General features: G+C 39.5%; 2 protein-coding genes across 10 annotated transcripts in view; both read right to left on the reverse strand.

The window, feature by feature from the left end:
* Positions 1-589: 589 nt before the first annotated feature.
* On the reverse strand, positions 590-28,242 carry LOC104601025 (protein PHOSPHATE STARVATION RESPONSE 1-like). Of its 9 annotated transcripts, none has more exons than XM_088900235.1 (9): positions 27,909-28,242; positions 27,732-27,811; positions 8,326-9,089; positions 7,963-8,173; positions 7,791-7,867; positions 7,226-7,265; positions 5,684-5,741; positions 2,921-2,990; positions 590-1,386 (listed from the first exon to the last, which is right to left on the reverse strand). In XM_088900235.1, the coding sequence occupies exons 3-9, from the start codon at positions 8,902-8,904 to the stop codon at positions 901-903; spliced, it is 1,521 nt and encodes a 506-aa protein (XP_088756361.1). In that variant the 5' UTR covers positions 8,905-9,089; positions 27,732-27,811; positions 27,909-28,242; the 3' UTR covers positions 590-900. The 9 variants fall into 9 exon arrangements, with proteins under 9 accessions (XP_088756361.1, XP_088756359.1, XP_088756356.1 ...); XM_088900233.1 differs by having other exon boundaries at positions 8,326-9,105; XM_088900230.1 differs by lacking the exons at positions 27,732-27,811; positions 27,909-28,242 and adding exons at positions 24,649-24,813; positions 24,878-25,425 and having other exon boundaries at positions 8,326-9,135.
* A 38,475-nt stretch (positions 28,243-66,717) lies between these two features.
* Positions 66,718-72,089, reverse strand: part of PRORP2 (proteinaceous RNase P 2) — a 13,570-nt gene continuing 8,198 nt past the window's right edge. The window contains exon 6 of the mRNA XM_010264132.3: positions 66,718-67,249. Within this exon, the coding sequence (XP_010262434.1) occupies positions 66,911-67,249 (339 nt within the window). The 3' untranslated portion in view covers positions 66,718-66,910. The remainder of the gene's footprint in view (positions 67,250-72,089) is intronic.

Below are 72,089 nucleotides of genomic sequence, written 5' to 3' on the forward strand. Positions count from 1 at the left end.
AAACGGCCCAACTGTTCAGGTCAACAGCAGTTCAAAAACCATGCATGACACTATAGCTGCACATCATCAGGAGGTCTCTCTGATACTTGTATATTGCCATTAATGAGATGTTACCAATGTGCAACCGAAGTGTCTTGTTCATAACATGCGCACAGAATTTACCACAGCAGATCACACTCAGAATAAATAACTTGACCCTAAATGAGATGCTTATTGGTAAACTTGAGTGGAGGTCTTAGCATTTGACCAAAACCCCAGGGGAAGTATAAAGTAATTTACCCCCAGAAGGAAGACAAATTGCTTAGAATTTCTAAACTGAAACATAGAACATGGATAGGTTGTTCCAATGATCCCAATAAAACTCTTCATTGAACATACAGATTTGAGATTTGATGAAGCATGAACTTCACATATTGAGCTTGTCTTAGGTTTATGTGAAATTCACCCCCCCCCCCCTCCTCATGAATTAAGTGTTATTTCAAGTTGGCAGTCAGCATTAGAACCTTTTGCCAAACTCCTAAAGTGTCATTTCATTCTCAATGTACTTCAAATCTTGTTAGTTTGGAAACAAAATGGATGCACAGAAATATGAAAAATGGAACAACTTTGTAGTATTACAGATTGTGTTAGCAAGTTTTTTCTAGATATAACCAAGGTTTTGGCTCTTAAGAGTTAATAGAAGTCCCTTACACAGTAGCTCCCTTTGTTTGGCATACCTTTGCCCCGCCAGAGCGGGGGCACAAACAAGTTGACAAGCGTATTAGACAAAATTCAGAAAAAAAAAAATACAACTTTTATTGACCATCACGAGTGTATACCATTGTCCAATCCCAAAAGGAGAGGCAAAGAGGTATGGTGTCCAAAACTCCTTGTAGCAGTCAACAAAGTACTTTTCACTTATTAACCATTACTCAGATCCTCAGTACTCATGCTTACTGTATCTTTAGGAGCTGGAATATCAGCAGTATTGGCTTGTCTGTCCGATGTTGGTTTAGCAGATGGAATAGTTGTATCATCTGCTATTGCACGCTTTGTGGATGGAATAGCAGATGGAATAGTTATATCATCAATGCCATCTGGTTCTAGATCCTCACAACTGTGGGTTTCAGGCGCTTTTTGCTTCACACCCAGTTTCTTGTAGCTTGCTTCTGCTATAGCACTGGTATCAATGCTGTCATTTCCTGTTTCAGCACAAACCTTTAGGGCATCCACTCTGTTTTGAGTAGAGGATTGCTGTTGCATTGTATCCGATAATGCAGTAGAGGGTTCTTGTGGGTTGGAGGACGAGCCCTTGAACTCATCATTATTCGCTTTGTACTGTTTCTCGAACATCATCTGAAGATACCTCCCTTGTTCTTCTATTCGCAATTGTAGATTTCTCTGAATCTGAGATGGGAACCAAGGAGATAAGAATATACTGAGAACTATTTTTTTGATGAATAATATACCAAGAACTATTGTTTTATGACAATATATCCAATGTCTGCAAGTCTTCATGGTGTGTCCAACTATACCAAGGTATGAACAAATCACCTACATACTGGGTGCAACAGAGTAAATAATACAAGGGTAAATAGGGGAACTTAAAGCTGAGATGCTTTTTCAATAGTTGTTTTGTTTTTTGGGATCACAATGTTGTCAAAGGATTTTACAGTTGTTTTGTTTTTTGGGATAACATAAGCAGAAAAAAGAAACCATAATTGTCAAATCCCAAGGAAAGAATGGAGAGGTTAGGTCCTTGCAACTGCTAAGCCAGACAATTTGGAGCTAGAAAACTTAAATTACTTTCATGACAGATATTGGTGCTTCAAACTAGCACAGGGACAGATAACAATGGAGTTGCTAGGTCATTGCAAGTGAATCAACACCAAAGCAATAACTATACAACTGGATCTCCCATAGGCTACAGATCACATGTGAAAAAGTCTGAAGTCAGAAACTGAATGGGATATAGATGATGCATTTTCCGCAGCTGGAACCCCAAAAGAATTTATAGTTTATAAGACATAATCACCATCATCTAAGCCTTATCCCAACTATATGGGGTTGGCTACATGAATTTATATAGTTCATTTGACATGCCCATCGAAACCCATCATGCAAGCATAAACCCTTCAATGTGAACAATGGTGATAATGTAACAAATAACCATTCATTTTTCCTAATCAGCCTCAGCAGTTAATTTGACATTAGAAATTCATGGTAATAACAACTAAGGGGAAAGGATTAGAGAACAGATCCTCAATTGGAAGCCAATCTTTTAATAACTTCAAGAACTCACTTGCACCTTATTGAATTTTAAGTAGTTTATTTGCTTCACAGTCCAAAGGTTTCAATGGATAGAAACTGAACATTAAAGAGACCAGTAGGAAACCTTAATAAGTGATGTTGTCAGAATTGGACCAGAGACAGAACTGCTTTTGTCAATGGGTCACAGATCAAATAGTATGGCCATCCAGTTCATCCGTTCAACTCACTAGATTAGGAAAAAAATAAAAAGGTAAATAACTTTAGATGATATTTTAAAGATTTTTTTTTATATCAAAATAAAGCTTAAAATAATAAATACTACATGTTATAAAGATATTTAGTCAAATAAAGTTTAAAGTTACTGCTTACCAATAAAAAAAGAGATACTTCACATGTATTTAAGAAAAGTTTAATTAAGTAACATTTCTAAGAACCAAGCAGCCTAGAAACCATTTTGATTGATGATAAGAAGCATACTGTAGAATTCAGGAAATTGAAGTTAAAGTTTCTCTAAGAAAGAAGCAAAAGGGTTTAGGGCTGAATGGTATCTAGACAGAGATCTGAAATGCACGGATGAGATTAACCTTGGCTAATTAAATTGTCCAATCATATCTGGAGGAGGAAACATATCAAGGCTTCATTGTAATGTGTCTCAATCATAAGTTTTTACCTCAAGTTGTTCATGCAATTGCTTCTGAACTTCCATTTGTAGGCGCAATGCTTCAGTGATATCAATACCCCTGTCATTTAGAAGAGTTTAGCAAGCTAATTGACAATTAACTGAAATTAAAACATATCTTTAACATCATGAAAGAAAGAAAGCATAATGTCAGACTTCAACGGGATGCAAAACCATTTTGGTCACTGGGTCATAGGTTGAATGGTCCAACCACTAGGTTGGTAATGCAGCTACCAAGATGTACCTATTGTTTTAAGTTTTAAGGTGTAACAAGCAGGGTTGATGAGTGGGGTAGTGTGCTGGCCATGTATTCAGGCCCTGTAGGAGTGGGAGACTCCTTAAGGGCAGAAGTTCTCACTTTACTCCAAGGTCTCAGATTGGAAAAGCAATGAGGACTGCAGCAGTTAGAAGTGGAGGGAGACTCCAAACTGGTAATAGGCTGGTTGCAATCTAGAAGCTTGGGCACCTGGCTTTTCAGACAACAGCTAAGAGAAATCTCGGGCTTAGCAAGCGAGATTGGGGTGAGGTTTATTTGGGCAAGAAGATCAGTAAATGGTATGGCTCATGTTTAGCTAAGGAAGAGTTGAAAGCAGGAGTTGTTTTGGCCTGTTTTTGAGGCATTTTTATCAAAGGGTTCCTCATCTGGCCCTTGGATGGTGGAAGTTGTAATCTTTATCCATTATTGTTAATGAAAGTTACCATTTCCCATAAAAAAAAAAAAGCAGGCTTGATGAGTAGCCCTGCTGCACAGTCCACTGAAGCAGTCCTTGAACTACTTGTTTTAAGGAAGAAGGGACTGAGTTCTAGAAGTGTTGAAAGTTGAAACTGCTAGGGTCTGAAGAAACTGACAGAAACCAGGGCTGATATCCTCTGGTTTTGTGCAGAAAAACAAAGAGAAGAGAAGAAGAAAAAAAAACCATAAATAAACTGTCTTTCTTCCTTCTAGAAAAAAGTTCTTTTGGGGGGGAGACACTAGGTACGGTCCTAACCTTTTGCATGTTTTCACACAAAGTGGCTACCCAAACCTGCGTTCTCATGCTTGCCAACCCAAGGTTTTACCATTATACCAAGTAAGTGCCCCCTTACCAACAGAGATCAGAGCTTATCTCCTCCTCCATAAAATGTTCTTTGGTAGCTTTAACACATGATCCCATAATCATCTCTATCTAATCTACCCTACTCTAATTTGATCCTTCATCCGCCCCTACTCACATACCACATCACCTGCAACCATTCATGTTTTGATATTGAATTGATGGTTGAGACAAAAACGTATGAACAAAGGCTATGGGATGACATTGGAGAAAGCACCAGAAGATGCAAATGGCTTCTTCTTGCTAGTGTTCTCCCCAAGCACTAGAAGGGGAAGGATGATTAGGATATTATGAGAGCAGCTGTGTTATAGGCAGTATGGATTATGGAAAGAGAAAAAATGATAGAACCCTCAGATATAATTGGCATCAATTGGAAGAGCTGATTGATCTAATAACAATCAGGGTGATCCACTTTTTATAGACAGAGCAGGAATTCAGGCTGTTAACCATGGATGACATAGTGAGAAATTGGAATGCTCAAATCATCCTAAACCCATGGGGTGACATCAGTTGAACTTTGGCAGGACGTGAGATTAGATAAACTTTCATGCTTGCTAAATAGGCAAGCCTGGCCCTTCTGGGATGGCTGATGCTTTTGGAAACCTTATGCTCTGATCCACTCATAGCCTGTTGGTAATGGGAACTTACAATCAGGACAGAAATTCTTTCCTTACAATAGGGACTAAAGCTTGCACAATCTATTGGCTACCGATCCTTGGAGGTGGAGTAGGGGTGCAATCGAATCGCTTTAATTGAACAGTTCCAGCTTGAGTACAATTAGGCTCAATTCAAATTGGAGCAATAAAAAGTTCGACTCTGCCTGGCTAATACACACACACACATGTATAGAATAACAAAAAAATATATTATAATATAATATTTATTTATCATCATCATCATCCATGCTTATCCCAACTATATGGGGTTGGCTACGTGAATCCCATTTCACCAATCTGTCCTATTTAGAGCCATATCCACTGTTAAATTATTAGTGCTGAAATCATTTCTTAGTACTTCTACCCATGTCCTTTTTTGTCTACCCTGAGCTCTTCTAGCCCCTTCAATGTGTAATAAATCACTTCTTCTAACTAGCGCAGTTGGTGGTCTTTTATACACATGCCCAAACCCTTAGTCTACTCCCTCTCATTTTTTCACCTATTGGAGCTACTCCTAGGTTCTTACAAATAACTTCGTTCCTAATCCTATCCTTTCTAGTTTTTCCACTCATCCATCTTAGCATTCGCATTTTTGCCACATTCATTTTATATTTATAAAATATAAAAATATATTAGTTTTATAGGCTCTCAAACTCATCAAATATTTAATTGAATCAAGCTCAAACCAGAAAATAGAGTTCAAATCTAACTCAAATTTGAACTCAGACATAGTACTATTTTATTCAAACCAAGCCAAGACATGCTGAACTCGGACATAGAAATGTTTTAGTCAAACCAAGCCAAGACATGCCAAAGTTCGGTTTGGCTCAGCTCAATTACACCCCTAAATGGCAGGTAGGACTGGTAGGTGGTAATAAGATGGATGAATAAAGGAGGTAGTGGAACCTTGGCCCTTAGACACCAATTCAAAATGTACATAATGCTACATCAAGACAATTACAAAAAACAACCCACATACAGAAATAAATATGCAGTTTACTTACGTTTTCAGGTCTAAAGATGATATCTCTTCAATAGCAGTCTTTTTTTTCTCTGCTGATCCTGCATAAAGAAAAGGGAGGGAATTTAAGAATTAATTCCATATATGTCATTCTTTCATTATACCATCTCCAGTAAAGAAATAAACAGGAGCAAGCTAAGAATAAAAGGTTGATATGTCAATAGAAATTCCAAATTAATTCAGAAAAGCAAGCAATTCATCAAAGCCAAAAAAGAAGTCTGAAACCCAATGATCAAGCTTTGTCCTAGGAGAGCACAGTTGAAGATTTGTACTAGTATCTATTCTCTTATAAATAAAATCATTGATCTGAAAGGCTTTTATTAAATTTAATTTCTGTATCATTTAATAGATTAATTACTAGTCTTGTTCAATTTTAAAAAATTTAATTAGGTGTACTCTCGTCTAGAATTTGATCAATTAATAGAAAAACGTTAGAATATTCAGTGTGTGTGTGTTTTTTTTATTTTATTATTCTATTTATATTAGGTAAGGGGTTCTTAAACTTTTTTTCTTTTTTCTAAAATGTAGCATGTAGTACGGCGAAAAGAGACGAAGATATGAATTAAAATTTCTTTTCTTATCAACGACAAGTAATTCGATTTCTATGATAGATAGTGAGTGCTATAGATATAGATTCAAATGAGGATATAAAAGTACCAATCAATACGAATTTTTCTCAGATATTGTATGTAATAGAAAAAAATTATTTTAGAAAAACAAAGTATCACATCATTTCATTTTTCTTTTTCGTCCCTAGTGTAGTGATACTCTATGCGATGCACATGTATATATATATATATATATATATATATATATATATATATATATATATATATATATATATATATATATCTTTGCATGGTTACCAAGAAGAAAAAAAGAGAAAAGGTCTGACAACCAAAGAATGAGAAAGCCTACAAGTTCATTAGCAAGTAGAGTATTTCAGCAATCAACAAAAAAAAGGATAATGGTCCTAAGATTCTTTGATGAAGAAAGCAAGTTACTAGCAATATTACAAAATGTAAATTAAAGTCTGGTTCATGAGTAGGCCCATCCTCATATGTTGTTTTGAGCATTGGGACTTTTTTATCAGCAACAATGAAGTATGATTTTATTGATGAAGCATCAATTTAAAGCTCCTTTGTCCCAACATCTGAACATCTAAGCAACATTTATAATTGATGAACATTTATAATTAATTTTTTTTATAAATATGAACATTTATAATTAATTTTTTTTTATAAATATGAACATTTATAATTAATTAATAACAAGAACAACAGCATTGTGCCAACCATATATGCATACACAAACACAAACAAGCAACAATACTTGAAACCCTACTTGAATCTAATTCATGGACAAAGAGACAAAACCCATACATGCATCGATATAGATACATGCAAATATTTAGGTGCATAATCAGAAATGAAGTGTTTAAAGAAAATAGGGCAAAACAGATGAATTTAAACAAAAGATATGGAATTATGAATAAGAAAAGTGACTGCAAGTCAACTGTTATTACCTTCTGATGAGTCTGGTCTATACCTTGCCGTTCTGTATTTCTGTAATTCAGGAAGCAGAAAGCTTAAGTTTTGTTTTTTTATCAGCATGCAGAAAGCTCAAGTCAAGAAAAGGAAAAAATAGAGAAAAGAAAGGGGAATAAAAGTGCAATTAAAGCCTCATTCCTTTACAACTTGTAACTTACCTTACCCAGATAAATGTTCCTGGGTAAATTCACCTGCCCATGTTTTTTTTTCATTCGCAGGATTCCCAGGTAAGTAACAGGATGACATTTTTACCCATAAAAAGCTAATATTAAAATGGACAAAGTTGTCCCATTATGTTTTATAAAATTTTCCCCCATGTGGGAAAGTTACCCCCACCTGGGAGATGGGTAAGTTTTACCTGGGGAAGCGGAGCTGATTTTACCATGAGATCCATTACTAAATGTAAAAAGAACATTGTAAAGTTGGTCAATGGGAAAAAGATGCCCATTGCCCAACTTTCCCCCTCTTATTTACCGGTAAACGAATGGGGCCTAAAAGGAAACAATCTTTTTTGGGGAGATTGGGGCATAATATACAGACCTGCAGGTGGCTTTTTACATGGTATATGGTCAACCCTTCAACTTTCATAAGTTTGAGCACACCCTTTGGAGTAGCTCCTGCATGTCATGCATAAGAAACGAATAAGTGAAGAAACTTCATGGTTCCTCTGGCTAAAATTAGATCAAGAAATATGGCCCAAATAGTTACACACTTTCACTTCCACCAAGTTGATTGACAGCTTCTACAAAGCGCTCATGAAGCTCTGGTGTCCAACGCATACGTGTCTTAGTTGGAGCACCATTGATCGAAGAAGAGGGGCTGGCAACAGAGCATAGTTGACCAGAAGGATCAGGAAGCTGCTGGTGAATTTGGGGTTGGTGCACTGTGAAATTTGGAGGTGGTTTGGGAACCTGGTATGCTGCCTAGACAAAACAAAATAGAATAAAGGAAGGCATAAGTTCCCCAAATAATGTTTCCCCTTTCAGAAAATGGGACTAAAAAGTAAAAGAAAAAAAAAGATTTAGCAAATTTACCAAGAAATTTCAATACATTTGAGCCAATAAAAGAAACCAACCTTTTTTTCAGTATCTGCAACATTGGTGTCAAGAAGAAGTTCATTCCAATTAGAAGCCAAAGGATCATCATCTGTGATTAACTGGTCTGCCCATTCCTGCCAATCATTTCGTTTTGTACGATCCTCAGATGGCATGACACCACCATTGCCACTTTCCGTTTGACTGCTCTGGGTAGGAACATTTTCAGGAAAATCAAGAAAACCCTGCAGTTGATCTGCAGTCCAGGATATATTGCTGTTTTCTTTGGGGTAATGATTCAATGCCCCAGATTGATATAGACCTGAATGGGAAGAATGCGTCAATGGCAAAGCTACTCCATTACTTAATGACTGAGAAATAAATGGAGCATTTTTAGAATGCCCTTCATGAGCAACTGAAGAGAATTGGAGATCTGTGGAGAATCCTGAAGCTGATGAAAATATGTGACCAACCACTTCACTGTTAGAGACCAATGGAGGCACTTGAGGAACCACAGGATTTGTCATTATTTCCCTTCCCAAGGAAACTTCTTGTGAATCTGGCAATTTGGGATACTTCTCTTCTAGAGGAGTTGGAAGAACTGGTAGAGATGAAGACATGGCTCCTGATGCTACCAACTTACTGAGCTACCGACTTACATCATATATTCATCCACCTATTATTAGTTTGGCATTCCCCATTTACTCTAACAATACTGAATACTCACTGAATGTAAAGTCCCTGTGTGCAGCTTTGCCACAAATTATCAAGCCCCATGCTACACTGCTGTCATCAATTCTGGCATCTATAAAAAGAACGCACTGAAAGAGCCTATCAGTAAGAAAGAATACCTACAATGAACACATTTGTCTCAGAAGAAAAATAAAATAATTGAAACATACTTTTAACAACATAAGAAACAGTCGTACACATGATAATATTAAGAATTCCCACAAAGAATGCTACTTATATGAGGAATGCAAGTCCATTAGTATAATAGTGAGTTAAATATGATTTTGAAGCAAAATAAATAGAGACTTATATGTGAATACTGAAAGTCTCTATATCAAATGCTCTAATATAAATACTTCTTATATGAATAATATGTCTATCATCATAAGCTTGTTTTCCACTGCCCAAATAAATGTGGAGGATTATATCAGGTTGGAAGATGGGATAAAACCCTTTCTTCCAAAACTATATGAACATAAATCCTGAACCATTGTGTTCAGAATGGAGAAATAGATAATGCTTGCTCAAGGACAGGAATAAAAGTTAGCTAACAAATGTATATTGTAAAAGGTGGCAGAAAAGGATGATCATCAGCTTTTCCCTCAATAAGCTGGCTAAGCAGGAGGGGTTTTGTTCTCTGTGACTTTGACAACAATTGGAAGATCTGGCGTCAGGTCATATGATGTAGTAATCTTAAGTAAACGGCTAGGCAATTTAAAGCAAAGGCCCAGGTGCTTTGAAGAATAAACCCTTTAGCCATCTTGTAGGGTTTGTCCAAGGAAATGAATGGAAGGATCTTTAATAATGCATCAAGACCAGCTCACGGGGTTTGCAAGGATATCAGTTCGTTCATAATGGACTGAGCTACTTCATGAGTTCAAGGAAATGGGCAGGACAAATTTTATAGGCACTGCAAGGATTTAATAAGAACTAATGTTAATTTGTGTATTTTTCATCCTTTTGTACATCATCTATATTTTAATAAATGAAATTTTTGTATTTTAATAAACTAGAGCCAGATTTTCAGCTCTAATATATAGCCCAATATGAACTGCTCATTGAAGTGGGTTCCAAGATCTGTTAATAGTTCAGACAACCTTGCTAAGGAGCGACTAGAGGGAAGTTAATTTGGGGTTCACCAGCTTCAGGGAGGGACTTGTAATATTGTTCAATAGTTTGATTATAATAAAACTTGTATACATAGGCTGAATTGAGTCATCTCTTTGCTATTGTAGTTTGTCTTTTGTCCCAAAGCTCGGAAATGGAAGGCTTTCAATCTTCTTTCTTTATTGTTGAGGCATTTGATCTTCATTTTCAATAAAATCTTTTTACCGTTGTCAATAAAAAAGATTCCTGTCAAATTGATTATTGGTGGGGCTACAATGGAAAATCTAATTAACTAAAAGGATAACAAAAATATGCAGAAGGCATGTGGAAAGTGGAAACTGATAAATGTAAACGAATACAACCTAAATATCCTGAGCTTAGTAAGAAAATAATCTGCTGTTTCAATGGACAAGGATTTAGCAAAAGCATGGAAGTAGACAAAGGTGTCATTTGGCAAGTCTTTTTAGGAAGATAATTGATCAAAAAAAAAAAGTCTTTTTAGGAAGATATTCCAACAGCCCAAATGGCCAAAAGACGTACTGAGCTTTTGGGGTCTTGTCTTCAAAGATCAAGATCGTTTGGTAAGTATCCTGGTCTACCATGGTCTACTGGGCTGTTAAACAAAAGATTTTAGGCACGGAAAAATGGGAAGCTTAGTTTGAAGCTTTCTGATTTTTGGCTGTTCCAGGCTTCTGTGAGCTTTCTGGGACACAGGTCTTTCCAGCTTCCTGTCTTTTGTTGCCAAAAGGAAAAGGACTGTTTTTTCGTCTAGCAGTCCTTGAAAAGCCCAAAAGATCTTCTGAAAAGACTAGCCAAACAAGCCCACAATTTAAAAAAAAAAAAGGTTAAACACACAACCATAGCCCATGTTCTAGAAAAGGGCCTGATCCAACCCACTATAAAAACCTATATATATAATAAAATTGGATGGTCCATGTGAGCATGTCTCTCCTTTGAGAGAAGCTATTTATCTATTTTCTCCATTTTTTGCATTTTTTCTTATTTTCTTTTGTTTTAAAAATATAAAACAGTAATCATTGCTTATCTTGATTAGATTAATAAAGTTGTACACTATTAGATTTGTACACAAAATGTCTTATTTTCAGTATACTTTTATAAACTAATATTATATTAATTTAGTAATAATTTAATAAATTAATAAACTAATTTATAGTTCCGAATAGTAAATTGATATTTATTAATAATGTAAGAAGTATATATATATTATATAATGTAAGTACCTTTTTATATATGTAGTAGTATTGGATCGGGCCCGAGCCAGGCTTATATGAGAAAGCCCGAGCTCGAGCCCACAGGCCTGAAATTTTGTCCAGGCCTGAAAAATAACAAGTCAGGTTGGGCCGAGCCGTCAGGCTACCTGGCCAATGAATAGGTCAAATTGTATATATAAACAATTGTATACACCAAAAATCATATGAAATAAAAATTTAAACATCTTTTTCAATTTTTTTTTAAAAATGGACCTCTCATAGATTGGCCTAGCCCAAGGCTCAGCCCACGGCAGGGCACAGGCCTACGCTGGCTCGGGCCATGGGCCATGCCGAACCGACCCCCCAAATTAGGGATGACAATGGGGCGGGTTCGGGGAGGGTTTTGTAAATTCTAGACCCTACCCACCTCCCTGAACTTCTCAATGGGGTGGGCTACCTGACCCATGAATCAGTGTTTTAAAAGGCACACCTGAGGCGCAAGGCAAGGCGTTTTCAAAGTAGGCGCCTCGCATGGGTCAAGGTGGCCAAACTTTAGGAAGGCGCTCGCCTCTGCGCCTAAGGCGTGCGCCTCAGGCCAGGTGCCAGGCAGTCCAGGCAAGCGCCTATTTTAAGTTGCCCTTTGTTTTTTTTTAATTTACTTTTATAGATTGATGTAATCTCAATTATGTGCCGCAAGGGAATTTTTGTCTTTTTAACCTTTTATTTTTTATGCAGTCGCCCTAACTTATAAATACAAATCCTGGGCACCGCCAGTTTATGCTTTTTGGTCTAAATATTTCGCTTCTTCTCTCCTCTCTTCTTCTTCTTCTTCTTCTTTCTTCTTCCTTCTTCTTCTCTTCTCTTCCTCTCATCTCTTGATCGAGAACTTTCTTCTTGTCGAAATCATGGTATCAAAGCAGGTTGGTGCTCTGTAAATTTTTTTTGGTTGATGACATCCTCTATGTTCGCTTGACTGAGAATGAAGAAACGAAGTCAGCTCTGGACCGGAGAACTCATCGGCTGAATCCCCCTCTCCAGTTCTGGCCAAAAACTCAACGGAAGTGATTGCAGAAGATTGTTCTGGACCTGAGAACTCATCGGCTGGATCTCCCTCTCCTGTTCTGGGCGGAAATCAACTGAAGTGATTGCAGAAAATTCTTGATGACTGGTTGAGTCCTTCCAAGAGGTTGGCGGCTCCTTTTTTCCTATTCTCTTTTATTATTCTTGGACTGGAAAATCCAGAAACCACCTGAACTGAACTTGGACAGATTTTTTTTAAACCTTTTTCTTTGGTTCTTGGTGCTGGTACCAAGAACAGGTTGAGGGTTGCCTTGACCGAATGGTATAAGGGAGGCTTAACCCATTATTTGTGGGTCGGATGATCCAGAAACCTGTGAACTTGTTGAATTAGTTGTAGGTCATGAGTGATCTGGTTTGGTTGACTGTTACAGCAACCGTGTACTGATGCTTGTGGCTTATATTAGCCTTGGAGAAGTCTATTACACCTGTGAACTTGTTCAGATGGCTAGTACAGCAGCAGGGTATTGATGCTTGTGGGTTATATTAGCCTTGGAGAGGCCTGTTAGATCAGTGAGAGTGTGTTGCAGCAAGGGCTGTGATTGTGTTCTAACTGTCAGAAAACTTAAAGTAAGGGTTGTGTAGTCCATTTGTGTGTATTGACTGAAGTGAAGGGACTGTTGTTGTCTTAGTGAGCGTCAGTCATGAATTCTGAAGATTCAGCAACCTCTGGAGCCTCTTTTAACCAAGGAGGAATGAACAACAGTATTGACTCCATGAGCTTTCCAACGACCATTACTCCCTTAGATGGCAGAAATTATTTGACATGGTCTAAGGAGATGCAGCTGTACATCACAGCCCGGGGTAAAACAGGGTATATCAATGGAAAAGTGAAGGAACCTAGGACTGGTATGGCTGAATATGATAAATGGGACCAGGAAAACTGCATGATTATGTCATGGCTCTTGACTACTATGCTACCATCAGTGAAGCAGAACTTTATGTGGGCTGAAACAGCCAAGGAAATATGGGAACAAGAAAGGTCAACTTACTCCGAACAGAGGCACTATGCTAGAATCTATCAATTGCAAGCCGAGCCTGCAACGTATAAACAAGGGGAAAGAAGCTTATCCACCTACTATTCTGCCCTCGCATCTATCTGGAAAGAGTTAGATTACTATCAGAATATTGACTGGGAAGTGAAAAGGATGCCAAAGCCTACAAACAGTTAGTGTCACAACAGCGGGTGTTTGCTTTTTTGTTGGGACTTAATCCCATATATGAACCCATTCGAGTTCAAATTTTGGGCAGCAAGGATCTTCCCTCTGTCCAAGAGGTGTATGCATTGGTTCAATCCAAGGAAAGTAGGAAATCTGCCATGAATCCTCCCGAGGGGGAGACCATTGCCTTAGCCGCAAGAGGTAATATCAATTCAGCAAGAAAGGGAGATGGTCAGAAAATGGTTGATGATAAGGATAAACTGTGTTGCTCTCATTGTCAGAAATCCCGACACACACGGGAGACATGTTGGGAATTGCATGGCAAGCCGAAGTAGGCACAAGACCGAAATAAGAAATCAGCACAAGAACAGAACAAGAAACCAAATCAGAAAAGGTTCACCTTGGCTAACTTGGCCTCTCATGAGTTGCAGAGTGGAGGAACTACTATGAACTCTCAAGATTGCCCCCCTAGGTCCGATCTTAAGGAAAATATTATCACTGCCTTTCGTGATCATTTGGAGCAATATGGTAAGGCCCTCACACAAACTGATTCTGGACCCACTCCTTCAACCTCTTTTGCCTCTTCCTCAAGTAACTTAGCTTCTGCATTCCATGGATTATTGATTCAGGTGCTTCCAATCGCATGACGGGTAAGTCGACCTTTTTCCAATCATACACCCTTCTTTCTAGCAAAGATAAAGTGAGGTTAGCTGATGGATCCTTCTCCTCCATAGCTGGTTGAGGATCTATATCTTTGCCATTTGGCTTACCCCTATCAGATGTTTTATATGTTCCAAAACTACCTATTAATTTACTATCTATTAGCAGCATTATACACTCTTTGAACTGCTCAGTAACCTTTTTTCCTATGTCTTTTAGGATTTGGCTTCTGGGAGGATGATTGGTAAAGGGAACATGGTGAATGGCCTCTATGTGCTGGAGAATAGAGTTGGTCTTGCGGCCTCGGAGTCTTTGAGTCAGTCAAATAAAAGTTAGGTTACTTTGTGGCACAATCGTTTGGTTCATCTGTCTTTTGAGTCCTTAAAGTATTTGTTTCTAGAATTGTTTAAGTCTGTGTCTATTAATGATTTTCAGTGTCAAGTGTGTCAACAAAGCAAGCATTGTAGAACTTCATTTTCTTTATGTAATAAAAAATCAGATGTTTCCTTTTCCATTGTGTATTCTGATGTTTGGGGACCTGTAAATATTCCAACAGAGCATGGCTACAGATACTTCATATCTTTCATTGATGACTTCTCTCAATATATGTGGGTGTACCCTATTCACTCTCGAGACGAAGTTCCTAAACTTGTGAAAGCCTTCCAACATGGTATACACACAATTCCAAACGGAGATTCGAACTTTCCAATCAAACAATGCCAAAGGGTACTTTCATGGTGACCTTATAGAATTTTTTGAAACTTGTGGTTCTATTCATCGTAGTTCTTGTGCTCGAACCCCTCAACAGAATGGGGTTGCAAAGAGAAAGAATCGTCATCTCTTAGAGGTTGCTCAAGGGTTGTTGATACACATGAATGTTCCAAAAAGGTTCTAGGTGGATGTTGTTATGACTGCGGCTTCTCTTATCAATCGGATGCCATCTTGTCTCTTGGAGTACAAGTCCCCTCATCAGCTCATCTTCCCTACAGCTCCATTATTTCCTATCCCTTTGCGTGTCTTTGGGTGTAAGTGTTTTGTCCATGATCTATCACCTACCTGTGGTAAGTTAGATCCCAAAGCCATTGTTTGTGTATTCCTTGGCTATCCCCTTTCCCAAAAAAGTTATCGTTGCTTTGACCCTATTTCCAAAAAGTACTTTGTATCTATGGATGTTTCTTTCTTTGAAGATGTGCCTTTCTTTCTTGCTTCTCCTCAGGAGGAGAGTTCAAGTGAGGAGAAACAGAGACAGGTTTTGTTGCCTTCTCCTCCTGACCCCCCTCCATTTCGGGTCTTTCGTAAACAGTGGTACAAAAGTCAAGGCCGTGATCAACAAAGTTCAATAGACACAAAGCATCCTGAAGTTGTGCAACCTGTGCCATCGAACTCTCAGGGGTTAAATCAATCACCGCATCCAAGTACTATTGTTCCAATTGACATCCCTAAGCCCATTGATATTGATACTTCTAATTGTGATTTGGATCTTCCTATTGCTAAGAGGAAAGGTGTCGGATCATGCACCACACACCACCCGATGGCCCTTTCCTTATCCTATGAGCATGTTTCACCCTCTTTCCATGCTTTCCTCTCTGCTATTGACAGTGTTTCCCTTCCTAAGAGTGTTGCAGAAGCTTTACTTACTCCTGAATGGACAGATGCAATGAAGGAGGAGATCAATGCCCTTCACAAAAATGGCACGTGGGAGCTGGTAAATCTTCCTGAAGGAAAGGAACCTGTGGGGTGCAAATAGGTATTTTCTATGAAACATAAGGCAGATGGCACAGTGGAGAGGTACAAGGCCCGGCTAGTTGCAAAAGGTTTTCCACAGGTGTATAGAGTTGATTATGCGGAAACCTTTGCACCTATAGCAAAAATGAATTCTATTCAAATCCTCCTTTCTTTAGCAACAAATCTAGATTGGGAACTTCATCAGTTGGACATTAAAAATGCTTTTTTGAATGGTGACTTAGAAGAAGTGTATATGATCCAACCTCCAGGTTTTCGTGTTAAAGGAGATGAGTAGAAAGTATGTAGACTGAAGAAATCTTTGTATGGTTTAAAACAGTCTCCAAGGGCCTGGTTCAGTAGGTTCCACAATGCAGTTCAACAGATGGGTTTTAAGCAGTGCCAATCTAATCACACACTCTTTGTGATGAGAGAGCAAGGAAGAATGGTAGCTTTAATTGTGTATGTTGATGACATTATTATCACCGGTGATTGGAACTCAGAGATACAAAGATTGAAGAGATTCTTGGCCACCCAATTTGAAGTGAAGGATTTGGGGCCTTTACGTTATTTCCTTGGAATTGAAGTGGCCCGCTCTAATCAGGGTATCTTCATCTCCCAAAGGAAATATGTTCTTGATCTCCTGAAAGATACTGGGAAGCTTGGAGCAAAACTTGCTAACACTCCTATAGATGTAAACCACAGGCTCGAGGATTGCAGTGATGAGCCCATAGCAGATATGAAGCAGTATCAAAGATTGGTGGGAAGACTTCTCTACCTATCTATGACAAGACCTAACATTGCGTATGCAGTGGGAGTCCTTAGTCAGTTTATGCATGCACCCAAGGCCACACACTTGGAGGCAGCACACAGAGTTCTTAGATATTTGAAGAAATTCCCTGGGACAGGACTCCTGTTTGGAAAACATGAGCATATAAGAGTTGAGGTTTACACTGATGCAGATTGGGCTGGTTCTGTAGATGACAGAAAATCTACTAGTGGTTATTGTGCTTTGGTTGGGGGAAACTTGGTTACTTGGAGGAGTAAGAAACAAAGTGTGGTGGCCCGATCAAGTGTAGAAGCTGAATATAGAGCCATGTCTCATGGTGTGGCAGAACTTCTATGGATAAAGAATCTCTTGGGTGAATTGGACTTTCCTCTCAGTGATCCTATGTCATTATACTATGACAATAAGGCTGCTATTAACATTTCAACCAACCTTGTTCTCCATGATAGAACTAAACATATAGAGGTTGACAAACACTTCATCAGAGAAAAATTGGAAAAAGGAGAAGTTTGCCCTCCCTACATCAGCTCTGAGGAACAACTGGCAGACATCTTTACTAAAGGATTAAATTCCATGAGGCACTATAATCTTTGTGACAAGTTGGGGATGATTGATGTCTACGCCCCAACTTGAGGGGGAGTGATGTAATCTCAGTTATGTGCCGCAGGGGCATTTTTGTCTTTTTAACCTTTTATTTTTTATGTAGTCGCCCTAACTTATAAATACAAATCCTGGGTATCGCCAGTTTATGTTTTTTGGTCTAAATATTTCGCCTCTTTCTTCTCTCCTCTCTTCTTCTTTCTTCTTCTTCTTCTCTTCTCCTCCTTTCATCTCTTGATCGAGATCTTTCTTCTTGCCGAAATCATAGATGATTATAATCATATATATATATTGTTTATTCCTTTTATGTGCCAAAATATTGGGATATGGTATGGCAAATTTGAAAGAAAATTCACAACCCAATCGAGAGAGAAAAAACTCGTCATGCAAGGCTTTCACAAAAATCTTCTTAGACTCCCAGTATCAGTCGAAGTCTCGAATGGAAAAGTCCAGAGCCCTCAGCCCCCACGTTCTTCTTAGATCATCGAGTTCAGGCCTTCAACTCAGTCGAACAACCACCTTCAAAGTTTGATTATCAGAGGCCATCTCTCAGTCGGACGACCAACTATAGCGTCTTCAACTCTTTAGGCCTTCAGCACTAGGTACTTCTTCTTCCTCTTCTTCTTCTTCTTCTGGAACAGGGGCTCTGACCAATCTTTTTTTATTTGTTTCTTCACTTTTTACACTGAAAACAGGGGTTCCACCGGCCCCCTTCTTCTTTTCTTCTTCTTCTCCTTCTTCTTCTTCTTTTCTTCTTCTCCTCCTTCTTCTCCTCCTTCTTCTTCTTGTTCATAGAAAAACAGGGGCTTTGCCCAATCTTTTTTTTTTCATTGTGTTTCTTCTTCTGGAACTGTTTTACACTAAAACAGGGGCACCGCCCCACTGTTACACACTGTTTTTTTATCAGCAAATATTAATTTTAAAATAGTAAAACAGGGCTCCACCCCATTCTTTTTTTTTTTATTTTCAGTTTTTTCTTTACTTCTCCTTGTTTTTTGGGATATGGTATGGCAAATTTGAAAGAAAATTCACAACCCAATCGAGAGAGAAAAAACTTGCCATGCAAGGTTTTCACAAAAATCTTCTTAGACTCACAGTATCAGTCGAAGTCTCGAATGGCAAAGTTCAGAGCCCTCAGCCCCCACGTTCTTCTTAGATCATCGAGTTCAGACCTTCAACTCAGTCGAACAACCACCTTCAAAGTTTGATTATCAGAGGCCATCTCTCAGTCGGATGACCAACTGTAGCGTCTTCAACTCTTTAGGCCTTCAGCATCAGGTACTTCTTCTTCTTCTTCTTCTGGAACAGGGTCTCTGCCCAATCTTTTTTTTTATTTGTTTCTTCACTTTTTACACTGAAAACAGGGGTTCCACCGGCCCCCTTCTTCTTCTTCTTTTCTTCTTTTCTTCTTTTCTTCTTCTTCCCCTCCTTCTTCTTCTTCTTGTTCATAGAAAAACAGGGGCTCTGCCCAATCTTTTTTTTTCATTGTGTTTCTTCTTCTGGAACTGTTTTACTCTAAAACAGGGGCACCGCCCCACTGTTACACACTGTTTTTTTATCAGTAAATATTAATTTGAAAATAGTAAAACAGGGCTCCACCCCATTCTTTTTTTTTTCAGTTTTCTCTTTACTTCTTCTCCTTGTTTTTTGATATTTTCCAGAGATTTCTTAGAATTTCTACATGTTTGTTTCTATTTTTTCTATTTTTTAGTTTTTTTTATTTTGTGTGACTTTTTAAAAAGGCGTATGCCTCACCTTGCACCTTGCGCCTCAGGCGCATTTGGAACATGTCACTTTTTGTGCGCCTTTCGCTTTTAAAACACTGCCATGAATAGGTCAAATTGTATATATAAACAGTTGTATACATCAAAAATCATATGAAATAAAAATTTAAACATCTTTTTCAATTTTTTTTTAAATGGACCTCTCATAGCTTGGCTTGATCCGTGGCTTGGCCTGGCCCAAGGCTCGGGCCACAGCACGGCATGGGCCCGTGCGGGCTCGGGCCGTGAGCCATGCCAAACCGACCCCCCAAATTAGGGATGACAATGGGGTGGGTTCGGGGAGGGTTTTGTAAATTCTAGACCCCCACCTCCCTGAACTTCTCAATTTGTATCCGCCCCAAAACCCATAACAGGTTGGATTTTAAGAATCCAAACTCTACCCGCACATGAAAATGCAAAACCTTCCCGGACCCTACCCTCCCCATATTCAAGGGTAGGGCAGGTTGGGTTTAGAACCCGGCCCACAAATAGGTCAAATTGTATATATAAACAATTGTATACATAAAAAATCATATTAAATAAAAATTTAAACATCTTTTTCAATTTTTTTCAATTATTTATTAGAAATAATGTATTTATTTTAATAATTAACAGTGTTAGTAATTACAGTATTTTTAATAATTAACAGTATTTATTAATTAGAAGTATTAGTAATTACAGTACTTGTTAAAAATAATGCATTTATTTTAATAATTAACAGTATTTATTAATTACAAGTAATAATAATTAGAGTATTTGTTCAATATAATGTATTTATTAATTAACAGTAATTTAATAATTACAATATTTTTCATAATTACAGTATTTTTCTAATTTTTAATAATTAACATTATTTTACAAAATACGGTATTTCTTAATTAACAATATTAATTACAGTATTTAATTAATTAACAGTATTTTCAATAAATGCAGTATTTGTTAGTTACAGTATTTATTTAAAAATAATGTATTTATTAAATAATAGTATTTTCAAAAAAATAACAAAAAACAATGTAACTATGTTTCTGAAAATATGAAAATATGTAATTAACAGTAATTATGAGAAAACTAACAGTAATTATTTTTTATAATTAACATTAATTATTTTATAATTAAAAAATCAACATATAGTTATTTTATAATTAACAGTAACTATTTTTAAAAAATTACATTTAATTACATTTAAATAATTACAGTATTTTTAATAATTAGGGATGGCAATTCATACTTTGATATAGACAACTGAATTCAACATTTAAACTAGGGATGGCAATTTCTACCCTACCCGGTGGGTACCCTCCCCAACGGTGGCGACAGGGCAGGTTTTTTTGCTTGAAGAATGGGTTTTGGGGCGGGGATGGGTTTTGAGATTCTACAACCCGTACGGGTATGGGTAGGGTACGTATTAGGCTAAACCTGACCCTTCCCGACCTGCATATTGTTGGAAAGCATATAAACTTTATGTACTAGGTCTTGAATTTAATAATGTTTTAAATTTTACATGAAGGACAACTGATAGTTTGTGTTTTTTACATGACTTAATCAAATAATTGGAAATTTTGTTGTTATTTGTGTTATTTTTCTTATTTATTACTTTTGTATGACAAGAAATAAAAGGAAATTAGATGTGGGTTCTAAACCCAACCCACCCTACCCTTGAATGTGGGGAGGGTAGGGTCCAAGAGGGTTTTGCATTTTCATGTGCGAGTAGGGTTTAGATTCTTAAAATCCAACCCACTACGGGTTTTGGGGCAGGTACGGATTGAGGAGTTCAGGGAGGTGGGTAGGGTCTAGAATTTACAAAACCTCCATGAACCCGCCCCATTGCCATCCCTAATTTGGGGGGTCGGTTCGGCACAAGCCGTGCCGTGACGTGGGCCGAGCCTTGGGCCAAGCCAGGCCACGAACCAAGCCAAGCCATGGGAGGTCCATTTTAAAAAAAAAAAAAAAAAAAAAAGATGTTTGAATTTTTATTTCATATGATTTTTGAAGTATACATTTGTTTATATATACAATTTGACCTATTCATGGGCCAGGTAGCCGCCCCGTTTTTTATGTATACTTTGTGCACATGCGGGCCATGTTGTGCCGGCCCAGTACGACCCGATTTACACCTCTACTTGAACCCGCCCAATACTGGGGACGGGGCGGGGAAATTCGAGGATTCCCCATCCTTGATGAGGAGTGGGGTGCCTTGCCCCTGAACTCACCCAACATTGAGGAGTGGTTTGCCTTGCCCTAAACCCGCCTGACACTAGGGACGGGGCGGGGATGGGGTAGAGTGTCTTGACCATGGGGCAGGCATAGGGATGGGGTAGAGTGTCTTGACCATGGGGCAGGCATAGGGATGGGGTGCCCTGCCCTGAACCCACCCCGTTGTCATTCCTATATAATTTTTAATTATTAGTGAAATTAATAAAAATGATAGCTTTTGTCGTTATTTTTATTTATTTAAAGTTAATCAAATTTTCATTTAAAAATAATAAAAATTATTAAAATTACTACAAATTATTAATAAAACTAAATTTATTAAAAATATTTGTTCATATTAAATTAACAATAATTATTTTCTGTAAATCAACATTAAATGAAAAATAAAATTATTAAATTTTAGATATTAACAATAACTTTGAATACTTATAGTTAGTTAACAACAAATTTTGATTATTAATTTAATATTAATTAATAGTAAATAAATTTATTAAATCTTTCAGATTTGCACGGGTCCCCACTAGTTGGAAAAGAAAAAAAAAAGAAAAGAGAAGAAGGGTACATAAATGATATTGACCAAAAACAGGGCACATAAATGATCCGTGGAAATGAGATGCAACCAAATCCAAGATGGTTGAAACTTGGAAATTGCCAATCATTCATGAAGTACAGCATGCATTTGGAAGTCCCTGAACTACTGCTACAATGATTTAAATACCACTGTTAGAATCACAAATCTATTAATAATTTAATATTTTTATTGATCTCAAATGTTTAGTTTGCAATCCATATATTGAAGATTTATTTTACCTAAGAAGCTTAATCCAATTGAATAAATTAATCAACAACAAGATAGAATATTTTTGGATTGTAAGAAAACAAGGATATATTCTGTGAACAATGACCCATTTATTTTATGGTTAAAGGTAATCAAGCTGGTTTTTATCTTAAAGATCTCCTAAGAAGGATCTACAAAATATAAGGTTCAGCTGGTCAAAATCTCTTATAAGTTATCTGAAATAAATTAGGTATCATCATAATTATAGTAGTAAACAGGATATTGAGTGCTTCTTATATGTACTCGATTTGATAGAAGAGAATCAATGAATCATAGATGGACAGTTAAGATATTAATAATGATAATTTATAGTATGGCATATGCAACTTAAAAGTCATAATTCTACACCAGTTTTGCTAATACATTTGAGGAGGATATATCATGGGACAAGGATGATGTGTCGATATCATCAAAGCTTGATGTTTACTACCATGGAATAAAATAATTGAAAAAAGTCAGTTAATGTCAGTCAGTACACAGATATCAACATAATAGAGAAATAAGTAACTTTGATGCATAATTCATAAAATAATAAATGTTGGTCTGGAATGTCCAAAATAGTGCACGAAGTACTTATTTTCGCAGAATGTCGATCATCTCATGTTCAATATCAACATTTGACCAAAAACAAAAAGAAAAAAAAAATAGTTCAATTTTTGGGGCAGAGAAACTTCTTTTTGCACCCTTTTCTCCCCAACTCAATTTTTAGGGTGGAAAAGAAAGGGTAGGACTCTTGGAAAAGGAGCAGTAATTTGAGTTTTTAGAATCAAGCAGTGAATCATAGGTCAAAACTCATTCCAAGGTTTTCAAAACTGAACGTTTTTTTCTAAACAAATTTTTATTTTTCTTCATAGAGTTTTAGCTTGGTGCAATGGTAAAAACCCAGTCTAACAAGCATGAGAGCACAGATTTAAGTCTGAGAGTGGCTACTTGGTGCCAAAAAAAATATATATTAGAGGCTTAGGTCCACATCCAGTCCACTCATTCCAAGACCCTAGAAAGCCACGACCAAAACTAAGCGATGGCCCTTTTAAGTTTTATCTGGTCAATACATCAGATACAGATCCAAATTCCACTTTTATATTTCTTCCCGTTTTTTGTTAGTACACCTAACTAAACTATGTATTAGCTAGTTGCAACTTGTAACTGATATACAAGGTCATCAGAAACAATGTATTGGATCTTTACTTATAATATAGTAGATAAGTTACATGACAACAATTTGAAGCATGTGGGATAGCTAAGTATATCTGCCTATTTAACCCCTTTTCAACATGTTCTCAAATAGTTCATAGTGATTTACATCTTATTTACCTAAATATCAACTAATTTTACGAAATTCCAAAAGTTACTTTACATCCATAATAATTTACAAGATGTATCTCTGATAAACCTAGAATATGTTGATATCCTTTGTGGTGATATGGACATCAAAACTGATATCACAATCCCATAATATTGCAAACATTAAAGGAAGTATCATAGAAGGAGGCAGAGTCTCGGCTCTAACTGCAACTTGGAGTTTTTTCCCCCTTTTCTTCACTTGGTAGGAAGAGATTTTTGATTTTCTGAAAACAAACATGGATTAAGCAGTAAGCTTAAAACCAACCTGTCTACATTCTCCTTGATGGTATTGTTTCCTTGAGCAATTTAAACTTTATGAAAGAAATAACACATACAAAGAGCACATGCACCAAAGGACTTGCTCTAGGGCAGTTGGCCCAAACCCAACACTTGGAAGTTCAGGTTAGTCTCAGTTCTCTGTTCTTCAAGAGAAGCCAACAGCAGCCAGTTTTGAGCACTATTATGTATGCAAATTCAAACACCAATTCTAGAACATCTACAATCAATAGGGTGCCAACAGCAGCCAGTTTTGAGCACTTCTCCATCTCATTTTGCATAAACCCTAGAACTGACTTGTAACTCGTAAACTATAAATTAGTTTGCAACACGAGACATATGTAGGATTTTTCACCTTAAAACAAAGAAATAGCACAACTGCAAATTTGGGATTAACATCCCCTTCCTTTAAATATCTAATTCCACCAAATTTTCCTCTACTTTGCAATACGTAATAAGATATTCTTGAGAATAATTATCTTCCTTTTTCTTCCACCAAGCAAGTGTACCCAAATTTAAGAATTCAAAATCACCTTATAAAGATCATATCTTGATAAAAAAAAATAACAAGCGCACCCAGAACATCAGAATAGAACTTAAGAGGACAAGAACCACAGAAATAAGTATGCCATCGCTATGCATATTTATAGGAGAGATATATAATTCCAGAAAAGGGGGTCAATATTTATCAATCCTGAACAAGACACATCTAATAATTTCTCAGTGTTTATACCAAACAAACATTTAAAAAGATGAACAATTAAGTAAGCAACGCTAACCCCTCCCCACTTCATCCATCATCGAAAAATGAAAAGAGAATTTGACCAAAAAATAAAAAAAAAGGAGGAAAAAAACAGAGGAAGCACAAGAGCATACTGCCAGATTCTCCATCAAAAAAGAAAGAGAACCCAATTCGAACTGGAACTAGTAGTAAGGATTGAAAATCACGAAGAACGTAACCGCAAAATCGGCATATCCAATTCTCAAGTAGAAAACGAGTCATATCAGACAAGAAGAAGCCCCAATATCCAATCTTTCTACCTACAAAAACCCAAAAACAAACTAATAATCGAACTTTTTTGGTAGAATTAATCAAAATGGGTACCTGGAACTCTCTTCTGAAACAGGAAAAAATGCAGAGTTGGAGCTTAAGAGGGTCGATGTTGAATCAGAATGGGAAGTATTGTGGGAAACTTGAGAAGCATAAGCTACAAGGAAACAAGAACATTCCGATTGCACCTCCGGGCGGTCTGATATCCATATCAGCATCAAAATCCAGAAGGACCAGAACTATTAAAGCACAATTGCCTAGTATCCCATTGCTCTATGCATCATTTCAAAGCTCTTTCCATAGTGGGGTCAAATTCCCTCGTTTGCCCTCTTCTTCTCCCGAAATTTAACTTCTACGGTTCTATTCCACCGTGTATTTTGTATTTATCGCGATTTTTCAAATTTTTTTTCTGATTAATTTAGGTTGTGTTTGATAGTTTCTTCCTACAACGTTTTGGGGTTGATCAACAAAATTGATGAAAAAGATGAGTTGCCATGTTAACAAGGGAGCCACTCCAACCAAAAAAAATACATGGGACTGATCGTTGCAGTTTAGAGTTGAAACATTTTTAAGTAACAGCAACAATTGAATACCAAAAAAACAAATAACAACAACGTATTGATCAACCCAAAGTGTTTCTCATTGTATGACATGATAATTCATAATTTACCTCCTATATATTGATCAATCTCAAACATTTTATGAATAAACCGCAATAATACTAAACATAACCTTAGTTAGACAACCTCTTTCACGTATCTAGTAAAACTTTGGTAGTGCGGGTGTTTTTAGGCTCAATTTTCCAAAAAAAAAAAGCCCACGCTTGTTTGGTAAGGCAATTTCCCTTAGGCTGTGTTTGATTGCAATGCAAATAAATTTGCGTTGATGCAAAATCATGGTAGTGCAAATGATTTGAGTGTAAATTCTGACTTATTTTTGTTTTAAATTTTAGCTTATTTTGTTTGATTGCAATACAAATGAAGTAAATTAAGACATGAAGTAGAATAAAGTACAATCCGAAACAAAATTAAACAAGAATTTGCATTTTTTACATTTGCACTCCTATGCATTTGTACTAGTGCAAATAAATTTATACTGCAACCAAACATAGCCTTACTGTTTTTCATGCTCAAGTAAGCAATACAGTGTTAGGCATGAATCCCTTTTAACCTGATACCACTATGTGTTTGATCCCGATCAAATAGTCCTTGTGCAATTTTGATGAACTCGAAACCAAATAAGAAGAATGACAAAAAAGACGGAACTGGTGACGATGGTGGGGCTCATATGTGAATATTCATAACAAAGTATGTGTTTGGTTACATTTGTGTTTATTGGATGGGTGTTTATCAAATAATCGTTTATCTGATAAACACTCGCTTTAAATGTTTTTCCTTTGGTTGTTTGGTTAGGCCTATTTTGGGTGTTTCAAGAAACGCCCCTTTTACAACTCGGCAAAATAAAACGTTTTTTCATATTTGTTGTTTGGTGGCATGTTTCAAGGAACAATTATATGGGTGTTTCAGTGTGACACTTTCACTTAGATGTATAGGAGCCATTAGTCAATCCAATGGTCCAAATTACCTATACTTGCATTTAATGAATTAGCTCTAAGAAAATCAATTGAATTTCATTCTTTCTATCCTCTCTGCTAAAGCTATACGCATGATCTTTCTTGTTCATAACCTAAGAGGGTAGGGTGATTGGAACTTGGAAGACATTGACCTAACAGAAGTCGAAAAAAGAAAAAGAAACAGAACCTGAAACTAAATTTTCTCTCTCTAAAATGGTGCCTATTCTCAGTCTCTTTGGACCTCACTGATATGTTAAATAATTTAGCGGCCGATAACAAACATCTTCGATACCAAAACCTTTTTATGTTCCAATAGCAATTCTTATGATCATTTCCAGTGTCACATTTACTTTCTTCCTTTATGCACAACAATGGGTTTTGGCTTTATCGTCCTATGCATTTGGATCCCTTATTTTCTCTACTTGTATTGACCAGGCTGTAAAGGAGAGTGGATAGGAACAAACTAGTATTCTCCGATATTTCTCACTCTATTATCCTAACACTGGTCAGACTGATAAGAACACGACAAAGGTTATGTTTTATCAAGAATAGCATTCAATTGCCAGTAAAATTCAAGTCACCTAAGCTTACCAAAGTAATGAAGCAACATCCAGCCAGTTGTGACTGCAAACTCCATTAAAAGGAGATATGAATCCACCCCCCACTAATCTAAAGACAAACTACCCACTCTAAGCAAGGAGAAGTTTGAGAAGTAGACAAAATTTCATCAATACTCTTTCTTTAATTAACAAATCTTAGAAAAAATAGGAAATTATATTAATTCTTCAGTTATTAGACAACCCCATAAGTTGATTGACACACCTCTACAGCCTTGAGATTTGATCATATGATCTACATGAGATGAGTGCTCTTCATTACAAAAAACTTTCACCAATTCGCACTACAAATTGACTTTCTTTGTCAGACTTCTAACAAATTAAATTCCAAAACTTCAAAATGTTCAAGTAATCCACAAATAGAACAAAAAAAGGTCGTTGGTAATTGGGAAAGATGAACTCATAGAAATGAAAATGAATTTTCTTAACGCTTATTCTATAAACAAATACATCGAAATGTCAATGAAGCCAAAAAATGTTGTCTACAATGGGTTACTAATAAGTTTATGCGTTTGTATTATAGTAGGATCATGTTTTCCGTCTTGAGAAATAAATCTATTTGTTTTGCAACAAGAAAAAGAATTCACGCTGGAAGAGAAAAGCCTTTTAATTTTTAATTAAGAAAGCATACAAACGACAGACTGGTTCATATCTAACATCAAGTAGAGAACAACCCAAAAAATAAAAAATGTTCAAAGGAGGGGAATGGTGGACATACTGTTCAAATGGGCAAAAGAAATAGCAATGATTTGCAAGGGATTAACGGCGTATGAATCACCTTGCCGATGGGTTATAGAGCTGTAAAAAACAAGGAGAAAATGTTACGACTCATTAGAAAAAAAAACCTTGTCGATGTCAAGGCAGGGGATTAACGGGGTGTCGATGACGAACTTACCAGTGTCCACTAGTCAACGTCAATGCGTGAAAAGAAAAAAAAAAATCTCCTTGTAAGTTCGATCGTCTGCAGCGTCCACTTACCTCAGTTTGATACCCTAATTTGTGGTTAGGGTTACAAAATTATTTTTTTCTTGTGGGATGGTAGATCAGCGATGCACCAGATCAAAAACTATCCACGCCACATCGGATTACACATCAGCGCCACATGATACTCATGTTTCGTGAAATGGCTAACCATTGGGGGAAGCAAGAATTTGATGCTTCTCCCAATGACTCCTTTCACGGAAATCAATGAAAAAATGTTTATCAGCGTTTTCTCAATAAACACTTGCAGCAAACAATAATTTCAAACCCAAAAAATGTTTATTAACCCAAATGCTGATATGGTGCTGAGGTGGTAGCGTTTTTTCAATAAACGTAAACAAAACCAAAAACACTGAAAAGAGACACAACTGGTCAATACGTTCATAACAAAAAAATCCTTTTCATACTGGTGAGTCCTACTCACTTATTCATACCAATGAATACTTGTTTGTTTATAAGTAGCAGCAATGAGATAGCAACTGATGACAACACCCTCCGTGAGATAGCAACAGGAAGTGGCAGGCAGCGGCCGGCGATGCAGTGGCAGGTGACGGCAATGGAAAACATAAATCTCTCTACGATATATCTAGCAACAACAGCAGGCGATGCAGCAGTAGGCCGCAACAATGAATAACAAAAAACCCATCGGCAATACAACACGGCAAGTAGCGGCAATGAAGAACAAAAAGGCTGACAATTTAGTGAAATGTGGTGCACATTATCATTTTTAATTCACACCAAGTTGGATCCATGTAGGTGCCATGTCATTGAGTCGTTGGGGGAAATGATGGCACATTGGGGAAACGACAATTTCAACGTTTTCCACATCGTCCAAATCTTGAGTGCTTGACTTAATAAATTTTGGAAATGTTGCAGCGGCTGCACTTCAAATGATCTAGCTCCTCCTTCTCTTCAATCCATCTTCCTTCTCCATCCTTCAATCTTTCAATATGATTCACTTGTCTCCTTTGCAGAGTTGCCTATGGAAATATCTTGTGTTTCAATCTTCTAACTGGAGCCAATTAGCCAAAGAGTTTCTTCATTTCAAAGAATTTCTTGAAGTTCTTTTTTCTTTTACTTCTACATTAATTCATTGTTATCTAAGCTCCACATCATCTCAAATCTGAAAGGTGATTTCCTTTTGCTTTTTCTTTTCTATAGTGAAAGGATGATTGGGCAGTGATCCGACTCCATTCCTGCTTCGTGCAAGATTGTAGCCTCCGAGAATAAATGACTCCATCTCAGATTACAAATTGCCCTATCCAGCCATTCGACCACATTTTGGTTCTCTTATCTGTTATTATTCCATGTAAAGTCCGACCCCTTGTATCCCATATCTTGTAATCTACACATCTCTAGGGCTGCCTTAAAACCCACCATTTGGGAGTGACTACGATGTCGTCCCCCTCTCTTCTCTCTCTAACTTAATATTTCATTGAAGTTGCCAATAACTAGCCAAGCTTCCATGACATAGGCCCCCAAGTTTGCCAAATCTTGCCATGTAACATACATATTATGTTGTTCTAGAGCCCCATAGATAAAGGAGACTGTGAATTTTTCCTTGGACTGCAATTCCACCTCTGTTGTGATTAGGTTACAGGTAGACGAGATGATGTTTAAAGAAATATCTTCTTTCCACATTACAATTAAACCCCCCGACAGACCCCTAGTAGTTACTGAATGATTGGATAGGTACCCCAACCGCCTACTAATTCTCTACATGGCCTCTGTAGTGCTTTTTGTCTCCATAGGTATATAAGGCTTGGGTGGTAGGAATGGGTGTGAGCTTCGGGAAGCTCATGACCAGCTCAAAGAGATGGAGTCACCACCCATTTTTTAGAGGAAATGGGCCCTCATTTTCAAACTTGAAAGTTCAAGTTTAGCTCTTTGGTAGTGACTTTGTTCTCCATGGGAAAGGCACTAAACTGAAAGGTTTTGGGTCCCAAAGGTTGGGAGAGGGAAAGTGTTAGGCACCCATCCCTCCAAGCTGCTATAACAACCCATTATGGGAGTAAATTCGGGTTCAAATTCTAGCGAATCACGAATTAACAGGATTGCTCAAAGCGCCTGAAATTTGGAAAAAATGTTCCCAACTTCACCCAGAATTTATTTGAGGTGATGTTATCGGGTCTTAAGTACTGATTTCCCTAAGACCCTCGCCTCTCTACCTCTTTTTCTCAATCTGGAGGAAGCTGGGAATGCAAGTTTCCCAAGGTTTTAGGATTTTAAGCAATCTGAAACTAAACTAAAAGCAGAGAAACGGTGGAACGAGAGGTTTACCTCTTGCATACAACCTTGAAACAAACTTTCATGCAGCTAAAAGGACTTCAAACAAAAACTTAAGCGAGGCATGGACCTGGGTTGAGTGTTTATGGTGTTAAGTTTGGAAAACAGGGGATGAGGCTTGAGCTTGGCTTTAGGAATTTCGGGATTTTAAGCAGAATGGGTATATTACAGAAGTTGGGAAGCTGCTCCTCTCCTCTCCTCTCCTCCTCAAGCTCGAGTTGGGCCTCTATTTATAGAGGAAAAGGGAGGGAGATGGGTCTGAAATTTGTTCAGCTACAGTGTATGTGATTTAATAGAGCTCTTTCACTGAAATAGGTAAAGATTTTGAGAGAAAAGGGCATGCAGTTTATCCTTCATTCTTTGTGTAACAAATTTTCTCGAGTTTGGAAGGCTTCTTATGGATTTCATGTACCCAATGAGGTATTGGAGCGTGCTAGACGTTGAAGCCCCCTATTTGGGGCTGACAGCAGCAAAAAATGTAAATTTGATGAACTTTTAAATGGTTTTGTCCTTTCTTAGTTTCAAGTGGGGTATGTTTGGTATTTTGAGCTTTTTAAGCCTATTAGGCTTGAATTCATTGGTCCATGTGTTTTAATGGGGTCAAGTAAGGATCTGACATCAGTCTCCACCCTCTTAAGATCCTAGGTTGGACAAGTGATGTGACGATTTAATCTAGTGCATTAAAATAGCGCCTTCCCAGTTTAATAGTCAAACGAGTGAATTAGGACGTGAAATTTGATGTGCTGGTGTTTTTTGGGTCTTTGAACATGGTGGCAGGGTCTGATTGGTCAAATAAGGCTTGGATAATGGAGATTCATGACAGGTGATCTTTTAATCAATAAGATTCATCAAAACGGAATCAAGGCATGATGTTGAGTTAAACAAGGGAATTTTGGGATAAAGGTATGGACTGGGATTATGTGGATGTTGGAAGGATTTGATCATGTTAGGTATGTTTAGATCATGAGCTTTTGGTTTGAGGAGCATCATAGTGTTAGACGCATCAAAATGGAATCTCTGATGGATGATTAGCCAATCTAAGAATTAGGGTTGAAATTTTGTGTGATTGGTTGTTTAAGGATTTTGTTTCACATGATGAAGTTTGATTAGGGATCAAATATGGTGATATGGCATAATCAAGACCATCGAGAGGGAATCATGTAGATTTAACGGTGGATTTATGGGCATTTGGGCTAAAATTTGGTTTCTTAGGGTTTTGGAATATTTTAAAGCAATTGGCATGGTCTGATTGGGCATCTGGAATATAGGAGATGGGACAAAGAAGGGATCGAACAAAAATTGGGTGCTAACAACGGGCAGGTTCTGACAAGTACTGAACTGTCAGGGATGGCTCCACTCCCTGGCAGTTCCAAGATAACCAATTCATTGCGTTCGGTGGGGCTACTGTGCAGCCTTCGCCGATCTCTCCAAAAGTATGGGCTGGTTTCTAATAGGGGCTGTAGATGGCCCAACCTTGTCATCTGCTTATGCTGTCTTCTGATGTTTCACTAGTTTAGTGTCTTTAAAGTTTAAGTGCTCCAAAGCCTCCTCCATGTCCCTTCTTCTCTCCAGAGCACTTCTAACTCCCTCCAGTATTTGGTTTCCTTTTGTTTTCCCATTTGAATAATCTTTTCCACCATTTTTTGCTTCTTTTGACTTTTCTGCTGATGGAGATAGGGCAAAAGCCGTTGTAACCACTTTTGGATTTTTCCCCAACACGTCGCCTCCATCATTGTGCTTTTTTGTGCTTTCCTTTGTAAAATATTATTTAATAACAACCCCTATTTGTTTGTTATGGGGATTCCCGTTGGCTAATCCACTATTGCCTTGATTCTCTGTACAAGTCGTTAGCTGACTCTCCCTCTACTAGCCTTCTTTGATTGTCTAGGCAGATTCGAATCATCATTCCCATGTGCATGGCGGTTGCTTTGTTGCTCACCCTTTTGGTTTGCCTACTTCCTATAGCTTTTCCGATCATCCCCCACTGGTGATCCTCTGCCGGCGTGGATCACTTGAAGCCAGGGTCCAAATCTTCTAGTCGAATGGCCTGCCTCCTTATCAGTATCTTCGTCATCCTCCACTTCTCCATAGCTGCTCAATAGGTGCCCTAATCTCCCGCATTGATAGCAATAGTTGGGGAGCCGTCCATATCTGAACTCCACCTTTTGGTTTGGTTGTTTCTTATGCTCACTCATTTCCTTGTTTTCAATGGTTTATCCACATCAATGGTATCTAAGACTCTCATGTAACAATTGACAAGGTTATCTTCTAGGTTTTCCATGTCGACCTTTATAACCTCTCCAACGTATGATGCAATACTTCTAGCAGTCTTATCGATGGTTGCCTCCATCGAAATTGGTGGGCTTGTAACCAAAACCGGTAGGTATTGGGTCTCACCTCTTCAATGTTTTTCCCCAGTTTCCATGGTTTCATGAGTAGCATGTTTTTCATGAAAACTAGGGCTTGTTATCTAGTATTTTCCTTGCTCCCTTCTTGTTTGAGCAAGTAGCTAGGAAATTTTCTCTGATTAAATCACCTATATGGACCCCTTTCTTCCCTATCCATAGCTGCGACAATGCTTGCTTGACTCCGTTGTGGTTTGGTCGTTTGTCTGCATGGACATGACAAATAATCATCCATAAATAATAAATACAAGTACGGGAGATCTACTCCTCACAAAGCATGCCTCACACTGACCTTACAACCATATCCCACCCTATATTGGGAACATCTCCCCATAAATAATAAATACAAGTGCGGGAGATGTTCCCAATGTGTGGCTAGGACATGCTATGCGGTCGGTGTGAGGTACACTTTATGAGGAGTAGATCCAGACTCCTCAAAATCGTCCTGCCAAATCATAGCCACGGAAAGTGCATCTCCTAATTTACCAAAAATAATCCCAACCATGAGCCACAAGTGTGACATTAAAGAGAAAAGGATTCTTTAAAGACGGAAAAGGCATTGAATTCTAGCATGATAAAGGGAATTCACATCTGCCCCCCCACAAAAATCTCCCCAAAAACGTCCCACTACACATCCCAAATGTGTATTGGGAACACCTCCCAATGACAAGTACCGGAGATGTTCTCAATGCACGCTAAGATGTGCATGTGGGGCATTTTTGGGGTGTGTTCTGTGAGGAAAATATGAACTCGATACAAGGAGCCTTGAAGCCTATAAATACAGATAGTTAGCCTTAGCCATGTGGTGGATACATAGTTAGAGGGTAGGGGTGCAAATGGATTGGATCATGATCTGATCCGATCCTATTGGTCGAATTTGGATCACCCTTGGTCGGATCTTTGGATTAGATCCTATAATCAGATAAGAAATTGGATCAGATTCAGATCACCCCCTATATGATTCGAGAAGATCCGATCCGATGTGTTATATATATATATATAATACATATATATGTTATTTATTTATTTATATTGTATTTTTATAAATTTGTTATATTATTTATTTATTTTTTATAAAAAACATGTATATATATGATGAAAATAATTAAAAAATACTTGTATTTTTTGTTTTTTCTTTACTTAAATTGGTATATTTTAATTTTTTCTTTTAATAATTTATTAATTTTTAAAGAAAACAAATCAGATCAAATAAGATCCAAAGATCCGATAGGATTCGAATTCAAATGTGTCCTATCAGATCCGTTCAAATCTTCGGATTTGATCAGATTCGGCATGAACAGTGTGAATCGGATTCGAATATACCCTAATTCGGATCCAATCTGATCTGTTTGCATCCCTATTAGAGGGCCATTGTCCAAACTATTTATACATCGGGCAGCTCTAGATTAAGCAAGTGTATAATATTTTTTTAGTAAATAAAATGTTCAAATTAGGTATAATAGTAGAGATCACATTGGCGCCCCACATCATGGGGAGATGTTCCCAATACACGGGTGGGAGGTGGTGTGAAGTGCTTGTGGGGTGCCAATCTGATCTCATAGTGTAACCGTTTGGGAGGACAGAGCTGAACATTCAGCTAAGTTGGTCCAGCCTAATTGAGGTGCTTTGTCTGGATATGCTCCTGACAGAGCTTGCCTCACACCAACCTCACAACATGTCTTGGCCGCATATCGGGAACATCTCCTATACTTGTATTTATTATTCATGGGGAGATGTTCCCAATATAGGGTGGGATGTGGCTGTGTGGTTGGTATGAGGCGCACTTTGTGAGGAGAAGATCCCAATTCCTATTTAAAGAGGCTGAAGTAACAACCAAAAAATGAATGATGGACAATTGACATGGGCCTTTAGGAGTTTTTTCCAAACAACTTTAAGATACTTATGGGGCCTACCTAACAAAGTCACAGAGGATAGAGAGCTACTACCAATAGAACACTCCCAACAAGTTACTACCACCGCACATTTGGAACTAGACCACTTGTTCATGGGCCGGGTAGCTCGACCCGCTCCCCAGTCGAGCTTGGACATGTAGTTAAACCAAGAGACCTCACCTCAGGCCTAAAACACCAAGCCCAATTGTGTTCCGAGCCAGGCTTGGGATTTGCTAAAAAAGCCTAGCCCGAGCCCGACCAACCTGATTATTTTATATAATATTTATTATAATATATATTAATATATACATGCTTTTATCTTTTATCTTTCTAATTTCTCAAATCCCAAGTCCCAAAACCCTACTCGAGCCCGACGTTCCCCTTTCCTCTATCACTTTGTTCATCATTTCCCTGAGAAACTCATCTCTCAGAGCTCAAGCTAGCATCGACCAACGGATCAGCAGCCTAGCATGTCTTCTTATCAAGCGTTTTCTTCTTCGGCGAGGTGGTTATCTCTGGTGAATGGACCAATGGTTCTCAGTTCCCTGTTGGGTTGTTCCCTTTCAACCGTTTTCTTCTCTGGCAATCTTTGACAAACGTAGGCTAGAAGTGGCAGTCTTTCTTTTTTCACATTATCTTCTCTAGAGAATTCAGTCTGACACCTCAATGGCGCCTCTCTCTGTTCAACGGCGGCAACAAGCCCAACTAGGTCTTCTCTCTCTCTCTCTCTCTCTCTCTTTCCATATATATATATATATATAAATCATTTTGTCAGGTCGGGCTTTAGGCTCGGGGCCAAACTCTCATTAACAAAAAGAAATTGTTAATGAAGAATGAAAGCTCGGCTCAGCCCATAAACAGGTCTATTTGGAACAACTCCCTTGTCAATATTAATAGAGAGGAATTTGGATATGCTCCTCACAGAGCACTCCTCATATGAACCTCATAATATGTCTTGGCGACACATCTGGAATATCTCCCGTACTTGTATATATTATTCATTGAATCTGTTCCCACCGGTCATTACTTACCCACCGTTTTTAAGTTGTGTTAGAACGATGAATGCCTATTACGGTGCCACAAAACTATTTTTTTTTTTTATTTCTTAAACGAAAATAAAATGAAATTAAGCAACAAGTTTCACATAATTGACAATATAATTGGAACAATTAGATGATGACGAAGACAACATAAAATTGAAGCAAAAAATAAAATTAAAATTTGCTTAAAGTAAAATATAAAGTCTCTATGGGACCATGGCCTCTATTATCTTCTCCTTCCCCATCTCCCCCTCCTTCATATCTTTCCCCCCACCATTCTTTCTCTCTCCTACTAGCAAGATGGTACCACTTGTCAGATCAATAATGAGATTGGATGGTGACTGAAGTAGGATTGGAGTAGGGGATGGAGGGGTGGTGTTGGTGAGATCGGGAATATCATATTCTCAATACAAAGTTGTAAAGGCTGCTCAAACAGGCTTTTCTTTGACCGAAGCAAGGGCAAGATTGAGTCACATCAATTCTCACACACTCTCTCTCTGCCCACTACTAGCAAGATGACACCAAAGCAGTGAGATTGGATGGTGATCTAAGCATAATTGGAGTAGGGGCCGAAGGGGTGGCCTTGGTTACTAGGGCAGGACTGACTGACTCAGCCGTTGTCAAGAGATCCATTCAGTGCTCACACTGTTTTCACAGCCTTTTATAACCGTATAGAGGAAATATCTTTGTACTTTATGCTTTTTTCCATAGAAATATATTCTCAATATAAGACTACAAGGGACTATGTGAAGAGTTCGGATCTCCTACGAACAAAACACATTCCAACCATCTACTAACATGATCTAACACCACACATCTCATTCATGGTGGGTCTTAATCTAGAACAAGGTTTAGCTTAATGCTTTAGCTGTTCAGCAGGCTGTGAAACCAATGATAAGGTTCCATACCAGTATTTAAATACATAGGGCCTGCATCTTTTACAGTGGAGCCATGAATTTATTACTGGCATGAAACCTCATCATTGGTTCCACAACCCGTTGAACAGCTAAAGCGTTTAGCTAATCTGAATTTCTCAGCCCCATAGTGAGACGTATGGTGTTAGATGAAGTTAGTAGGGGGTTGGAACATGTTTTGTTTGTAGGAGATCCCAACTCCAATGTGAATGGTGTGAGCAGGTTGGGACTAAATCCATTTCCATCATCAATTGTGATGAAAGATTTGGCCCGACCTCGCAAATCACGCCACGTGGCAAAAAACAAGTAGCTCGACACTTAAAACAGTGTACCGAGGGTACAAACACCAAAGGGAAGAGACCAGCGGTCCGAACTCCCTATGAGGAGCCCGAACTCCCCACTTAGAGTCCGAACTCCCTACTTAGAGCTCGAACTCCCTACGAGGAGCCTGAACTCCCTACAAGGGTCCCGAACTCCCTACTTAGAGCTCGAACTCCCTGCAAGGAGCCCGAACCCTCCCTTTGGCCCCGAGTCACACAAAGCAGAGACCCGAACTGGCCCGTCTTATGACAGTTTGGGACACCCCCCCTATCCGAACTCAAGACTTCGCCTCACGCACCGCTCCAGGCACTTCGCCTCCAGAGCCTTGAACTGGACGAACCACATCGTACCTGACACCGAAGGAGTCCGTATCCAGGGGTGGCGCACCTGACTGACCTGGGATCTGACGCTTGACGGCCGCACTTCAACGGCCACCTGCCACCGTCACCTGCCACCGCCATCTCCAGTTACAGAGACGGCTTCGACAAAAAGTGCAGTGACGGTTCTGCCCCAACAGAGGCAATGACGCCCGAACTGGCAGAAGCACGGAAATAATCATTCCCGACCTGACAGAAGTCTAGGAGTGAGTGCGTGAGGTGGTTATGAAAGGCTCTCCACCCCCCCAAAGAGGAGGTATGCAAACTTTGCGCTATCTGGTTTTATCTTACCTTTGAAGGATTCTAACTTAAGCTTCGGAGCCTTTACACCGGGTTCTCCCCGGAATTTCCTCATCTCCTCCGTTTCAGGTTCCCCGCTACTCAATTCAGATGCAAGGTCGTTGACAGTTAAGACCGGCCGGATTGCGCATCATTAATTGGCGCCGTCTGTGGGAACGCTTCAAAATGCCTCCCTCCAAACCCTCATAACCCCTTTTCTTCAAAAAACCCAACAATCATGGCTTCTTCCAGCAACGCCGGACGTGGCACGGAGACAAACACCACTGAGGAACAACTTCAAGTTCCTGTGGTGTGCGTTGGACAGTTCACCATCTCCCTTTCGGTAGATGGGATCCCCAGCTTGAATGCGCCACAAGCAGTGGCGCCCGTAAACCTTCCTACCACGAGCATCCCCTTTCCTCCCCCTATTGAGACAACCTTTACTGAACCGACTGTCATCCCCTTGGCAGCCAGCCAAAACCGGTTGGACGACCTGATGCAGTGCATGCGGGCAATGCAAGCCCAAATGCAACAGTTCCAGCAACACCAGCTTCACCAGCACCAAGTACTGCACAACATCTCCCAGTATCACTATAAACAGCAGTTCCCCCAACTGCCGTTGAATCAGCCACTACTGCCACCTTGGCACCCTGCTCCGAGGCCGGTTAAGGCCTCCCCACAGGATGGACGCCCCCACCAAGGAAAGGCCTCCCAGCCCCAGAACCCCCCTAACAGCCAAGCCTCGTCTCTAGGTCGAAGAGAGAGAAAAATCATCCCCGCCTCGCCGCAGGCGAGTCCGGAACCTCGCTCGGCACCTCGGCGCTCCAAGCCCGAGTTTCTGCTCACGGAAAACCGATTCGTCGCCCTGGCAGTAGACTACCTGCATTCCAGGCCCATCGAGCTCAGCAACACGGAGGCCAGCAGCGCCAGTACAAGGCCCACTCAACAACAAAAGCGCCGGCGAAGTCGCCGAACCGCCACCCGCATCTTGTCAGAGCTCAGAGGCAAAGAAGAGATGAGCTCGGACGAGGTAGGAGCTGCTCCGATTCTCTCAATTCCTTCCCCCCTCGCATCAGAACTCCTAGCGATCCCCTTGCCCAGAGATTTCAAGCTCCCACCTCTGGACAAGTATGACGGGTCCTTCGACCCCAACGACCACGTTGATGCTTTCCAGTCCCAAATGCACCTCGCCAGGGCCAGCGAATCGTGCATGTGCGTGACCTTCACCACCACCTTCAGGGGGGTAGCCCGCACTTGGTACAGGAACCTGGCCCCCGGGTCGATAAAGTGTTGGGCCCAGTTTGTGTAGGTCTTCACCGCACACTTTGTCACCAGCAAACGGTGCCCCAGAACAGAGTAAAGCATCTTCGGAGTAGTCCAAAGGGAAGGAGAATCCATATGGGGCTACATCAAGTGATTCAATGAAGTATGCTTGCAGATACCGCGGTTGGGCCCCGCAGTGCAGCTCGCGGCGGCCAAAAGAGGGGTAACGCACAAAGAGTTCAAATAGCACATGGTAGCTAACTAGCCCGCAACCGTGGCCGAATTCCTCAAACTCGCGGACAAATTCATGAGGACAGAGGAAGAAATCAACCAATGAATCAAAGGCAGGAACGAGAAAAGAAAGAGGGAAGGCGAGCCCTCCAACCCAGTCGACAGGAAAAACCCGGCCCGGGAGCCGAAGCCGAACCAGTCGTTCCGAGATCCCCTAGCAGCTCGGATGGATTACATGCCGTTAAACACAAGGCGAACCGAGATCTTAATGACGATCAAGGACGCCCCATACGTGAAGTGGCCACCTCGCCTAAAGGGAAATCCGAACGAGAGAAATAAGAATCTGTATTGTAGTTTCCATAGAGACCATGGTCATAGTACCGAGCAGTGTAATAATCTCCGGGACGAGATAGAGGGGCTCATCCGTCGCGGATACTTAAGAAATTTTGTACAACACAACAATAATAACAATAAGGCAGGTCAGCAAGGGGAGCACGAAAAGGATGCCCCCGAATCCAGCAGCATACCTGCCGAACCGTTGCAGCGACAGCCTCCGGAAGAGAGGCTAGTTCGGGGAACCATCCATGTAATTGTGGGAGGTTCGGTGGTAGCAGGGTGTACCTCGGCAGCAGCCCGGGCTTCAGTTCGCGAAGCGGCCTTCGAGGAATGGAACCCCCCAAAAAGACCAAAGATTGAAGAACCAATCTTCTTCATGGAGGACGACGCACGAGGGGTCCACTACCCCCACGATGATGCGCTTGTCATTAAACTAAGGATCAGCGGCTTCGAGGTCAGACACGTACTCGTAGATTCGGGCAGCTCAGCGGACATCCTCTTTAAATCAGCATTTGACCAGCTACAGTTACAGAGGAGCGAGCTGAAACCCGCGAACACTCCCCTGGTGGGTTTCAGCAGAGAGGAAGTCAGGCCCCTCGGAAAAATAACAGTACCTGTGGAAGTCGGCACATGGCCTTGTGCGGTCAGACTCAACCATGATTTCCTGGTGGTCACGACCCCCTCCCCATACAATGCCATAATAGGGCGGCCAATCACGCATATCCTACAGGCGGTGGTCTCCACCTACTATTTGGCCATGAAGTTCCCTACGGACTTCGGTGTGGGGTAGCGCGGGGCGACCAGCTCGAGTCCCGCAAGTGTTATGTTGCCGCCCTGAAGGGAAAAACCAAGGCGGCCGACGACCTCGAACTGGAGCGGCCTGCAAAGCAAGGCGAGGAACGAGCTTCGCCCATAGAGGAAACGGTCGCAGTCCCAACTTCGGCTACAGACCCAGCTCGCACACTTCAGATCAGTGCTTCCGTCGAGGAACCCCTACGAACTGAACTGGTGAATTTTTTACTTCAAAATTTAGATATTTTTGCCTGATCCGCGGCCAACATGCCCAGTATTAGCCTCGGCCTGATAACTCACAAACTTAATACTGACCTTGTAGTCAGACCCGTTAGACAGAAGAAACGCAACTTAGCCCCAGAGCGCTGGGGGGCGGTCGACGAGGAGGTTGAGAAGCTCCTCGCAGCAAACTTCATAAGGGAAGTCCATTACCCGAGCTGGGTAGCCAACCCAGTACTAGTAAAAAAGGCGAACAGAAAGTGGCGCATGTGCATCGACTACACCGACCTGAACCGAGCTTGCCCGAAAGATTGCTTCCCCCTCCCCAGAATTGACCGCCTAGTGGATGCGACCTCGGGACATGAGTTGCTAAGCTTCCCGGACGCCTACTAGGGCTACAACCAAATCCGGATGGACCAGTCCGATGAGGAAAAAACCAGCTTCATAACCGAGTTCGGCCTGTACTGCTACAAGGTCATGCCCTTCGGATTAAAAAATGCCGGGGTGACCTTCCAAAGACTTGTAAATAGGCTGTTTCGGCCCCTGATTGGCACGAAGATAGAGTGTTATGTAGACGACATGGTCGTCAAGACACAGTTTTCACAAGAATTAATACAAGACTTAGATTCTGTCTTCCAAATCCTGCGTCAGTTTAGCATGAAATTGAACCCCAACAAATGTGTCTTCGGCGTCACCTCGGGCAAATTCCTAGGCTACATTGTCAATCGGCGCGGTATTGAGGCCAACCCGGACAAGATAAAAGCCATTCTAGATATGAGACCACCTCGGAAAGTAAAAGAAGTTTAGAGACTAAACGGCCGCATAGCCGCTCTAAAACGCTTCATGTCCAAATGTGCAGACCGCTGCCTACCTTTCTTCAAAGCAATCAAAGGCAAAGGGTTCGAGTGGACCCAAGACTGCCAGCTTGCGTTTGACAAGCTAAAAGGTTACCTCGCTAGTGTGCCAACCTTAGCCTAGCCCGAGGAGGGCGAGGTCTTAGAACTGTACCTCTCGGCAAGCGACGAGGTGGTCAGTTCGGTACTAATAAAAGAAATAGACCGGGTCCAGCGACCCATCTATTATGTTAGTAAAATTTTGCAGGGAGCAGAGACAAGGTACCCGCAGATAGAAAAGCTAGCATATGCACTGGTGATAGCAGCTCGGAAACTCCGCCCGTACTTCCAGGCTCACACCGTCATCGTCCTGACTGACAAACCTCTGAGACAAGTTTTACTCAAACCCGAGGTTTCCGGTCGACTGACGAAATGGGCCATTGAACTCAGCGAGTACGACCTCCAGTACAAGCCAAGAACCGCTATTAAGGCCCAAGCCTTGGCAGATTTTATCACCGAGTGTACGTTTAGCCTCGAAGCCCCTGAGCTGGTCGAGCCCGAGATCCCCAGTTCGGGCGAGCTCAAAGCTCCCAAGCCAATAGAGTTTGAACCCCGTGAAGTAGCAGCCAGTGTAGCATCTCTCCTGGTTAGACCAAACGCGAACTGGGATGAGGAGCCCTGGATCATTCACGTAGATGGCTCCTCGAACCAGCAGGGCAGCGGGGCTGGAATAGTGCTATGCGGCCCGAGCGGAACAAAGTTGGAATATGCACTACGCTTTGAGTTCGCGGCATCCAACAACGAGGCGGAGTACGAGGCACTGATAGCTGGGTTGAACCTAGCATAGAAGGTCGGAGCAAAGCACGTTGTTATCTACAGTGATTCCCAACTCGTGGCCAACCAAGTTACAGGCGAGTACGAAGCACGCGAGCACACTATGATTGCATACTTGGCAAAAGTAAAGGAGGCTCTGCTCAACTTCCAGTCACACTTCATCAGGCAAATCCCGAGGTCAGAGAACACTGAGGCCGACGCCCTGTCCCGGCTAGCCAGCACGAGTCACAACGCCATGAGAACCGTGTACATAGAGGACTTACCTTGGTCCAGCACTCTCGATGGGGCAGAAGAGGTCGCTCCCGTCTCTGAAGCAGAGCCGAGCTAGATTGACCCACTCGCGAGCTTCCTGCTAGATGGAACCCTCCCTATGGACCGCAATGCAGCCAAGAGGGTGCAGCGCCAGGCAGCCAAATACGTCATAATAGACGAACGGTTATACCGACGATCCTACACGCTCCCCTACCTGCAATGCTTGCGACCTGCCGAAGCCGAGCTCGTACTCCGCAACACTCATGAAGGCTTGTGCGGCGGACACCTAGGGGGCAAAGCCCTCGCTCAAAAGGCACTTCGACAAGGATACTACTGGCCAACGATGAAGACAGAGGCCGTCGAGCTCATCAGAAAGTGCGACAAGTGTCAGAAACATGCCAATATCCACCTTCAATCTGCTGCCGACCTCAAGTACCTCACTAGTCCATGGCCCTTTGCACAATGGGGCATCGACCTTCTGGGGCCATTCCCGCCAACAACAGGTGGGAGAAAATTCCTAGTGGTGGCAGTAGATTACTTCACAAAGTGGATAGAAGCTGAACCTCTGGCAACAGTTACAGCCCGAAACATACAGAACTTCTTTTGGAAGAACATAGTATATCGCTTCGGGCTACCTCGGGTACTAATCTCCGACAACGACAAACAGTTCGAGGATAACAAGTTCCAAGAATGGTACCAAAGTATGAGAATTAGTCAGAACTTCACGTCAGTCGCACACCCGCAGGCAAACGGTCAAACAGAAGTAATGAACAGAGCCATCCTCCGCGGACTGAAAGCACGACTAGACCGAGCTAAAGGGTTGTGGGCGGACGAGCTACCAAGTGTTTCTATGGGCTCACCAAACCACGGAAAAAACCGCCACAGGAGAGACCCCCTTTAACCTCACCTACGGCACCGAAGCGGTAATCCCGGCGGAAATCGAAGTACCTACGCTGCGACTAGAAGCATACGACGAGAAGACAAATGAAGACGAGTTACGCACCAACCTCGACCTACTGGACGAGGTGAGAGACATCGCGCACATCCGAACTGTGGCCTACCAGCGAAAGGTAGCTTGGTACTATAACACCAGAGTAAAGAAGAGGAAATTCCGCGTCGGCGACCTGGTTCTCTGTAAGATCATGGTACCCGAACCCGGCGTAGGAAAACTCGGACCAAATTAGGAAGGACCCTACAGAGTAAAGAAAGCACTCGGGGGGGCATACGAGCTTGAAACCCTAGAGAGAAAACAAGTACCCCGAGCATGGAACATTGTCAACCTAAGGCGATACTACCTATAGACCGCCGAGCAAAGTGGATAAAATCACCACCAAAACAGGTCGCGCAAGTGCGGTAGCCCAGACAGGAAACAGATCGGACGCATGATTAGTTCGGCAAATATGCTCAGTTCGGGAGAAAGAACAACCAGCACTTAAACAAAAGTCATTCCATTTCAAAAGTAAGGTAGTACATAAAAAAAAATTACAAGCCCGGAGCTATTTCTTCACCATCAGAAGGCACTTCAACAATACCCGAAGGCCCCGCCTCGCCCTCGGAGTCTGGCTCGGCGTCAGCAGCATTGGCCATCTCCTGAGTTATGCGTGAAGTGGATATGGTGCTAACATCGAGCTTGGGGTACGTATTCGGGATCATCCACCGGCTTAGTTTAAAACCCCTCCTATATGAATCCACCAGCAGATGATCATCAAAGCCCCGCGAAGCAATGTACTCATCGACGGCCTTCTTCTTGGCATCTTCGATACCTTGAGAAAAGATCTGCGTCCTCTCCCTGATGTCCTCCTGAAGATACTCGACCTGATGCTACAGATCCAGCCTCAAGTCCGCCATGTGCTTCACCACCACTCCCATGGCCTCGGCATCTCTCTGAGACCTCGCCTGCCTGATCCGTGAAAAATGAGCAGTCTCTTCGGCAGCACGAGCAGCCTCCTCGGCAGCTTGCGCCTGCCTCGAGCTCCTCTCCACCTGAGCTGCCAAGGCGTGAATAGAAGAATTCACCTACCAAAAGGAACCGAGTGATCAAAAGAACCAACAAAACAAAAACCAAAGAGCTCTAAAAAAGGGAGAACACTTACCACCATGGCATGGGTAACAGCACGGCAGGACACTTGATGCAGAGGGAGATCAGTCCACACCGCGACCTCCTCGGGGAAGATAGCCTCCTTACTCTTTTGAAGAGCATGGGTCGGCGACAACACACTCCTGAAATCCCCCGGGGCCCCCGAGCCCGAGGGCCCAGCTCGCGTATGAGCAGACCCGGAGTAAGCAGGAGCACCAGAGTATGTAGGAGCCCCTGTGTATGTAGTCTCAGCATAAGGGCCCCCTGCCGGCTCCTGCATTGGAGGGACCATCTCGAGCTCCCTGGGCAGATCTTCTGGCTGATAGTCCGGCACCTCGGGATCCGCATCCCGGGGCATCTCGGCGTGACTTCGCTTGGCAACCCGCTTTCTCCTCTTCATGCCTTGAAACAAGTGTCCACCCCGGGTCCCTCGAGAATCCATCACACCTACGAAAAGAAGCTCGCCATTAGTAAAAAGCAAGAAAGACAGTAAGATAAGAATCTCTAAGTGAAGAACCTACCCAAACTCAGGCCGGCCGCAATGAGCTTGGCCTCCGTTAGATACTATTGACACTTCAGCCCTAGCCGCGCCCATTGCCGGAGGCCCTTCGCCGTCTCTTTATCAAGCGTGACCCCGGAGTCTGGAGCGGCCATCCCCCACCTGGTCTGAAACGGCCACCCCAGCACACTTTGCACCCCGAAATAGTCCTGCTTCCATGCTGGGACCTTGTTGGGGAGCTCGTGTAAAAGCTTAAAGCCCGGGCGAGGAGACAGGTAGTAAGCCCGCCTACGCCCGGGGAGGGGACCCGCTTGCTTCTTAAGCATCAAGATTGAAGAAAAAATCTCCAAGTCCAATGGAAAGCTCTCGTCGCAAAATAAGGAGATTGTCCCCACCAAGTTTCGAATGGAATTCGGGTGAAGCTGGCCGATCGTCACGCCGAAGTGGTTCAAGACTTCGACAAAGAGGGGATGGAAAGGCAATCGCAGCCCCGCGGCGAGCTGCTCCTGGAATATCACGATCTCATCAGGACCGTGTTCCCAAGGAAAGCTACCCGAAGGTATGAAATAAGCGTACTCCCCGGGCAAGTTATAGTAAGTAATGAGGGATTGGAGCCCCTCAGGCGTCATGGTCGAAGGACCGAACTTGTCTAACATCCGACCCCGACGAGAGGTGGACACCAAACTACCCGAAGCGCCACGGCCTATGAGCTCGAACTCTTCCTCGAGCTCTACCTCCGGCTCGCTAGGGCTATTGAGGGATGCAACTCGGTTTGTAGGACCTGCATCAGACCCGCTGAAAGGACTATCTGAGCCATCTGAGCTAGACATCGGAAGTGAGATAAGATCCAGGAAAGTACTCACCCGGACAAAGGCTGTAGACCACAGGAGCTCGGATGAGCGGAAGACCTTGAGTGCGAACTAAAAAAACCTGGACGCGAACTGGATGCGAGCTGAAACTCTGACGCGAGCTCGAGAGAAATACAAAAGTGACAACAACTAGGGTCCCCCCCGCTATTTATACTCACAGTGACCGAAAGGCAACGGCTTAGATCAAAGCCAATCCGACGGCCTTCAATCGCACTGACCGCACGTCCCCCGAGACCGAGACGTGATTGGCGCACGTCTTTTTGAAACTGACAGAGCGCCGGTGCGCATCTTTTCGAAACTGACGGAACACCAGCGCACGTTTCCTCAGTAAAAACGGCAGCGACACGTCTTTTTCAAATTTGAAAAGACGCCCGCTATCGCGCCCCCCAAGTGGCGCGCTTTTTTTGAAATTTCGAAATAAAGCGCGTGCCGCCACATCTATCAGAGTTTAGGTAGGCCGGCGCGCTTCCCGCCTAATGGACGCTTGAAGAAGCCCAAGGAACCCTGACAACGCACCTCGCGCCGGCAGAACCAAGATTCAAAGTGCAGGGCAAATCTACCTGACACCTTGCGAACTCCCCGCGCCAGGGCAAGACCCTTAGCACGAGGAGTGGGGGGCAATTGATGAAGGAAGATTTGGCCCGACCTCGCAAATCACGCCACGTGGCAAAAAACAAGTAGCTCGGCACTTAAAACAGCGTACCGAGGGTACAAACACCAAAGGGAAGAGACCAGCAGTCTGAACTCCCTACGAGGAGCCCGAACTCCCTAGAAGGGGCCCGAACTCCCCACTTAGAGCCCGAACTCCCTACAAGGGGCCCGAACTCCCTACTTAGAGCTCGAACTCCCTACGAGGAGCCCAAACTTCCTACAAGGGGCCCGAACTCCCTACTTAGAGCATGAACTCCCTGCGAGGAGCCCGAACCCTCCCTTTGGCCCCGAGTCACACAAAGCAGAGACCCGAACTGGCCAGTCTTATGACAGTTCGGGACACCCCCCCTATCCGAACTCAAGACTTCGCCTCATGCACCGCTCCAGGCACTTCGCCTCTAGAGCCTTGAACTGGACGAACCACACCGTACCTGACACCGAAGGAGTCCGTACCCAGGGGCGGCGCACCTGACTGACCTGAGATCTGATGCTTGACGGCCACACTTCAACGGCCACCTGCCACCGTCACCTGCCACCGCTATCTCCAGTTACAGAGACGGCTCCGACAAAAAGTGCAGTGACAGTTCTGCCCCAGCAGAGGCAATGATGCCCGAACTGGCAGAAGCACGAAAATAATCATTCCCGACCTGACAGAAGTCTAGGAGTGAGTGCGCGAGGTGGTTATAAAAGGCTCTCCACCCCCCCAAAGAGGAGGTATGCAAACTTTGCGCTGTTTGGTTTTATCTTGCCTTTGAAGAATTCTAACTTAAGCTTCGGAGCCTTTACACTGGGTTCTCCCCGGAGTTTCCTCAACTCCTCCGTTTCAGGTTCCCCGCTACTCAGATCAGAGACAATGTCGTTGACAGTTAAGACCGGCCGAATTGCGCATCATCAAATTGGTTATACTTTTATTTTAGGGTTAAATACTCTACAATCCAATGCAGAATTCTGAATAACAAGCCACCATAGTTTATAGTAGCCCCCCTTTAAACCACATACTGCCCGTAAATTTAACATCAATTCACGGTCAGGATTCATCTCCCTGTAGGGTGAGATTATAAAATTCTGACCTGAGCTGATCAGTCGTTCTCCCTTTATTTTACTACTTTAAGCAAAATATTTTACTTTTAATTTTACCTTTTTTGTTGATAATAAAGTTTGATGATTTAAGGCACTCGTGTCATGAATTGTGCGCTGAATACATGGGCTGTTTTCATTGGTTTAACACCCCCAATTTCAACTCACCACCGAGTGCAGATATGGAGATTGATTTTTGGGAGGCCAAACCATGATGATATTTGCTGTGTTTCTTTCCCCTCCGTTGGGAGTGGCACCCAATTTCCAACATTCACATCTTCTTCGATTATGCTGTAATTATGTTAGTATTGACGAAGCAATTCCTGATTTTTTCACGTACTCAAATGATTTAAAAGCAATTATGAGAATAACTGTTTATTCCCAAACTTTTTAATCCTATGATATAAATCATAGGTGGAATGAATCTTGACCGTGAATAGATGTCAAATTCACGAATAGGATGCGATTTATAAAAAAGGCTATTAATAAATTATGGGGCTGTAATTTCAGATTTATGGGATGGAGTGCATTGTAATTCACCAAAGCAAATTTTTGTCACTTAAAACAATGATGATGTGACATTGAGTGGCGGAAATGAATGAATACAATGTATGGTACAAAGTGCGGGTGGCTGCTGTGTTGCTTATGTTGTCGTAAGAGTCCATTTGTAAACGAAAAATTTGTTGCTACCGCATATTTTGAAGAACAGAAATATTAAGACTTTTAATAATAAAGCAATCCCCCTCCCATAATCATTAGAGAGCTAAAACCTCCTTTATGAAATTGACTTCAAGTTTTGAATGGGATTCAATGATTGAACTTAGTAAATAAATCATCATTGTCAAGTGGATAAATTCAAAAGAGGATGCTATCAAAATAATATTTGATGCTTTATGCATTAACAATCTATGCACTATTGCTTATGTAGCCAAAAGCCACTTTAGCCAGATTCTAGATTTCAAAGCCTATGGAACAGGTGTTACGACAATTAATCTTATTGAAGCATGGGCTGTTTGGGAAGCCCACAATCTTGCTCTCAATTTCAACGGAAAATCCATCATCATGGAGGGTAATTCCAAGTTAGTTATTAACAATTTGATGAACCAAGTGGACCCTCCATGGAGATTGAAAAGGATCATTGAAGGCTGCAGGACTTTGATCGAGAGGATGGACGATGTCGTTGAATATGTGAATACGAGCACACTTATCGGGTTGCTGATTGGCTTGCAAATTGTGCTCATTCCAACCTTTCTTCTCTTGCTTCTTTTCCTTTCTCTTTAAAATGTATTTTTTGTGCTGACATTTGAGGATGTTCTACCCCTTGCTGTGTGTAGCCTCTTCTTCTTTTTGTTATTGATTTCTTGCTTCTCATCAAAAAATAAACGGGTGGCTGCTAGCTCATTAACACATGTAAAAATGATGTTAATTTATTGGATGGTTTCCATTTATTCGCTGCATCTCTGGTTCAAGGTATGATACATCTCTATGCACCCTTTTATGTTTTTTAGTTATTGTTCAAATTCAATTTTAAGCATAATTATATATATCATTTAATAAAAAATAGTTTTTAAAATCAAATTGAAAGAGATGTATAACATTGACACCCAAAGATACGATACGATGTGCCTTTGCATCATATCCATCAATGTTTTAAAAACTGATTTGGAATCGGAACCATTCTGGCCATTGGGTCGTTGATCAGGTCAAACAGATCGATGGTTCGATCTTCCAAGCCAATGGATCATTGATCAATTCAATAATTTTTGGCTAGGAACTGGATTTGGGGTAAAATGGAACCGATTGCTTGAATGGTTTCTGGGGCGAATGGTCCAACTGTTCGGATCAACGGCAGTTCAAAAACATTGATATGAATCATGTGATACGTTGAACTTTATTCGCCTAATTGTGATGCTTTACCTCAAAAATAAATGAAATATAAGTGCCAAGAAAGCTCAATAATGGAAAAAGAGTAATCACTATCTACCTGATCAATTAAACAATTCGCTACTTGATTAGCTTTGCGATGGATATGATGGTATCTAATATTATGATCCATCATACACTAAGGTTATGTTTGGTTTGAAGGAACAAGTAGGAAAAGGTAAGAAAATCTTTACAAAGTTTGTATAGGTTTCTTTACCTTTCCCTTCCTTTCCTTACTTTTTCCTTCAAACCAAACACAGCTTAAGACAATGATATTTCTCAATGATGTTTCTTAATCTCTATGGGGAGGGGAACTCATCTTTTGAAGAAAAGCTTGGAATCACCCTCTATAATAACAAGCAGACCAGACCACGAAAAATAAGAACAGTATTAGTATTGTGAGCTTCCCAAACAACTCATGCTTTAGCTTTAGCAAGATTAATAGAAGTTACACTAATAGAGTATGTTTTCACATTTAAGACTCTACCAAAATGGTCCCTAGCTAGCAACGCACGCGGTAGAGCATAACTCATTTAGCCTGCAGGATGCATCAAAATTAAATTTTATAATACCCTCACGAGGAATTTTCCATTGAATTGAATAGACAACCATATCTTATCATTATCATGAGTATTCATAAAAGCATGATTCCCACCTTACTAAGCCTATGGTTTAACTCATTTCCAACATTGAAAATTATCCTTCTGATTTGTCTTTTCACTAGATTTGGGTTAAGGATTCCAAAGGTAAATTCTTCGCTAAAAAAGCTTATTTAACATGGGATGACACATTTTCTCATATTTATCCATTAAGTATAAAACTTGCATTATAAGTGGAGTTGGCAATTGAAAATTAGGACGTTTCAAAAGGCTGTTCAAGAAGGATAGTATAATTTACTTATTTGTACAGATTCTCTTCTCATTTTACATGCTATTCAGTCTCAAGATTCGCCTTGTACCTGTTAATATATATATATATATATATATATATATATATATATATATATTTATCAAATTTCCTTTTTGCTTTCTCAAATTGGGCCTTTTTCTTTTTGTTTTATTAACCATAAATATAAAGTTCTAACTCACTCTTTGGCCCAACTTGTCAAGCACACTTCGGAGCTTATTCATTTTGATGATACAGCTCCACGTTCCCGTGTGTTTCAGACTTTATAAATCTTTTGGTGGTTTAATCTAATTATTTTATCCAGCAAGAAGGAGAAATCGTGCACGTTAAAGCCTTCAAACTTCTTTTGTCTCAAATGTCACATCTAGCCTTTTTTTTTTTTCTTTTTTTAAGGGGTGAACCAATTAGTTTTGTTTGGCATAAACAACTTAATTAGCTACTTAGGAGTCATTATTTTTTTGGATTTTGAGAGGGGGAAAGTTGGTTAATGGGATTTTGGTTCCCATTGACCAAGAACCCCATATTCTTTTTTCATCTTTATGTGGGGATTAGGGAAAGTTTATTTTTCTGGGTGCTACTTACCTAGGAAAGTGATACCCATCTCCTAGATGGGTAAATAACTTTCCCAATAGAGGGAAAGTTGCAAACACTTAAATGGGACAAAAATGCCCATTTTAGTAATGAATTTTCATGGATAAAATGGTCATTGCCTTATTTACCTTGGAAATAAAAGAACATGGATAAATACACTTACATGAATAAGTTTTTCCCAGGTAATTGCATTTACCTAGGTAAATAACTTGCCAAAAAGTGAACAGGGCCTTAGTTCTATATTACTAATCCAACATTGTGTGGAAATCATAGAAACCAATTTTAGATTTGTTGAGAATGCATGTTTTCTTGCAAGACCAATGCTAAATAAGAAAAGGATAAAGTAATTGTATTTCTGGGCAACAGTAGACCTCCCCTTGCCTTTCTACCTATTTATTTATTCATCCCTCATAGTTAGTTTATGTTGCCTGTTCTATCCAATTAGTTTTAGCGCCTGTTTGGAAGGGCTTTCATGCAATATCTTCATGGGGACAGCCTAGAAGCAATGTTTAGTAAAAACCTGAAAAGCCAAAATTTTGTCTTTAAGTTAGATCTATTGGGTCAGGCTTGGGCTTAGCTTTTGCCAAGATTTGAATGAACCTACTTTGAAGTAATATAACTATAAAATGTTCATATATATGGCCTATGAATAGGTCTGCTTTCAGCCAAGAGAAGCTTTGCGTTGAAGCTTCTTTTAGTGGCTTTTCCAATTTCCCAAGCAGCTCGATGAAGGCAATAAGCTTCAACCATTCAAAATGGGCTCTTAATGGTTTGCATGATATTTAAACCTTTCAAAAGTCATCATACCTTTTAGCCACCTTCTTGTATGTTATTTGGATAAAAATACCCTTATTAATTTATACGTCTTGAAGAGGCAATCCATTCCTATCATATCATACTGTTAAGGAGGGAATAAATAGCTAAAATCAGTTTCAGGAAAAAATAAAATAAAACTTTCGTTAATTTCAATGAGTTCAGATCTCCTACCCACATGATATTACATCTAAGCTGTACATTGGGAATATCACCCCATAAATGGTAACATGTAAATACTGGAGATGTTCTCGGTGTATAGCTGTAATGAGACTTGGGTTGGTGTGAGTAGGATTCTTGTAGGCAAGAGATCCAAATTCAATTTTAGGAGTTCAACTACGATGCATTCACTGATATTGGTTGCACGTTCAATCCAGATCTCAACCAGCCATATTAAATACATTATTTTTTTTATATAGAAACATTAAATACATTATAAGTTTCATTGATTAACATTTCACAAAGTGTAATTTCACATTTAACAAGGTGTTTGATGTCTAACAATACTTAAATCAAGGTGAGGTTTGGCATCGATGTCATTTTTGAGAAAACGGCACCACGTAGGCACCACATCAAAGAAAGCGGTGCTTCAAACGACACCCTCTTGTTTGGTACTGTTTTTCTAAAAAAAAAATATTACTCTAGACCACACCTTGGAAATTGGGAAAGTGTGGTCTAGAGCAATGCCAAATTCTGAGAAAAGCGGCACATTGCTGCCAGTGATGCAATGATATGGTATCATTTTGGATGTTGGATAATATAGATCAATATTGGAAACATTACCGACAGCACTAGTACCAAATAAAACCAGTACTGTTTTTTTTTTTTTTTTCCAAAAAACGCCTATGTGACAACACCGATTCCAAACAAAAAATAAGCACAATTTTATAAGAAAATGATACTTATAACTCCACATGCCCAGCACTGTTTTTATGAGAAAATTGTGCGATATTTACAGCACCGATGCCAAACACCTACCAAAGTTATCATTAGTTCACATCTTTTGCTGCACAGTGCAGCATATATATGCATCATAAATTCTAGTTTATATTGGAGGAAAAATTAATACCTCAATGTTAACTTAACTTAGGTAACATATCTACTTGCATCTTAATTCCATCTTGTCTATTAACAAACCTATCTAATATAGTTTGGTGATCAAAGGAGGTACAAAACCGAAGGGTGGAATATGTATTGATTGAAACCCTAGAGAAGTTGTAAGTAATTAACTCCAAGAATCTCCTCCCCATAGACCAGAGTCACTACCAACTCCTTTTTCCAATTTAAATATAGGGAATCACAGAGCTTGCATTGATTAATTAAGGAAAGCTTTGTTCCTCTATACAAAGTATTAAAGAAAGCTATGTTCTTTATTGGGGAAGAAATATCTTACCAAGAAAGGAAAGATTGGAGCATTGAAGATTATCCAAAACTGCTTTGGGAGAAGTTTGTATTTATTATTTTATTGTGCGAGGCAACCAGATGATGCGGTATTGGAAATAGTTTGACTTCAAAATCATTCTCCCCTCATCCACATGAGCTTGCTTAGCAGCTACCACAGAATTCTACAATTAAAATTCACACGTCATTTAATCATTCACTTTCTCTCATACCTGAAACACTTCAACCAATCAAAATCTTACATGAATATAAATAAAAATAACAACTGATTAATTAGGAATTTGTTAGGTATAGGGATACCGTAAAACTGGAGCCCCGCCCCGCCCCGAATGGGGCAGGTTTTCCCTGATCCTAAACAAGGATGGGGCGGGGATGGGGAAAATAGTTTTCCCCGAAGTGGGGGGCGGGGGAGAGTTTTGTATATAATTCCCTAAATCCGCTTTGAATCCGAAGGTAAATTAGTAAAATATATTTAGGTTCAATATTGATATTTAAAATATCTTTAAGTTTTCCTAATTTTTTAAAATCCTAGAATCCCATAATTTTATTTTTGAATTATCCCTAAAATATTATAATTCAATTCTAAAATACCCCCAAATTCCTATATCCTATGTATAAATTATCCATAAAATAGATATTTTTTAAATAATTGCCTTGGAGTGGGGAAATTTTGGAGATTCCCCATTCTCGATAGAGAATGGATGCCCCGCCCCGCCACCGGGAACAGGGCGAATACAGAGCAAGGTATCATGACTTCGAGGCGAGGATGGGGAGGGAGTGCCCCACCCCGTTGCCATTCCTAATTAGGTACCATACCTTATAACTACCATAGGTCCATAGCAGGATTGTATATGCATTTTACATGTAGCATATAACCATAGTACATGGAAGAGATCCCATTACAGAAGCCTCTTCTTTCCTTATTAATATTTAAGGATGAAATCCCTTCAGCCTTTTTAGTAGGTACACAAAAAGAAAATTTTCTTTCTAATCAAAAGATCAAAGGCATGCAAGATCTCCTGTAAGCAAAAACTGTACATACTCCGCAAGCACCGCTATGGATTAAACATACATGTACGGGAGATATTTGTGATGTGTGGCTGGATGTATTGTAAAGAGAAGGTTGATATGAGAGTTAATCTAAGAAAAGAGAAGACATGTTGTTAGAGGGAATAAGCCACCAAACTCCTTTTTTGGTTACCAATAAGATTCTAAAGTCCTAATAAAAGCATGTTATATTAGGCACTCATAGTGTAAGAGCTATAGAGCCAACATTGAGGGAAGGTCCAGCCCATGAAGTTGTTTACATGAAAAATTACCATTGATGCTATCATGTGTTTCCTTTTCTTAACCCTTTGATTTCAATACTAATTTGTGATCAATGGTTTATTCTATTTCTTTGGATAAACAAGTATCTCTTTTCGATCTTGGGAAAAGAATTTCCAACTATATCAGGCTCAGTTTAAGGATTGGGCCTATTGGACATTTGACAACTACTGTCTCCTGTGGTGCCCTAAAGTGGAGGGAGATTAAATATGAGCTTGGATCTCTCGTACCTGTATGTTAAATTCATAGGAGATATCAATTCATTTAGTAGTTTTCTTGTATAGAGGTACATAGGGGTGCAACTTGGGTGGGCCCAATCCAAGCTTGAACCGGCCCAACCCGGAATTTTATATGGGTTGGGCTCGGGTCCAAGAAGTCAGGCATTTTTATTTTGCGGGCCGGGCTTAGGCCTAGCCTTTAGGTAGTTCGAACTCAGTCTGAGCCCACCCCAATTATATACATTTATACATATATATGTGTATATATGTAAATGTTGCATGCATATTTACATATATATATACATACATATTTGTATATATAACATTTGTATAGATATTTTGCATACATATTTACATACATACATAAATATATGTATATATATTTTCATAAATACAATTATATATGTATAATTTTAGAGTGGGTTCATTGACCAACCCAAGCCCAACCCGAGTGCATCAAATTTTGGGTTGGGCTGGGCTTGGGTTGGGAAAACCGGACTTGACCTCGGGCTCGGGCCTTAAACCCAAATTTTAGGGCCAGGCCTGGATTGACCATAATCCCAGCCCAACCCACCCAACTTGCACCCCTAATCGTACATAATTCTTCCCTCCTTTCTTCATGCCTATTCTGCTAGTATTTCATTTTTATAGTCAAACCGATAGCAATCAAGTTGGGTCAAGTCAGGCCAATGCATTTTTTGGGTCATTTCGAGTCGGGTCAGCAAAGGTTAGACCCTAACCCTAAATATTCAGGTTAGGATTAATCAACAGGCCAGATGGTCAATGGTTTAACCATACGAGTCAACTAGTGACTAAGTCAATGGTTTTTTTTACAAAAACTATGGGTATAATTGTCTAGTTCAATGGTTTGAACAGTTTAACTGTCCACATAATACCAGTTTGAAAATGTTGGTACGAGAATAGGTGATGTAGCGGTGACCCATGACCTGACCCAACCCAAATGCTTTTAGGGTTGGGTTGGGTGAGACCAACTTCTAGATCGGTTCACTGCATAGGGAGCCCTAACCCACTTCCTCAAGTTGGGTAGGATCAACTTTTTGCCAAGTCTAATGGGGAGACAATGAGACATCTATGCAAATGAAAATTCCTCTACAAGTGTTTACATCTCAGGGATTAAGTACTTATACACTATATTCCATTTCCGAAATTTAATCCAACATCCGATCTAATTATCTCATATTCAGATGATTTATTTATATAATTAGATCTGATTTGGATTTTACAATTTGCATTAATCAGATCAAATGTAGACTTAATTCTATCTAATCCGATTGTATTATAATATATATTGATTTTAATATAAATATAAAATATATAATTTTATGTATTATATATTTTATAACTTTCTAACACAAAACACATTCTATTCAATATTTCATCCTATCAATTCCTAGTAAGGCTCATGTATAAAGATCTAGAGGAAGGAAGTCATACTTTGGATTTCTACCAAATAGTGACAATAACACAACTAACAAATCATAGAATCACTCTATTTGCAGTTTAGATTTGTATTGTCAAATGTAATCAGAATAAACTTCAAAATGGTTTCCGTGGTGTTTACGTTTTTTTTTTTTTTGGTTTAGCAATTGTAAAATAGCCGAACAGAAAATTACACATTGAACCACAGTTTACTAGAGAATTAAATTCAGATCATGTTTTCCATCTTGACTTTTATTTCTTTTTATTAGTACCCAAGCACTTTTTCAGCATTCAATACACACCCAACCACTATATAAAAGTATTATCAGTTTCCAATCAGAAAACCAAAAAAAAAAAAAAAGAATATTGTGTACATTTACATTTCTCAACATTCTGAATCTATTGAAAAGCTTCAGAAGTAAGAGACGAGTTGACACGGTTATTGTTAGACAGAAATTCAGCTTTTGTAAGCAAGAGTTCAAGGGTTTTTATAAAGCTCGGAAAACATTCAATGGGGAATATCGATCATAAGCTGATTTAAAGCAAATGGAAAAAGATTAGATTTATAATTTTATGGTATCTAAAATAAAATTAAATCATCATTGAAAGGTCATTAGACTAGAGGAAGTCTATAATAGGACTTTTATATTTCAAAACAATTGATGTATACCTGTCAAAATCTGGATAGGCCTGCTATGTCTATAAATTTGGTTGATGTACAATTCGCTTTCATGGGTGAGATAAATGGAATTGACTATGAAGTCTAATCCTAATTCAGTTACTTATATGATGTCAATGGGTTAGGAAACTCCATAAGCATAGCATATGAATGAGAGCAACTGATTTAAAGTTTTTGTCCTGTGTCAAGGAAACGTTGAATCTAAAAGCTTTGTTTAAGCTGTTAGGTGAGGTTTCTGAATAGGATTTTATTCTCTAGTATGCCTTTTCACATGAAAGCCAATCAAGTTTAAAGTATAGACAAGAACAGATCCACTCATACCTTATGCTGAAGTTTAATTAATTATAATGGAGGCCATAAGGGTCTAACACTAGAACAGCTGATCATTAAATAGGCTCTAATATCATGTCAAAGAATCAACCTTAAAACTTAAGGTGTTGGTTGAAGTCCTTAGATAGGTTTTTATTCTCTAACACCTTAAATTTATTTTGGTTATTCAGCCTCTTTCTCATTTTTGGTTCATTCTCTAACACCCTGAATCTCCATACTCGGGTATGCTGTTGAGTTAATAAAAGGGAAGAAAAATGAAAGAGTTCCTTGGTGTTTTGATGTATTGGAAATCTTAGCAAGTAAAAAAAGTTAGTTCAGTATCACTATTATCATGTTGTTATGGACATAATTACTAAGAGTTTCTTAATTGATTGGTCCACCATCATTACTACAAAGCACACAATTACTGTAATTGGGTTCATTTAGCATGACAAACACATGCACACACAAACAAATATTTGTGTATATAAAGGATGTCCTGCTTACGTATCTTCAGCTTTTATTATATCTCATCCACCCTAAGAAAAGATTAACTATATTACCATTTTATCATTGCAATTACGGGTGTTAATGGACCGGTTTTGGATTGGACCCCATACGAACCAACAAGACATATTGAATTGGATCAGTCCATACTTAATGGTCCAAAGCATTTATTGGATTTGATTGGACCTGGTCCGTTTGTAATGAACTTATATAAGATTGAGTTGGATTGAGTCAATATCCAATCCATTGATAGAAGATAATAATATAGGTGTCAATGGACCAGGATTAGAATTAATCTTAAATTAAAACAAATTTGATCAGATTGGACAGTCCAAACATTGAATTGGACCGGAACAAAATGGTCCAAAATAATCATTGGATTGGATTGGACCCGGTCCATTTGTAATGGACTCACACTGGACTGGATCGAATTGAGCCAAATACAATCAATTTTGAAGGGATGGGAGATCCATCATATGGATGGCCGAACCCTGCAGGAAAGTTGGGCGAAATTTCAAAATTTCTTTCTCTCCCATCCGGGAATCGTATTCCTTAATTTAGAAAACTGCATTTTCAAGGTTCATTCTTGAAACAAAATCGGACCAGATCTAAAACCAAAGGGAAGAGAGGGATATACCTGATACGAAATAACAGTAACTCCCAACGTAAGTGTTCACGCCCAAAGAGAAGACCAAAACCCGCCTCTACTGAAGATGACACAGTGTATGGTGAAGCAGGATCAGCAGGATGGTTCTTTAGCAAGAACCTGAATTTTTCAGTAAGAATCGAACAAGGGCTGGTGAGCACGACTTCAGATTATTTCTTCCAGCAAGAAACAATATCAAGAACATTTCTTGATCAGATCCACAGGTGGAAATCGAACTGAGTAGGAGCAGCAAGAACTGGGGAAGAATTCTACAGGTTGTTGAGTGTATATAAACTGAGGAATTCGCCCCCTATTTATAGCCTTCTTTGGATCAGCCTCCTAATCCAATTAGGAGAGAGTTTCTTGATCCAAATATGATATTTGGATCTGGACTCTTAAATGGATAAGACTTATCTTATCCTTCAGCTAATTCTGGTCAAGTTATAAATCAGATTTCGCCCCCTTTTAATTAAGTGACTTAAGCCTAGTTCGAAATGGGCTTTAGGCCCATTAAGTCACATAGCTCACTTACCCTTTAATATGTTGGCTAACTTGACTCTCTTTGTATGGTGTGGGACCCTAGCATTAATCTATACATCAGCTACATGGGTTTAGCCCAGCCTTTGTTATAAGGCTTGGCCGAATTAACTGCAGAACACAATGAACCTCTGAGTCCATTAGTATGGGCTCTTAATGGGCCCAACATTTACACTAAATGGTCATTGGGTCCAGCCACCTTATAAAGGCCCAAGGACTGTGGGCAGATGCAAGATTAGCCTATCAGGTATTACCCTCAATGGTTTACACTTAACCTCTCAGCCCTTAATGATTAAACACTGCCCGACAAGAGAGGACATCTCCCTCGGCTGCAAGGTATAATGCCGCACTCTCTACTCACATGGATCCCAGGAATTAAAACTTTTTGCAAACAATTTGAAACCATAACATATAAGTATATCTCTATATAAATATATTTTACAAAACAAATTTCAAACACATTTGAAATCCACTGCCGGCAGTTTAGGTTTCCATCAGAGAGAGTGCATTCCCCGATCATTCACTTTGTCCGACAAAAGGACTAATCATGTCACTATGATCACCCACTCAGGTGAATTCTCGGACTGTCCCAACATACTCAAGTCTTGACCCCCTCTAAGGATCTCACTGATTGGCATATCAAAGACAGCCCAATCCAACACCTAGTGCAATAACATAATCGAGTCTAGGGGTTAGGTGTAACATTTCAGTTTTGCCCATCTATCTCTAAGGTCCAAGGCAATACTGGAATTTGGTCCGGTTCTGGGTTTCAAGAAAACCCACACTGCATGTACCTCAGGTCTCACCCTAGCAGCTGAGAGAAGCCACCCCAACCCACTTGGCGGCACATCAGTGTCAACCTTGGCAGGATAAATCTATCCAGCAACTGTGAAGGTTCTAAACTAAAACAGGTCTCATAAGTGTCCAGTTTAAGGGTTTTACATAGAAACACACCAAATCACATGAATCAATTATGCACTTTTATTCATTTACAATAAATGTTATTAAGTACATCAATCTGTTTGGAGCTAAGGGCATACACTGTCTAACACAATTGACACCCCTAATTGCAATGACAAATATGATCCATTTCTTATTTAATGAATTGCACAAGACATGATATAGTGATAGCTTTTGGAAAACTAAGCCAACATGAAAGGGATGGTAGAATCCATCGTATGGACGCCAAAACAGTTGCGGAATGGGTGGGCGAATTTCAAAAATTTTTTACCTACCTTTCAACTGTGAATCGCATTCCCTAATTTTAGAATCAAGATTCAAGGATTCTACTTGAACCAAAACCAAACTAGATCAGAACCAAAAGAGAATGGAGTGATTATACCTGATCCAGAGAAATAATATCTCCCAAAGTTGGTGTTCACACCCAAAGAAGGCACCAAGATCTGCTCCTGCTGAAGATGACACAGCAACTGTGAAACAGAACCAATAGGGTGCGTCCTACACACTGAATCCTTCACAAGAATCCTTTGGATGACAATGAGCACCAAACCGAATCAGCCTTTCAACAAAGACCGATATCAAGAACTTTTCTTGATATTTCTCTGACAGAGAAAATGAATTGTAATAGATAGTGGCGGCTGCAACAGGAGGAAACTAGAGAAGAAGGTGGCGAATTGCTTTTCTTCTCTAGGGTTTCTGAGATCCTATCTCACAAAACTACAGGGTGTGTCCCGTGTTCCTAGGGTTTGAATTCTTGTTATTCGAATAGGGTTTCCTCTAGTTTAGATTGTCACACTTTAGATTGTCACACTTTAGATTGTCAACTTCCAAAGCAATTTTGCACCATTGTCACACTTTAGATTGTCATCTCATACATTAGACATCAGGCTTTGTAATGTTTTGCACCTTTCTACAAGTTTGGAAGGCACAAAAACGATAAGTTCCATTCTCCCTTTTACTACTATATTTACAACATATACTGGGTTAAAAGATTTTGATAAAAATCTTCTCAGCCATCTGATTACAATGGTTAAGATGCATGGATATATGTCTCTATCATGCTAAGTTGCTTGTATATGAGAGACAAAATTCTAGTTCTTCCCACCAATCTATAGTGCTTGGAAATTGGGTGAGATTCAGACTCTTCAAGCTGAATGGACAAGGTGATATAGTGAAAACACTTCCTAAACCTTTCAAGTAGATAAACTTCCTTTTTCCTTAGAAACATGGGGGTATTTGGTATAGTGGTGTTGCTTTGCAATTGTGTTTTGGGTTGTGAGATATATATATATATTGTCACATCATATATGAGAGTCATTTTAACTAGAAAAATACATGTGTGTGGAAACATCAAAGTTTGCATTTAAGTAGAAATAACAAAATATACCGATCAACTCAAATGTTTTCAGGACATTTCAAATAGAAAAATTTCTCCCTTACAAATTTGTTTTGATCAAACCAAAATGCAATGGCAATGCAACACCATCGTACCTAACACCTCCCTGATTTGGACTATGAGATTTGTCACCCACCTAGTGTTTGTTGATGGATGCTTGGTTATGAGGGAATTGGAAAAGGTAAAAGGAAGCTATTTTACTCGTGGGATCAACATGAGCTTATATTTGCATGGCAAAAGCTTTGGGGTTCTCAAAGCATCGATATGCTAGATAGGCAAAAATTGTATATCCAGAGTTTGTAACGTATGATACTCTTTTATTTTTATTTTTATATTATATGATATGCATTGATACATTGCGATATTTTGAATCTTGGGTCTTGATATTGCAGTGTACATTTATAAAGTGATCGAGGCCCCGCTGATACTTAATTTATATATATGAAAATGTCATTTTTTAAATTTTCTTAATCTGTTCTCTTCTGATTGTCTCTTTGGTTGTTGTTCTTTTGTTCAAAATTGATAGAGACAGCTGTAAAAGATCACGTTCACTTTTTTAGAAAAAAGAAAATTGAAAAAAAAAAACATTCAAAAAGATCACGTTTACTCTTCCTAAAAAGGGAAAAAATCAAATAAAGCTAAACGTTGAACTTAACATAAGCAAAATGTTTCTAAACAATCTATTACATCAATCTTTCTTACACAAACCTAAAAGAATTCAAGCAAGCTATATGATTATGCATGCATTCCCCTTGCTCATTTGCTTTTAACTAGAAGTGTTGATTTTGCTTAATTAATTAATCAAATTAAACATCTCATGAGATCTTCATTTGAGAATCGGAAGAATCAAAATCACCCCATGAATTTGATGAATTCTCATTGGCTAGTGTACAGTTTATCACAAAACCTTAAGTTCAAGAGATTCATGTTGCTTATAAAATTAATCAATTCAGCCATGTAAGCATGATTAATTAGATCTAAGGGTGAAAGTATAGATACTCTCAATAAAAAAAGTTAATGAATGATCAATACTCTTTTTTAAGTTGTTTTGATTTGATAATTTCATAGTGGTAATGTGACATCATTATTTATAATATATATGGGTCCAGACAAGGTTCAAAGTATTGATACAATATGCTTTGTATCGGGCATATCATATCATATCTTTTGGTCTCGATACACTTATTTATAGGTGTTTTGGGACCCCATTTATTTCAAGAAAAAAACACTTAAAAATCATCTCCAAAAATCAAGTTTTGAAAATACAAACTCAATAAAAGCATCGAGCGGTGAGTTTTTAATACTGATACGCCCCTGCCAATACACGGGGGCGTATCGATACTTTGAACCATGGGTCTGGTACCATGTCTTTCTGGTATCATAGATTTTCTCATCTTTATATTATATGATATAATTAAGGTTCAAAGTATAGATATGTATCATTGCATATCATATGATAATATGTATCAATTTGATAGGGTCATCAATATACCCATAAAGAAGAATTGGGTTGTTTTAATTGTTTAATATATTAGGAAAATCTATGATACTAGAAAGACATAATATCAAAAGAGCTTTGACCAATCAAAGCATCTCTTTGAATTATGATGAACACCACCTGATTGGTCACTTCTTTTATGGTTACTGTTGATTGGATGTAAGTTTTCCCAATATCATGTCTTTCTGGTACCATGGTTGAGCCCTATAAAGATAGAAGGATCAAAAATTAGCATCTCAAATATTCTTTCTTTTATGTTTTGTTCATTACCTCTTAAGGCAAGGTTCATAGCTGTCCCCTTGAGCAAGTTTTTAATACCTATGATTCTATCTTAGGGGTCATTTCTTTGGTCTAATGAGAAAATCGTGGATCGACAAAAATGAAAATGTTAGTTCGAGTTAGAGAGAAGATATATTATTATTATTATTATTATTATTATTATTATTATTATTATTATTATTATTATTATTATTATTGTTGTTGTTGTTGTTGTTGTTGTTGTTGTTGTTGTTGTTGTTGTTGTTATTAAAAATTTCAATTGGTGGATCCCTATATGATTGGGACGAATCGACGAATGCTCTATACAGAACTCTACGACACCTATTCATAGGAGACTATGGTCATACCTTATATTGAGAATATTCCCATGAATGACAACATACAAGCACAAGAGATCTTCCTAATGTGTGGTTGTGATGTCTTGTGGGTAGGCATAGACGTTAGCAAATCTAAGTGAAGACCAACATTGGTAATGGCCGACTTTTTTAAGTTTTTCATTTTGTTATCTCTTTTCTGTTTTTTTTTTTTTTCCAGTTATGGATAAGGTCTCTATAACTCTGGTTCAACCTATTAGGAGTTTTGTTTATCCAAGCAACAAACCTCTTATATTACAAAAGCTTAAGCCTCATACTAAAGTTAAGGCCAAGTCTTTTAAAACCATGGTAAGAGGTAATACCTCTATCTCAGTTGTGTAACAGCTAATCCAACAGACTAGTGATCTAAATGCCTTTAGGGATGGCAAATGGATGGGTTCAACGAGGGTTTTGTAAATTATAGACCCCCCCTGTCTTCCTAAACCTTTCAATCCATTCCTGCCCCAAAATCTATAGTGGAATGGATTTTTAGAATCCAAACCCTCCCCACACACAAAAATGCAAAACCCTACCCTTGCATTCAAGGGTAGGAGTATGACAGGTTGGGTTTAAAACCTACATCTAATTTCCTATTATTTCTTATCATATATAAACAATAAATAAATAAAATAGCACAAATAAGCAACAAAGAATTCAATTATTTGATTAAGACATGCACATAAACTATCAATTATCCTTCATGTAAAATTCAAAATATTATTAAATTCAAGACCTAGTATATAAAATTCATATTCTTCTGGTCTTCCCAACAATATGAGGGTCAGGTTTAGCATAATACCTTACCTTACCCATAGCCATATGGGTTGTAGAATCCCAAAACACGTCCCTGCCCCAAAACCCATTCTTCAAGCCATGGTTTTCAAAACAGGACCAGACCAAACGGTTGAACCGGAAAAATCGGGAACTAGTTAGAAGACTGGTTCTGTTTTTCCCCAAAATCGGATATTTATAAAAAAACGTTGATTTGGTCAGCATACCACTGACCCAGGCGGTTGAACCATTCAAACGGTTTTGACCATTTTTTAAATTTTTTATTTTTTTGTTAGAATGGGCCAACCGTTCGGTTCAAATAGTCAGACCGTTCGACCCAGAAATCGGATCCCTAACCGGTTCATTCTCTGGATCGGTTTTAAAAACCTTGCTTCAAGCAAATACCCACTGGATAGGGTAGAAATTGCCATCCCTACCTATGATTCGATTTTGCCTCCACCTATATTTGTCAAAATGGCTATATAATTATATATTACATGTATGATGTATTTGCAGTACCATGAAAAATCCTACATATGGCGTTTAAAGCAAGAGATATCTACAATGAGAAAGCTAGTATCCTACCGTTCAAATCAAATGGTTGGCCCATTCTAACAAAAAAAAATTAAAAAACGATAAAAACCATTAAACGGTTTAATAGGTTCAACTGCCTGAGTCAACGGTTTGTTGATCAAATCAACATTTTTTAGCAAAAAACTGATTTTGGTAAAAAAAAAGGAACCGATCACTAGTCCAACTTGTCCGGTCTGGTCCGATTTTGAAAACCATGGTTATAAATTATAACAGCAACGTCATTGGAAATCGACAGTTTCATCGGTAAAGAATCATATTAAAGGGCGCCCAAAGAAACACCAAAAAATGGTGAGTCGTACTATTACTATTGAGACTTTGTGTTCTCCTCTCCTGCTTACAGGTCGTACCATTACTTTTACAGAATGGGAATTGTTCTGATTCTCTCCCAAATATCGGGGCGTAGTTAATTTTTCTTTATCCCAATTCCCAACAGTCACCATCTTCTTTTATGAAGTCACTCACTCTTTGATCTTGACTATAATCAGTTGAGTTTACTTGCATATAAAATAGGGCATTCTCCCACCCCATCTGTCTTCCCAGAATCGTATTGATCTACCTTCTTATATTTGACACTGAGACAGTTGTTAGTTGTTTTGAATCTTAAAGTGTAAGTTATACTTTCAATAACCCATAACAATTTCTATTTGCTTAGTAATTTCCTTATAATATTATTTAGATATTCAAAATATATTGAGAAAATTAGCAAATTATCCTCGAAATATCCCCACATCTGCATGACAAAACGTCCATTCATATCAAAATTACAGTCCATAGTTCAAGCATAAGCAATTCCCATTTTGACGGTCATAATGACCATTTAGTGATTTTAGATGAAAAACAAAATTACCCCAACCCTTACATGTTACATCAAGGTATAGGGTGTGCATAAGAGTCACAAAGTTTTTTATCAATGTTTTTGAACCATCGTTGACCCAGACGGTCAGACCTTTCAACCTGGAAACCGTCCAAGCAACTAGTTCCGTTTCACCCCTAACCTGTTCCTGGGTCAAAAAAATTTGACTTTGTCAGAAAACCGTTGACTCATTTGACCCGGACAGCAGTTATGACCCAGAAACTCTCTTCTTCATCAGAAAACATATAAATTCAGATCTGAGTTCATGTCTCAGATCTGAGGAAGAAGAAGATCTAAGAACTCGTCTCAGTTATCTCAGATCTGAGGAAGGAGAGAAGAAGAAGAAGAAGAAGATGAAGAAGAAGAAGATATGAGAACTCAGATCTCAGATCTGTGTATGTTGCCACCGCTTCGCCATCGCCATTGCCATTACCGTCACAGGTGAGTGTCGAACCACCCTCCTCCTCTTCCTTCTTCCCTCCTTCCCTCCTTACCTCCTTTTCCTTTCTCTTTTCTTTTTTCCTTTCTCCTTTCTTTCTTTCTTTTTGTTTTTTCTTTCTCAGCCGACAACATCTCCTCTCCTTTCTCAAATTTCAGAACTCATAAAATAGTTGCCCTAATATATAAACCATTCGACCACTGACCCGGAAACCCGTAGCTAGAATAATTCCATTTCCGGGTCAATTTTTAAAACCTTGTTTTTTATACAACAAAATTTGAGAGCAACCTCAGTCTAAAGTAGACCTGTTCTCAATACAAATAAATAAAACATAAATTTGTGCCCGCTTATGACAGTTTTTAATTTACCCGGCCAGAAAGAAGGATTATCCATCAATCAGCATGCCAATTGGTACTAAATTGAATGGTCACCTGTTGGAGTCAATTGGACTAGATTTGTTCCAATCCGATCCAGTCCAATGCGAGTCCATTTATAAATTGACCAAGTCCAATCCAATCCGATGAATGTTTTGGACCAATTTAAACCGGTCCAATTCAATGATTTAGATTGGTTTCAACCCAAACCCGGTCCATTGACACATATTCTTATCTTATATCAATGGACCAGATATTGGCTTGCTCCAACCCAACCCAATATAAATTTGTTACGGACAGACCAGGTTCAATCCAATCTAATAAATATTTTGGACCGGATTGGTCCAATCCAATATGTCTTGTTGGTCCATCCAAATCGATTTTGGACTGGACGGGGTCCAATCCAAAATCGGTCCATTGACATTCTTACCTGTTGGGCTATTGCAAATGAAAAGAACTGGCATTTTAAACTTGTAATGCAACTGTAATTTTGTAAAATTAAGCTCACTGGCCCCATAGCAGAGAGAGGCTTGCATGTATAGTATAGACCGACAAGTTAAAATAATCAATTTTTCTTTTATCTTGATGGGCAACCACAAGTCACGGAAGGCAAATAAATAGGCACAACAAAATATGCAGAGGAAAGGTTTATAATCTCATCTAGTGAGGTTAGGATTTTTCTCTGGAGATGGGGATCTTTCTTTTCGTTTACCTGTAATGGCCGTCATTTTGTTATCAGAAAGCTGGAATTGTGTTGGATCACTTTGTAAACCATTCACAGTTATAATATTTTTTAATTCACACAACTTGAAATTCTGCTGGTCGTTAGAGTCTTGGGTCTGATAAATTTTAGGAACCACCGAGTTTGTCAATCCTCCATCAGAGCATTCACAAGATCTAAACCTAGTGATGCAAAGCCAAGTCCTTGATGATTCATCGCTGCATTCGCCTTTTTCACCTTCAATAGGCACATGCCATGATCCTTCTTCAGATTCCTGAAAGCACAGGACAGGGATAAAGATTATTAAAAAAATCTAGAAGATTATTACATACAAGTGATTGTAATGAAGCTATCTCAAACATAAACTTAATAAGTAAATGTGACAATAAGAAAGGTTAACCGACAGGCTTCGTTTTAATCAATCAAAAGAATTAAAAAACATAAGGTCCTAGTGTGTGATCAAACCCAAGGACAGCATCATACTTTCACCAGCAAGCATTACTCACAGAAAGGGAAAAGTACAACCAGTGACAAAACTAAGCCTCACAGCCGTGCAATGACCAATAGAAATAGAATTACATATGGACCCTGCCTATAACTTATTATAATTTAATCCAATGCTCTTATGCCAAAGGAAAAACTAACTGATTACATTAAATTAATGGATATGATCTAGAGTTCCTTGTGTAGTGTAGACATAAGAAATTTGATCCCAAACTCTGGTGGAAGACAAGACATGTTTAAGGCATTCCTATAACAAGCTTGCATATCTTACAGTTTGAAATGCTCATGCTTGATGAGTGATGACATCGTCAAAATGAATACCTTGGTATTCCCAAAAAATCTCATTTTCCTTGTAGTTTAGAAAAGACAGGATTGAATGATAGCACCAGAAAAGGCAATTCCTCACAAAGGCACAAGTCCAAAGCAAGTAAATAATATGTATTTTCAGTACAGATCCCCTTTGTTGTAATAAACCAATAACCATTGCCAAAATGTTTAAAAGAAATGTTTACTTGGTTCTCATTACAAAGGATAACACCTTGGAGCCTAAGATAGAGGGCATGAATTGAAGTGACTAACTGCTACTATGAAAAGAAAGCCCCTTTCATATGGAACAGGGAAAGATGATTAGACTTAAATATCATCAGTATGGTGGTATCATTTAACCATGTCTGAGTTGAAATCAATCTAGTCAAAATGTCAAATTGCATCTAGAACCAGGTCGCGTAGATTCTAATTTAGAGCCAGAAGTGAGTCTTGGATCCCATTGTATCCTTCATAATTGAGGACAATATGCAACAGTAGATAATGGAGGGGTAAATGCAAGCCTAGAAAAAATTAGGATTTAGTAAAGAATTAAGTTTAGGAGATTTATCCAATGAACAATCTCAATTGAGGAAGATTGTTTGAACATGTTGCCCAAGATATGTGCTTACCACCACAGGAAAATTTTATAGGATAAGACTAGAAGATTATTGGGCTTGGACAAACAAGAAACAACATATCTTAGGGCCACAGTCAATCACTGAGCTCACAATAATTGGGGTGGTACATTGGGTGATTTACCTGCAAGAAATTCAAGGGTATCACCATGAAATCCATCATCTGGGACAGGCAAGTAGTGGCTAGTTTTTCCCATGTCAACCATCACCCACAACAGAAAATGGGAACTGCGAGAATCAGGAAGATTAAACCTCAATTTCGATAACGGTCCTTGAGCAATCTGAGACCCATGGGTGAAGGATTAGGAGGAGACTTTAGAGACAACACTGGAACTTCAATAAAAACTTTACTTTTGTGACCTTTAGAGAAAGAAATTCTCTAAGGGCATAGATCTCAACAGATTTTTGAGGAAAAGAATTATGCATTCAATGAAGTAATCAGAAGGGTGTTAAGGTCTATTCATTCTAGGATAGGGTGTTGGATTCTTTTGCAAATATCTCACAGCAATTTTCTTTTTGACAACAATTTTTTGTTTTTATGATTTGCTCAGGTTAGTTTAGTTATCCCTGGCAGTTTTTAGTATAGTGCCTCACTATACATGCTAAACTTGTAATGTTTACAGCAGTGAATTGTATACAATACCATGCCATTCTCCTAAAAAAAAAGGATTCTTTATTTGCACATGGGCTAAGAGTTGCATTTGTATTGCATCTAGTTGGTAAAGAAAACAGTTTTAGAAGATCTTACAAATTGTGATCAGATAGATCAGCATTAAATTGACTAGTCATTTGAGGGCCAGACTGACTGCACCATTAATAGCCAATCAATATCCATTGATGCAAACACCTAAACAACTAGGTCGACTAATCAGTTAACGGCTAGTCAACTTGGTAAACCACAAAGTCATTTTAAAGCCTATTTGTTAGTTTGTATTTTTATTATTTAAAAGAAGAAAGAATACGATGGTATTTTGTTATACTCGTATTGTTGCTTTAAATATTTGTGATAGATCATAATTGGATGATGGTATAGAAAAAGAAAACATAAAATAAGGCAGTGGAGAAGTTCCTTTAAGTTTTCGTCCAATCAGTAGTGTGTTGGTACAGAATTGCCACAAAGGGCACATTGAACAATCAAAGTTGCTCTCTTTCTTTTTTTCTTTTTTTTTTTTTTTTGATCAATAACATCAAATATTTTTGAGCAGAAAATGGTAAGTATAGATGGTTCAAAAACAGTTTAAGATTCATGAGAGATAACTCTTATCTCTCCAGTCTCCCCCAAGAAACCCCAATTCCTTTACAATTGTGCCCAAAACAACGAGTCTCTCTCCACCCCTTGGTTAGCTAATGTATCAGCTATAGCATTTGCACTCCACTTAACCCACCCTATCCTTACTTCCATATCTCTAGCTAGCCACCTGAATTTCTTCCTATCATTACTATACATCCACATTTTCATTCCCTCATCCTGTAGCCAGTTGATCACCAGTTTTGAGTCTCCGTCAACACTTAATTTGCTGATGCAAATTGTTTTCGCCTTTTGTATGCCTTCAATTACAGCCATGACTTCTGCTCTCAATGAATCTCCTTCCGCAGCCGGCCCAGAATATAGTGCAATAATTTTTCCCTCCTCGTCTCTAAATACACCTCCAATGCCAGAAGGTCCTGGATTTCCTAAGCTACCATCATCAAAATTTAGTTTAATAAATCCTCTATCTGGTGGGCTCCAGTGATGAGCTGTGACAGCCTTATGAGCAGATGAATCTGCCACTGCCCTCCAGTTCCTCAGTAAATCATTTGCTGAAACACAAGAGAAGTCTTTCAGGGACTTCAACCAATGCACCACTTTTATTTTAACAGCTTCAAGTACTTCTTTGCTTCTTGCTTTGTCCATGAAAATTCTTGAGTTCCACTCCTCCCAAATCGTCCAAAGGGTAGCAGCACTTAAGCATCTCCACATAATTCTTCCCTTCTTTTTTGGCCAAGAGAAAGTAGTTGCATCAAACATGCCTTGTACATTCACAGGAGGATTCCACCTGCACCCAAACAAAGAGAAGCACCATTCCCAAACAGTAGTAAAGGAACATGAAACAAACAAGTGATATAAACTCTCCCATCAGCCTTACATAACACACACCAGTGAGGGTATAAATACCAACTAGGCTACTTTCTTTGAAGTAGATCAAGGGTGTTAATATTTCCATGTACAACTTCCCAACAAAAAGCAGCAATCCTTGGTGGGATAGGTTTGCATCACACCTCTTTCACAGGAAAAGATGGCAAAATACTGGGAGAGGACTGTAACAAAGTTTTAGGAAGTACAAGAAAAAGAGCAAGAGGTAGTACAGGTCCAAATTTGGCTATCAGGTAAAGATGGCACAAGGAACACTCCCTCCAACAATTGCAACAGGTTAATTACACTCTGGAGCTCTGAATTCCTGATACCCCTTCAGGGACCCAAATACCAATCAACCCCATTGTTTAAAGATGATTGAACAAAGAACTTGCCTATTGGCTCATTTTTAAAGCTTGAAAGGGCATAAAGCGAAGGAAATTGATCCTTTAGGGGGGGGCTACCTACCCAAACATGTTCCCAAAATTTTATACCATTACCACTTGTGAGAATGGCAATTGGTCGATCAAGTACCTAGGGTTAGGGGTGGCCAATAACCAAGCTTTTCACGAGCTACTCGAGCTCAGCTCAAGAAAAGCTCGATTCGGCTTGGTCTAAATCAAGCTTTGAACCGAGCTCGAGCCCAATAAAGCTTGGCTCGCAAGCCTAATCGAGCTTTTACATACATACATGTATGTGTGTGTGTGTGTGTCTATCAATCTATCTATAATTTTTTATATGTATATTTCTTATTTTTATAAAAAGTTTGGCTTACAGTTGAGCTCAAGCCAAGACAAGTTCAAACTTACAAGCTTTTGACTTGAGCTGAATTCAAGCTCAAGCATGATAGTTTATTGGTGAGTTGAGCTCAAGCTCGAGCCAGATAGTAGGCTCGACTCAGCTTGAATCCACCCCTACCTAGGGTTACCCCTTGGTGACAACCCCAAATCTTTGAATATTTGGAATCCAGTGGTGGAAAGGTTTGATAAGAGGTTAGTTGGGTGGAATAGGAACTATATTTCGTTAGGTGGGAGGATAACACTAATCAAATCTACCTGGCTAACCTTCCTACCTATTTTATGTCAGTTTTTAGGATGTCTCAAGCTGTTCTGAGAAAGCCTGAAAAGATCATTAGAGACTTTTTGTGGGAACCCGGGGAAGGTAAGAAAGATCACTTGATTAGGTGGGAAAAGGTGTCATACTTGAAGGTAGAAAGACGGTTGGAGATTGGAAATATTAGTGAAAAATTGGGCATTATTGAGTAGGCTTTGGAGGTTCCCAAGGGAGAGTGATAGACTTTGGCACAAAGTGGTAGCAAGTATTCATGGGCTATCAAACAATGGTTGGGATGCTGGTTGTCTTCATAAAGCTACCCTAGCTACTCCTTGGAAAGCCATCCATGATCGTCTTCCTATTTTCCTCTGCCACATCAGGTATGACTAGGTCTCAGGTCAAAAGATTAGGTTTTGGGAAGACATTTGGATCCTGGAAACCCCTTTTTTTTATCAATAACACCATCTTCATTAAATTAAAAGAAGAGAGGGAATAAGGATACA

The sequence above is a fragment of the Nelumbo nucifera genome, chromosome 3 (genome assembly GCF_055504915.1).
Source record: "Nelumbo nucifera cultivar China Antique chromosome 3, China Antique-T2T, whole genome shotgun sequence".
Lineage (NCBI taxonomy): Eukaryota > Viridiplantae > Streptophyta > Magnoliopsida > Proteales > Nelumbonaceae > Nelumbo > Nelumbo nucifera.

Bases quoted from the DNA above. Each gene is read 5' to 3' on its own strand.
- LOC104601025 (XM_088900235.1), bottom strand. From the start codon at position 8,904: ATGTCTTCATCTCTACCAGTTCTTCCAACTCCTCTAGAAGAGAAGTAT. The intron at 7,266-7,790 runs GTCTGTATATTA...CCTGAATTACAG, and splicing joins ATGTAAAAAGCCACCTGCAG to AAATACAGAACGGCAAGGTA. The intron at 5,742-7,225 runs GTAATAACAGTT...TTCTTTATGCAG, and splicing joins TAGACCAGACTCATCAGAAG to GATCAGCAGAGAAAAAAAAG.